The sequence below is a fragment of the Camelina sativa genome, chromosome 20 (genome assembly GCF_030686135.1).
Source record: "Camelina sativa cultivar CO46 ecotype springtype chromosome 20, ASM3068613v1".
Classification (NCBI taxonomy): domain Eukaryota; kingdom Viridiplantae; phylum Streptophyta; class Magnoliopsida; order Brassicales; family Brassicaceae; genus Camelina; species Camelina sativa.
The window spans coordinates 27,515,148-27,576,095 of record NC_141899.1 but is presented as its reverse complement, the minus strand read 5'-3'; the positions used below and the strand labels follow the sequence as shown (position 1 = coordinate 27,576,095).

At 40.7% G+C, this 60,948-nt stretch overlaps 4 protein-coding genes and 3 non-coding genes across 7 annotated transcripts; 5 read left to right on the top strand and 2 right to left on the bottom strand.

Annotated features, from left to right (window-relative positions):
* Positions 1 to 7,197: 7,197 nt before the first annotated feature.
* LOC104771380 (uncharacterized) lies at positions 7,198 to 7,769 on the top strand. Its single transcript, XM_010495896.3, has one exon. It carries the CDS (start codon positions 7,252 to 7,254, stop codon positions 7,597 to 7,599), a length of 348 nt encoding a protein of 115 aa, XP_010494198.2. The 5' UTR covers positions 7,198 to 7,251; the 3' UTR covers positions 7,600 to 7,769.
* Positions 7,770 to 8,963: 1,194 nt separating this feature from the next.
* On the top strand, positions 8,964 to 9,394 carry LOC109131335 (uncharacterized). The gene has a single exon (XM_019242185.2). It carries the CDS (start codon positions 9,009 to 9,011, stop codon positions 9,345 to 9,347), a length of 339 nt encoding a protein of 112 aa, XP_019097730.1. The 5' UTR covers positions 8,964 to 9,008; the 3' UTR covers positions 9,348 to 9,394.
* Positions 9,395 to 10,721: 1,327 nt separating this feature from the next.
* LOC147919459 (uncharacterized) lies at positions 10,722 to 11,152 on the top strand. Its single transcript, XM_087506584.1, has one exon. The coding sequence runs from the start codon at positions 10,767 to 10,769 to the stop codon at positions 11,103 to 11,105; it is 339 nt and encodes a 112-aa protein (XP_087362710.1). The 5' UTR covers positions 10,722 to 10,766; the 3' UTR covers positions 11,106 to 11,152.
* Positions 11,153 to 12,110: 958 nt separating this feature from the next.
* Positions 12,111 to 12,458, top strand: LOC104771379 (uncharacterized). The gene has a single exon (XM_010495895.2). It carries the CDS (start codon positions 12,111 to 12,113, stop codon positions 12,456 to 12,458), a length of 348 nt encoding a protein of 115 aa, XP_010494197.2.
* Positions 12,459 to 26,184: 13,726 nt separating this feature from the next.
* On the top strand, positions 26,185 to 26,291 carry LOC147919458 (small nucleolar RNA R71). The gene has a single exon (XR_015594295.1). It is a non-coding gene; the product is annotated as a small nucleolar RNA R71 (small nucleolar RNA).
* An 8,714-nt stretch (positions 26,292 to 35,005) lies between these two features.
* LOC147919457 (small nucleolar RNA R71) lies at positions 35,006 to 35,112 on the bottom strand. The gene has a single exon (XR_015594312.1). It is a non-coding gene; the product is annotated as a small nucleolar RNA R71 (small nucleolar RNA).
* An 8,588-nt stretch (positions 35,113 to 43,700) lies between these two features.
* On the bottom strand, positions 43,701 to 43,806 carry LOC147919456 (small nucleolar RNA R71). The gene has a single exon (XR_015594210.1). It is a non-coding gene; the product is annotated as a small nucleolar RNA R71 (small nucleolar RNA).
* Positions 43,807 to 60,948: the final 17,142 nt, after the last annotated feature.

The following is a 60,948-nucleotide window of genomic DNA, read 5'->3' as shown; positions in this document are numbered from 1 at the left end:
ACAACAGAAACCTAGTGAACCCAAACCTAGAACCGTAAGGGCTCTGATACCAAAATGAAACGACCGACCCTTTTTTTTTTTAATAATAAATAATAGATATAATATAATATAATAAACTACAGCTAGTGGTCCCATACCCACTAGCCACCGAACCACCAACACATTCAACAGCGGAATAACATAATCAATATCCAATAATAAACCAGTAATAACCAATAACAAGCCAATATTATAGCACATGCAATATCCCAATACCAACAAAAAGAAACATGGAACCAGCAACCTAGCAATGTTTCTAATGACCCAACTCTAGTAACCTAGCAATGCCAGACAACATCCAATCGAGTCCCTAGAACATCCTCCTCTTCATTGCCTTGATTCCACTATCACACTTTGCCTTTACCTGCACCACAAACACAAATTGAGATGCATGAGTATTTCAAAAACACTCAGTGAGGCAATCCTCCCATCTACTGGGCTATACACACAAGCAATAAGATCTCTACATGCCACAAACAACAATCAATAAAACAAACCACGCATTATACAAAGCACACAACAATCCGTCGTAGCTGAAAGAAGGGTGTCGACCGACACCAGATGGTGTCGATCGACAATGACAATCTGGTGTCGACCGACACCCTGCTCGACACTCCCGAAAACCCTAGTTTGTGTCGACCGACACCTCCACATGGCATCGATCGACCCTCGCCAAAGTCTCGAGCCATCCTCGCGTTGGTGTCGACCGACACCCCAACTGGTGTCGACCGACACCGTTGCCGAGCAGCGATTTCCTTCGATCAAAAACTCCAAATCTCGCCTCCAATCTTCTCCAATCCGCTCCTTGCACTCCCAGAAGCCAAACCCATCCAAAACAGCGACGAAATACCATAGAGAACTCAAAGAAACAACCACATAAGCACCAAATCACATAAAATCTAGAGATCTTAGCTTAGATAAGCCATGGTCATGCACTCACCTCTCTGCAGAAAGTTTCTGACCAAAAAGAACGAATCCCTCACTCCTAGCAAGCTTCTAGCACATTTCCAGCCTTAGATCTCTCAGGAACAGCAAGGAATCTCATCAATCTCTCTCAGAAGCTCAAGAACTACTCTCTCTTTTCTTTTTCTATGAAAACAGCGGAAAAACAAAACAACACGACCCTAGGTCGTTTTCTTCCACTAAAAACTCGATTTTGAGGATTCCCTAAACCAACCACGCAAACTGGACAATTAAAATTGAACCGACCAAACTGGCCACAACTGGTGTCAATCGATGCCTCACGAGTAGGTGTCGATCGACACCCTTACCAAAATACCAAAAATTAGTTTGCGGGTGTTACAAGGACAAGCTGTCACCAATTGACCTGCAGATCAATTGGTGGCAACTTGTCTGTGGAAAGGTTTTTAAAGGGTGAGGGACCAGGGTTCGAGGAACGCCTGATGCACCAATAACCTACTGGTGGATTTGGATATCCACAGTGATGGGTTAGGATCGATACCCTGCAGGGCCAGCTTCAGGCCTATGGGGGCAAGCTAGTAGTGGGCTAGTGGGGTCAACGGGACGGGTTGTCACATAAAAATCGATTTTTATGTGACAACCCGTCCCGCGGACCCCACTAGCCCACCGCAAGCTGCCCCAACAGACCGTTCGTTGACCGTGCTAGTCCACCGCTAGCCATCCCAACAGACTCCAAGCTGGCCCTGCAGGGCATCGATCCTAACCCATCACTGTGGATATCCCAATCCACCAGTAGGTTATTGGTGCGCCAGGCGTTCCTCGAACCCTGATCTGCAGGTCAATTGGTGGCAGCTTGTCCTGTGGGAAGGTTGTTAAAGTGTGAGGACCAGGGTTCGAGGAACGCCTGGCGCACCAATAACCTACTGGTGGATGTGGATTTCCACAGTGATGGGTTAGGATCGATGCCCTGCAGGGCCAGCTTGGGTTGGGCGGCTAGCAGTGAGGCTAGTGGGCTAGCAGTGAGGCTAGTGGGGTCCACGAGACGGGTTGTCACAGTACCTCTTGAGATCACGGTACATCTTAGTCGCTCCTGGATGAATGGACAACTTGCTCGCATGAGCCTCTCTCAGAATCTCCTGTCTCAACTCCTCATCCTTGGGCACACAAACCCGACCATGCACCAAGATAGTACCATTATCTGAGACCTGATACTCTGAATCAATATCCTTAGAGACATTCACCAGCCCCAAATCCTTCTCCTGAGCCAACTGCACCCTACTCAGAAGATCCGCTCTATCAACTGCTTCCAAAACCCAACGGTTTCTGTGAAACAGCACACAACCCCATCGCACTGATCTCTCCTACCAGAGACTCCATCTCCTGCTCAGGCAAAGCCAACACTGGCGTAGTAGTCAACATCTCCTTCAGGCTTGCAAAACCCTCCACTCACTCCTGTGACCAAACAAAAGGAACATCCTTCCCTGTCAACTTAGTCATAGGACGTGCTCTGCTTGCAAACCCCTGCAAAAATCTCCTGTAGTAACCTGCCAACCCAAGGAAACTTCTGATCTCTGTGACATTCTGTAGTCTAGGCCAATCCTTGATAGCCTGAATCTTCTCCAGATCTACAGAAACTCACTCTGCAGAAACAATGTGACCCAGAGAACCCATCTCACGCTGCCAAAAACTACACTTGCTCAACTTAGCAAACATCTTCTGCTCCCGCAGCTTCTCCAGAACTGCCCTCAAATTCACTGCATGTTCCTCAGGACTCTTAGAATAAACCAGGATATCGTCGATGAAAATGATGACAGATACATCCAGAAACTCCTGAAACACACTGTTCATCAATCTCATAAACGCTGCTGGCGCGTTAGTCAACCCGAAAGGCATCACCACAAACTCATAGTGCCCATACCTCGTCCTGAAAGCAGTCTTCCTCACATCTGCTTCTTCTATCGGTATCTGATGATAACCTGATGCCATATCTACCTTGGAGAACCAAGTAGCACCCCTCAACTGATCCAACAACTCATGGATCCTAGGAAGAGGGTACTTGTTCTTCACAGTGACCCGGTTCAAACCCCGATAATTAATGCACAACCGGAAACTCCCCACAATGATACACTAGGACGGATGAATCCCTTACTCAACAAATCCTCTAGCTGCTGCTTCAGCTCTGCCAAACAAACACTCAAGTATGCCGACATCAACTCGAAGTCACCTGAATGTCAACCCTCTTGTTCATCCAAGAACCTCTAGTAACTTGTCTCTTAGGGAAAACTTCCACAAGATAGATTAATCCAAAATTAGCTTTCCGCTTAGCTATTCTCCACAGCAAATCATCAATACGAGCGTAATAAAACAAACAAGTACCATACGTTCGCATATTCCATTCACTGTATCAAATGCTTTGCAGACCGCCAACTTAACCTACTTGACTTGTTTCCCCCAGCAAGCTTACCAAAACCTTAAATCTAGTAACCCTGTCCATCTCCGATGAACTTCATCCACAATCGTCGCAACGATTAGTTTATCCTGCCATGAAGGCTTCTTGTGAATCTTATGTACCTGGCAACCATGCCCTTACCGGCTCATATCTGTTGCAGCTCTCCTTCCCGGGACTCCAGCACCACCGGCCACTCAATCCTTGCACATCAACCACCCATTCTTGACCACTCCGGTCATAAAACCATGGCCCACTGGCCAACATAATCCTAAAATCCAAGATTAAACCATCATCACTCTCGAGGTCTACATTCCGTCGTTATGTTCATACTCACGTTCTATACATTGCTTGCTCCCAACTCTTCCTCTCTTGGGTCGCAACCTTTGAGCCGTACCGATCTCACTCTCAGACCAGCGTCTTTGAGTTATACCATTTCACTCTTGGACCACAATCCTCAAGATCTCGGTATCAGGGGAACTACTCATCCCCTCAGGGGAATATCATCCCCTCTGCCACTCTCGGAGCCCTCAGCCCCTCGAGCTATCGGTATTAAGGGGAATCACCATCCCCTTAGGAGCAACAATCCTTAACGACTATAAACATCTCTCGACACAAAGTACCTCCTGTGGTCCAAGTATAACATTGCAATGTTACACCTGCCCACTAAACTTCTAATATCCAACTGGATTAACCCCCAAACAGAGAAATATCTGCTCCAACTGCACATGTCCACCTATCTGCCTCTCTAGGTCTGATACCTCTTGAGAATAATCTCATACCGGTCATCTACAACTGCTCCATCCTCTTAACATAAGGTGGAAAGTCCTCAACATCCGCAGCCCTCGGCTGCACCCCGCCGCATGCAGCACAACTGGAGCCTACACTGGTACCCCTCTCGGTAACCGCTCCAACAGCATGCCAACAGATCCACCAATCGATCATCTCGACCCTGGGCTCCACCTGCTGCAACCCTACACCTGGGTTCCCAGCACCCCCGGCACGCTCACCGGCTAACCCCCTATGGTCCCTCCTAATACGCTTGTGACCCTCTGACGTACCTCCTCGTGGAACTCTGGACCACACACTCGCTGGCCTCGGGACCCGCCCGACAATGACAACGACCACATCCACGTCCACGACCTACAACTCAAACACCTTAACCACTGATCATCCAAGAACAGAGGCTAACAAGCAATTTTAACATAACACAAAAACACAAAAACACAAACTCACCGTGGAATCACACTGTAGGTTCGAAGAGGATGTTCTAGGACTCCATGCCACACACAATTGACTAACTCACATAATCAATCAAAGCATGTAAATCCCAAACATCTACAGCACAAAGCCTAGTGAACCCAAACCTAGAACCGTAAGGGCTCTGATACCAAAATGAAATGACCGACCCCTTTTTTAATAAATAATAATATATATAAATAAACTACAACTAGTGGTCCCATACCCACTAACCACCTAACCACAATCACAATCAACAGCGGAATAACAATACCAATAACAATATCCAATAATATCCAATAACATTCCAATATCATAGCACAAGCAATATCCAAATACCAAACAACAAGAAACATGAAACCGGCAACCTAGCAATGTTTCTAATGACTCAACTCTAGCAACCTAGCAATGCCGACAACATCCAATCGAGTCCCTAGAACATCCTCCTCTTCATTGCATTTGATTCCACGATCACACTTTGCCCTTACCTGCACACCACAAACAACAATTGAGATGCGTAAGTATTATCACAAATACTTAGTGAGGCAATCCTCCCATCTACTGGGCTATACACACAAGCAACATTGATTCCAAAGTTCCAAAACAAGCAACAAACAAACACACAAACCAGGAAATCAAACATCGTCTCGCTGGAAGGGAGGTGTCGACCGACACCAGCCTAGTGTCGATCAACACTGGCTCAATGGTGTCAACCGTGTAACATCCGCGAACCAAAAATTGGTTTTTTGGGGATGGTTGTCGATGGACACCAAGGTGGTGTCCGTCGACACCACTTATTTTCGGTTCGATCAGATTGGATTTTTGATCAATTTGGTTCGGTTTGGTTTAAGGAAACCATTTAACCTAGTCTTAAAAGGAAGGAAACGACCTAGGTCGTGTTGTTGCTGTTAGTCTCGCCGTTTTCATTTGAGAAAGGGGAAAAGAGAGAAAACAAGTGTTCTTGAGATTTTTGTGAGATTGGTGAGATTCCTTGCTGTTTCTTGGGAGATCTAAGGCTGGGAAGGTGCTAGGAGCTTGCTAGGAGTGAGGGAATTCGTTCTTATTGGTCAGAATCTTTCTGCAGAGAGGTGAGTGCATGACCATGGCTAATCTAAGCCTTTAATTCCCTTGTTCTTGCTTGTTGTTGCTTGTTTGTGTGTTTTTCTTGTTGGGATTGGTTGATACAGGTTCCTATGGAGGTATAAGGCTTGGATTTTGAGTATTGGACGATTTGGAGGAGATTTGGGAGCGAGATTCGACTCTTGACTTCGCGCGGATCGCAGTTGCAGAGGGAGTGTCGATGGATACCACTTGATGTCGGTCGACACCAGCAAATTTGGCATCGATCGACACTGTGGGGTAGTGTCGGTCGACACCATTGAGCCAGTGTCGCTCGACACTAGGCTGGTGTCGGTCGACACCTCCTTTCCAGCGAGACGATGTTTGATTTCCTGGTTTGTGTGTTTGTTTGTTGCTTGTTTGGAACTTTGGAATCATTGTAGCTTGTGTGTATAGCCCAGTATATGGGAGGATTGCCTCACTGAGTGTTTATCAAATCCTTTCAGACCGACACTACCCCACAGTGTCGATCGATGCCTGACTTGCTGGTGTCGATCGACACTCCCTCTGCAACTGCGATCCGCGCGAAGTCGAGAGTCGAATCTCGCTCCCAATCTCCTCCAAATCGTCCAATACTCAAAACCCAAGCCTTATACCTCCGTAGGAACCTGTATCAACCAATCCCAGCAAGAAAAACACACAAACAAGCAACAACAAGCAAGAAAAAGGGAATCAAAGGCTTAGATTAGCCATGGTCATGCACTCACCTCTTGCAAGAAGATTTTGACCAACAAGAACGAATTCCCTCACTCCTAGCAAGCTTCTAGCACCTTCCCAGCCTTAGATCTCCCAAGAACAGCAAGTAATCTCACCAATCTCTCTCAAAAGCTTAAGAACCAACTCTCTCCTTTGTTTTTCTCTAAAAGCGGCCAAATAACAGAAAAACACGACCCTAGGTCGTTTTCCGCCTTTTACAACTCGATTTTAGGGATTTCCTAAACCAACCACGCAAACCGGGCAATTAAAATCGAACCGACCAAACCGGCTACAACTAGTCTCGATCGACACCTCCTGTGGTGTCGATCGACACCCTCACCAAAATCTCAATATTCGGTTTGCGGGTGTTACAATATGTCAAACTAATAAAAAATAGATTAATATATTTTTAAAAATCTAAATGTTTCAGTTTGTATATAACCTCATATTCAAAAATTTGGCTTAGAAGTTTGCATGATTCAAAACAAAATTATAATGTTTTCCATTTTAAAAGATATCTTTATTTTTTTAAAATTTGTCATTATAATTTTAAAAACAATTATTAAAAAGAGAAAATTAAACGCTCTTAGTGTATTTATTTACCAAGAAAATAAACTCTTTCTCATTAATTATTTTAGTACTTTAGTATGTTATGATAGATATGTTAGGTTTTCAATTACATATAAATAGCTTATGTAGCTTTGTGTCTATAATATCAAACACAAAACACACTTCAGTACATTCTTTTCATATAAGAAATAATAGTCAGTAAAATTCACGTATAAGCACATATGGCTAAATTTACCTCTCAAATTGCTATGCTATTCATTGTTGTAGCTTTGGTTTGCGCATTTATTCCTGTATTTTCAGTCAACGAATCTGAAGCAAAATCATTATGGGATACTTGTCTTGTTAAAATCTCTCCTCACTGTGCCTTGGATATAATCGCCGTTGTTTTTGGAAATACAACCATCAATGATACTTGCTGCCACGATCTTGTTCAAGAAGGAAAAGTTTGTCACGATACTCTCATTAAATATATTGCTGACAGACCAGCCTTAATTGCCCGTGAAGCACTATATTTGAAGAAAAGGGACGACTTGTGGAGTCATTGCGTTGCAATCTCTAAAACTGCTTAAATTATTTTGATTAAAAACTTGATAGTTTTGTTGTAACATTTAATTTATCAGAAATATCCACTTCAGTACTTTTACAAAAAATAAAGGCAAAGTAAGTCTCTTTGAAGATTTTCAACACAACTTTGTATTTCTAACAAAAAATAAAAAAAGAAAAAAATATCTCATATGAATTTTTAACCAAAAATTCAGATATTAATAGGATATATATTTTTGTTTACTGAATTCAATTTCTATATATATAAATTTATTAAATTTACAACAACTGTATAATCCTATCAAATTTCCTAATTTTTATTATAAATAATGACATATTTTTTTAGTCAATTTCAAGAGACAGGCATATATACAATTTTTGTCTTTATGCTTAAGCTCTAATTCCTCCAATTAAAAAATTATAAAATTATGAAAACTGATTAGAAAAGCGTAAAAAAAATCAATTTTAAATTCCAAACTGAAACAGGAACTTAAAGAGGTTTTGAAAATTCGAATAAACTGCAGACTGAATCATGTAAGAATGATATTTGTATATTAGTATTTTAACCATAGACTACTAGGGCTAAAATTTGATTAAAGTCCTTACCCACAAGTGGAGTAAGTTGACAATGAAAATATAGTCCACATAACCATTAACCTCACTCACATTTAATTTGTTTCTCTTTTTGCCATGATTTTAATCTATATATCTGTTTTTTTTTTTTTGTAATTTGGCTTTCAAATTTTGTTTCTATTCTCTTTAATAATAGATCCTTTAAACATTGTTTAACATCTATTTTAAGGAAATATTTTCTCTAGTTTACGAAAAAATCTTTTTTTGTAATTATTAGTCATTGACCTATAATATATTCATTTTTTACAAACTTATCAATAAGGTTTCAAACTTATATTGAAATGTTGTAATAGAAACATACTAGTGGCATTTCTTTGTCATTTAGATAAGAACTTTATTAGTGTGACTTAGAGTTTTTATACATTAAAAATAAAATATATTTATATGTCAAACTACTAAAAAATAGATTAATATATTTTTAAAAATCTAAATGTTTCAGTTTGTATATAACCTCATATTCAAAAATTTGGCTTAGAAGTTTGCATGATTCAAAACAAAATTATAATGTTTTCCATTTTAAAAGATATCTTTACTTTTTTAAAAAAATTTTCATTATATTTTTAAAAACAATTATTAAAAAGAGAAAATTAAACGCTCTTAGTGTATTTATTTACCAAGAAAATAAACTCTTTCTCATTAATTATTTTAGTACTTTAGTATGTTATGATAGATATGTTAGGTTTTCAATTACATATAAATAGCTTATGTAGCTTTTTTTCTATAATATCAAATACAAAACACACTTCATTACATTTTTTTCATATAAGAAATAATAGTCAGTAAAATTCACGTATAAGCACATATGGCTAAATTTACCTCTCAGATTGCTTTTCTATTCATTGTTGTAGCTTTGGTTTGCGCATTTGTTCCTTTATTTTCAGTCAACGAATCTGAAGCAAAATCGTTATGGGATACTTGTCTTGTTAAAATCTCTCCTCACTGTGCCTTGGATATAATCGCCGTTGTTTTTGGAAATTCAACCATCAATGATACTTGCTGCCACGATCTTGTTCAAGAAGGAAAAGTGTGTCAGGATACTCTCATTAAATATATTGCTGACAGACCAGCCTTAATTGCCCGTGAAGCACTATATTTGAAGAAAAGGGACGACTTGTGGAGTCATTGCGTTGCAATCTCTTAAACTGCTTAAATTATTTTTATTAAAAACTTGATAGTTTTGTCGTAACATTTAATTTATCAGAAATATCCACTTCAGTACTTTTACAAAAAATAAAGGCAAAGTAAATCTCTTTGAAGATTTTCAACACAACTTTGTATTTCTAACAAAAAAGAAAAAAAGAAAAAAAATATCTCATATGAATTTTAAACCAAAAATTGAGATATTAATAGGATATATAATTTTGTTTACTGAATTCAATTTCTATATATATAAATTTATTAAATTTACAACAACTGTATAATCCTATCAAGTTTCCTAATTTTTCTTATAAATAATGACATATTTTTTTAGTCAATTTCAAGAGACAGGTATATATACAATTTTTGTCTTTATGCTTAAGCTCTAATTCCTCCAATTAAAAAATTATAAAATTACGAAAACTGGTTAGAAAAGCGTAAAAAAAATCAATTTTAAATTCCAAACTGAAACAGGAACTTAAAGAGGTTTTGAAAATTCGAATAAACTGCAGACTGAATCATGTAAGAATGATATTTGTATATTAGTATTTTAACCATAGACTACTAGGGCTAAAATTTGATTAAAGTCCTTACCCACAAGTGGAGTAAGTTGACAATGAAAATATAGTCCACATAACCATTAACCTCACTCACATTTAATTTGTTTCTCTTTTTGCCATGATTTTAATCTATATATCTGTTTTTTTTTTTTTGTAATTTGGCTTTCAAATTTTGTTTCTATTCTCTTTAATAATAGATCCTTTAAACATTGTTTAACATCTATTTTAAGGAAATATTTTCTCTAGTTTACGAAAAAATCTTTTTTTGTAATTATTAGTCATTGGCCTATAATATATTCATTTTTTACAAACTTATCAATAAGGTTTCAAACTTATATTGAAATGTTGTAATAGAAACATACTAGTGGCATTTCTTTGTCATTTAGATAAGAACTTTATTAGTGTGACTTAGAGTTTTTATACATTAAAAATAAAATATATTTATATGTCAAACTACTAAAAAATAGATTAATATATTTTTAAAAATCTAAATGTTTCAGTTTGTATATAACCTCATATTCAAAAATTTGGCTTAGAAGTTTGCATGATTCAAAACAAAATTATAATGTTTTCCATTTTAAAAGATATCTTTACTTTTTTAAAAAAATTTTCATTATATTTTTAAAAACAATTATTAAAAAGAGAAAATTAAACGCTCTTAGTGTATTTATTTACCAAGAAAATAAACTCTTTCTCATTAATTATTTTAGTACTTTAGTATGTTATGATAGATATGTTAGGTTTTCAATTACATATAAATAGCTTATGTAGCTTTTTTTCTATAATATCAAATACAAAACACACTTCATTACATTTTTTTCATATAAGAAATAATAGTCAGTAAAATTCACGTATAAGCACATATGGCTAAATTTACCTCTCAGATTGCTTTTCTATTCATTGTTGTAGCTTTGGTTTGCGCATTTGTTCCTTTATTTTCAGTCAACGAATCTGAAGCAAAATCGTTATGGGATACTTGTCTTGTTAAAATCTCTCCTCACTGTGCCTTGGATATAATCGCCGTTGTTTTTGGAAATTCAACCATCAATGATACTTGCTGCCACGATCTTGTTCAAGAAGGAAAAGTGTGTCAGGATACTCTCATTAAATATATTGCTGACAGACCAGCCTTAATTGCCCGTGAAGCACTATATTTGAAGAAAAGGGACGACTTGTGGAGTCATTGCGTTGCAATCTCTTAAACTGCTTAAATTATTTTTATTAAAAACTTGATAGTTTTGTCGTAACATTTAATTTATCAGAAATATCCACTTCAGTACTTTTACAAAAAATAAAGGCAAAGTAAATCTCTTTGAAGATTTTCAACACAACTTTGTATTTCTAACAAAAAAGAAAAAAAGAAAAAAAATATCTCATATGAATTTTAAACCAAAAATTGAGATATTAATAGGATATATAATTTTGTTTACTGAATTCAATTTCTATATATATAAATTTATTAAATTTACAACAACTGTATAATCCTATCAAGTTTCCTAATTTTTCTTATAAATAATGACATATTTTTTTAGTCAATTTCAAGAGACAGGTATATATACAATTTTTGTCTTTATGCTTAAGCTCTAATTCCTCCAATTAAAAAATTATAAAATTACGAAAACTGGTTAGAAAAGCGTAAAAAAAAATCAATTTTTACAAACTTATCAATAAGGTTTTAAACTTATATTGAAATGTTGTAATAGAAACATACTAGTGGCATTTCTTTGTCATTTAGATAAGAACTTTATTAGTGTGACTTAGAGTTTTTATACATTAAAAATAAAATATATTTATATGTCAAACTACTAAAAAATAGATTAATATATTTTTAAAAATCTAAATGTTTCAGTTTGTATATAACCTCATATTCAAAAATTTGGCTTAGAAGTTTGCATGATTCAAAACAAAATTATAATGTTTTCGATTTTAAAAGATTTTACTTTTTTAAAATTTGTCATTATATTTTTAAAAACAATTATTAAAAAGAGAAAATTAAACACTCTTAGTGTATTTATTTACCAAGAAAATAAACTCTTTCTCATTAATTATTTTAGTACTTTAGTATGTTATGATAGATATGTTAGGTTTTCAATTACATATAAATAGCTTATGTAGCTTTGTGTCTATAATATCAAATACAAAACACACTTCATTACATTCTTTTCATATAAGAAATAATAGTCAGTAAAATTCACGTATAAGCACATATGGCTAAATTTACCTCTCAGATTGCTTTGTTATTCATTGTTGTAGGTTTGGTTTGCACATTTGTTCCTGTATTTTCAGTCAACGAATCTGAAGCAAAATCGTTATGGGATACTTGTCTTGTTAAAATCTCTCCTCACTGTGCCTTGGATATAATCGCCGTTGTTTTTGGAAATGCAACCATCAATGATACTTGCTGCCACGATCTTGTTCAAGAAGGAAAAGTGTGTCACGATACTCTCATTAAATATATTGCTGACAGACCAGCCTTAATTGCCCGTGCAGCACTATATTTGAAGAAAAGGGACGACTTGTGGAGTCATTGCATTGCAATCTCTAAAACTGCTTAAATTATTTTGATTAAAAACTTGATAGTTTTGTTGTAACATTTAATTTATCAGAAATATCCACTTCAGTACTTTTACAAAAAATAAAGGCAAAGTAAATCTCTTTGAAGATTTTCAACACAACTTTGTATTTCTAACAAAAAAGAAAAAAAAGAAAAAAAATATCTCATATGAATTTTAAACCAAAAATTGAGATATTAATAGGATATATATTTTTGTTTACTGAATTCAATTTCTATATATATAAATTTATTAAATTTACAACAACTGTATAATGCTATCAAGTTTCCTAATTTTTATTATAAATAATGACATATTTTTTTAGTCAATTTCAAGAGACAGGTATATATACAATTTTTGTCTTTATGCTTAAGCTCTAATTCCTCCAATTAAAAAATTATAAAATTACGAAAACTGATTAGAAAAGCGTAAAAAAAAAAATCAATTTTAAATTCGAAACTGAAACAGGTTTTGAAAATTGTAATCATGTAAGAATGATATTTGTATATTAGTATTTTAACCATAGACTACTAGGGCTAAAATTTGATTAAAGTCCTTACCTACAAGTGGAGTACGTTGACAATGAAAATATAGTCCACATAACCATTAACCTCACTCACATTTAATTTGTTTCTCTTTTTGCCATGATTTTAATCTATATATCTATGTTTTTTTTTTTTTTTGTAATTTGGTTTTCAAATTTTTTATCTATTCTCTTTAATAAGAGATCCTTTAAACATTGTTTAACATCTATTTTAAGGAAATATTTTCTCTAGTTTACGAAAAATTATTTTTTGTAATTATTAGTCATCGACCATAATATATTCATTTTTTACAAACTTATCAATAAGGTTTCAAACTTATATTGAAATGTTGTAATAGAAACATACTAGTTGCATTTCTTTGTCATTTAGATGAGAACTTTATTAGTGTGACTTTGAGTTTTTATACATTAAAAATAAAATATATTTATATGTCAAACTACTAAAAAATAGATTAATATATTTTTTAAAATCTAAATATCTCAGTTTGTATATAACCTCATATTCAAAAATTTGGCTTAGAAGTTTGCATGATTCAAAACAAAATTATAATGTTTTCCATTTAAAAAGATGTAACATCCGCGAACCAAAATTGGGGATTTTTGTGTTGGGTGTTGATTGACACCAGGGTAGTGTCGATCAACACCAGCACTTTTTGGTTTGACTGGGTTGTTTTAATTGGTTGTTTTGGTTCAGTCTGGTTTAATTGAATTTCCTAACCGATGTATATAAAAGAAAACTCGACCTTGGTCGTGGGAAAAGAGGTGTTTCTGCCGTTTTTAGAGAGAAAAGGGGAGAAGAAGTGTTCTTGAGGTTTTGGGATGTTTTTGGGAGATACTTGGCTTAGGATTAGGAGATTTGTTGCTGTGGAGTGAAGATCTACTGCTGGGAACAAAGGAGAAGCTTCCTAGGGTGCTGGATTCGTCGTTGTTTTGTCAGAACTTTCTGCAAAAGAGGTGAGTGCATGACCATGGCTGATCTAAGCCTGAGAATCCTTAGTTTTGCTTGTTTTGTGGCTGTTTGTGTTGTTTTCTTGCATGTTTGTGGTGGGGATGTGGTTCCCATGTGTTTCCAGGAATTTTGGATGAGTTTTCGGACGATTTGGAGGTTTTGGGAAGTGGTTCTTCAACTTTTGGCTTCGTGCGGATTGTATTGCAGGGTCAGGGTCGATCGACACCAAGTGGGTGTCGATCGACACCAAGTGGGTGTCGGTCGACACCAGGTTGGAGCCAGTGTCTATCGACACCATCTTGCTTGGTCGTCTCCAACTTGTTTGTTGCGTGGTTTCCTGGTTTATTCTGTTTTGTTTGATGTTTGTTAAACATTGGAATCTCAGTTGCTTGTGTGTATAGCCCAGTAGTTGGGAGGATTGCCTCACTAAGTATTTATGATAATACTTACGCCTCTCAATTGTTGTTTGTGGTGTGCAGGTATGTGACGTGGAATCATGGCGATGAGGAGGAGGATGATCTGGGGTCTCGTTTCTGTGATGTTGGTTTTATTAATTATGTTGGAACCTTGGTTAGAGTTATGTTAGGTTACTGTATAGAATGGATAGGAATGTTATTGTATTGATGATGTGAAACGACCAACCTTTTTTTTTTTTAATAAATAATAAATAATATATATATATAAATAAACTACAACTAGTGGTCCCATATCCACTAGCCACCTAACCACATTCACAATCAACAGTGGAATAACAAAACAAATATCCAATAATAAACCAATAATAATTCAATAACAATCCAATATCATAGCATAAGCAATATTCCAATACCAAATAACAAGAAACATGAAACCAGCAACCTAGCAGTGTTTCTAATGACTCAACTCTAGCAACCTAGCAATGCCAGACAACATCCAATCGAGTCCCTAGAACATCCTCCTCTTCATTACCTTGATTCCATGATCACACTTTGCCTTTACCTGCACCACAAACACAAATTGAGATGCATGAGTATTTGATAAACACTAAGTGAGGCAATCCTTCCATCTACTGGGCTATACACACAAGCAATAAGATCTCTACATGCCACAATCAACAATTAATAAAACAAACTAGGCAATATACAAAGCATGCAACATCCGTCGTAGCTGAAAGAAGGGGTGTCGACCGACACCAGATGGTGTCGATCAACACTGACAATCTGGTGTCGACCGACACCATAGTGGTGTCGACCGACACCCTGCCCAACAGTCCTGAAAACCCTAGTTTGTGTCGACCGACAACTCCACATGGCACCGATCGACACTCGCCAAAATCCCGAGCCGTCCTCTCGTTGGTGTCGACCAACACCCCAACTGGTGTCGACCGACACTGATGCCGAGCAGTGATTTCCTTCGATCAAAAACTTTGAATTTCGCCTCCAATCTTCTCCAATCCTCTCCATGCCTTCCCAGAAGCCAAACCCAGCCAAAGCAGCGACGAAATACCATAGAGAACTCAAAGAAACAACCACATAAGCACCAAATCACATAAAAACTAGAGATCTTAGCTTAGATAAGCCATGGTCATGCACTCACCTCTTTGCAGGAAGATTCAGACCAAGAGCAACGAATCCAACCCTCCTAGCAAGCCTCTAGATCCTTCCTAGCTCCAAATCTCACAAGAATAGCTAAGAAAACTCACAAATCTCTCCCAAAATCGAAATCTCCTTCTTCTCTCTATTTCTTTGTCAAAAACGGCCAAAAGGGAAGAGAAAGGTCGAGTTCCCCTTTTAAAACCCAATTTTAGGGTTTCCAAACCAACCATGCAAACCGTACGATTAAAATCCAATCGACCGAACCGACCACAACCAGTGTCGATCGATACCCTCAGCAAATTACCCAAAAAAATGGTTTGCGGGTGTTACAATTCTTCCCCACCAATCTAGATTCGTCCTCGAATCTCGAACAACCATCAGCCAAGGACTCCCGTGCAACCGTCTCCACGGTCCACACTCCTCCGACCGATCTACAGAAGGTCACCTCTAGGCGATAGACTCACGCTCCAGGCGTCATTTGCTCTCGACTTTTGGACTTTCCTTTACTCACAGGCCTAAGCCTTGAGTTTTTATTGGCTCCTCATCAGACCTAAGTCAGTATGCCAAATGTTGGCTCCTCATCGGGCCTAAGCCCGCATGCCATAATATATAAGGAAAAATCCAAACTCGTCTCTCGGGTTGCCACCCTACAGCGCGCCCCCGGATCGTCATCTGAAGTCGATATACCAACCATATTCCCAAGCCACAAAGTCTCTGAATATGGCAGTACTAGGAGAACCTAAGTCCTCCAAGAGTCGCGAGCAAACAATTCTGAATCCGTCTGAGTCCTATCCCTATCCATGTTTCCTTCCCGTGGCTCGCGTAAAACATCTCAATGTCCTACCAACCACATATCCCCTCACTGGAATACCTCATGACCACACAAGGATCATATACACGCCACAAGGGCCAAACAAAATGTCCTAAAGAGGACCGCCACCAAGACCAAACAAAATGTCCTAAAGAGGACCGCCACATGGGCCAAACAAAATGTCCTAAAGAGGACCACCACCAAAGCCAAACAAATGTCCTAAAGAGGACCGCCACCAAGGCCAAACAAATGTCCTAAAGAGGACCACCACCAAGGCCAAACAAATGTCCTAAACAGGACCGCCACCAAGGCCACTCGTCCCGAAGGATCGTCACAAAGACCATCTGTACCGAAGGACCGTCACAAAGACACTCTGGCTAAACAGCCCGCCACAAAGGCCACACAATTGGCTAAACAGCCCGCCACAAAGGCCACACACGGCTGAACAGCCCGCCACAAAGGTCACATACGGCTAAACAGCCCGCCAAAAAGGCCACACAATGTCCAAAAAGACCGCCACACATGGGCACACTGACTCGAAAGTCCGCCACTAAGGCCACACACAAGCCCCTCCAAGGCTCTCCACCGCTAAAATGGACAAATTCTAACTCCCGTAAAACTTTCCATATTTAGCACTTTCCATTTCTGGAAACTTTCCACTTTTGGAAACTTCTATTTCAGGAAAAATTTCCTCCAAAAACCCCGCCTCACGGAAACTTTGTACCCCGAACACCACCTCATCTTGTTACTGAGTCGCACAACCAACCATCCCAAGCGACCGAGTAACAAGAGAGATGGGCTGGAATACTCCATTCCCGCTTCAGCCACGGATTACAGATGGAACCAGGCTAAACAAGCTCAAGTTGCGGCTTGCTTCTCATACCACTTCTTTAACCTCACTTTCATCTTTGCCTCAGGCTCCCAAGTCTGCTCCTCAACACCATCACAGTCCCACAGGACTCTCATCAAAGAAATATTCTTCTTCCAAAGTTCCTTGATCCTCCTCTCGAGAACCCTCACTGGTCTCGCCTCCAAAGTCATGTTAGGCTGAAGATCCTCAGGAATCTTAGCCAACACTCGCTCACCCTCACGGAGACACTTCCGCAACATAAACACATGGAAAACCTTATGGAATGCACGCATAACCTCGGGCCCAACCCACTCAATCACTCTGAATGGACCCATATACCTTGGACTCAACTTAGTCTCTGACAATGACCTGTTCGGACCCCGCAACATGGCCATCTTGAGGTACACTCTGTCTCCTACCTGAAACTCTAGATCTCTCATTCTCCTATCGGCATAACTCCTCTGCCTATACCGAGCCTCCTTCATGTTCAGCTTGAGAACCCGAATCTTCTCTGAGGTCTCCTGAACAAAACTAGCACCAAACATGCACCTCTCCGCCACCTGAGTCCAGCATAATGGTGTACGACATGGTCTCCCATACACAGCCTCATAAGGAGCCATCTTAATACTCGCCTGATAGCTGTTGTTGTAAGCAAACTCTACCAGGTTCAGGTGGTCTTCCCAATGGCCACCCCAATCCAACAAACACATCCTCAGCAAATCCTCCAGCGTCTGGATCGTCCTCTCAGAGTGTCCATCTGTCTGGGGATGATAAGCTGTACTCATATGCACCTTCGTGCCCATCTATGCCTGAAATGCCTTCCAGAACACCGAAGTGAACTTAGAATCTCTATCAGACACAATGATCACTGGCACCCAATGCAATCTGACTATCTCCCTCACATACTTCTTAGCCAAGACCGCTGCTCCATCAGTCTTCTTAATGGCCAGAAAATGTGCTGACTTAGTCAACCGGTCCACAATGACCCAAATAGCATCAAAGGTCCGTGACACTGGCAATCCTACCACAAAATCCATAGTGATCATATCCCACTTCCACTTAGGAATGGGTAGACTCTTCAGTATCCCGCCAGGAACCTAATGCTCAGCCTTCACTAGCTGACACACATCGCACCTCGAAACCCAACTAGCCACATCCTTCTTCATCCCGACCCAATGATAGTACCTCTTGAGATCACGGTACATGTTAGTCGCTCCTGGATGAATAGACAACTTGCTCGCATGAGCCTCTCTCAGAATCTCCTGCCTCAACTCCTCATCCTTGGGCACACAAACCCGACCGTGCACCAAGATAGTACAATTATCTGAGACCTGATACTCTGAATCCACATCCTTAGAGGCATTAACCAGCCCCATATCCTTCTCGTGAGCCAACCGCACCCTACTTAGAAGATCTGCTCTATCAACTGCTTCCAAACCCAACGGTTCCTGTGTAACAGCACACAAACTGAAAGCACTGATCTCTCCAACCAGAGGCTCCATCTCTTGCTCCTGAGCCGAAGCTACCCTCTTCCGACTCAGAGCATCTGCAACCGTGTTAGCCTTGCCAGGGTGATAGGCTATCTCCAAATCATAATCTGCCACAAGCTCCATCCACCGCCTCTGCCTCAAATTCAACTCAGGCTGAGTGAATATATACTTCAGACTCTTATGATCTGTAAACACCTGTACCTTTGCACCATAAAGATAAGATCTCCAAATCTTCAGGGCAAAAACTACAGCATCCATCTCCAAATCATGAGTAGGATAGTTGCCTTCATGCACCCGCAACTGCCGCGAAGCGTAGGCAATCACCTTCCCATGCTGCATCAGAACACACCCCAAACCAACTCTAGATGCATCTGTGTAAACCACATAGGGATCCCCCTGCTCAGGCAAAGCCAACACCAGCGCAGTAGTCAACATCTCCTTCAGGCTTGCAAAGCCTTCCTCACACTCTTCTGACCAAACAAAAGGAACATCCTTCCCTGTCAACTTAGTCATAGGACGTGCTCTGCTCACAAACCCCTGCACAAATCTCCTGAGTATCCTGCCAATCCAAGGAAACTCCTGAGCTCTGTGGCATTCTGCGGTCTAGGCCAATCTTTGATAGCCTGAATCTTCTCTGGATCTACATAAACCCCCTCTGCAGAAACAATGTGACCCAGAAAGCCCATCTCACACTGCCAAAAACTACACTTGCTCAACTTGGCAAACAACTTCTGCTCTCGCAGCTTCTCCATAACTGCCCTCAAATGCACTGCATGCTCCTCAAGACTCTTAGAATAAACCAGGATATCGTCGATGAAAATGATGACAGACACATCCAGAAACTCCTGAAACACGCTGTTCATCAATCTCATAAACGCTGCTGGCGCGTTAGTCAACCCGAAAGGCATCACCACAAACTCATAATGCCCATACCTCGTCCTGAAAGCAGTCTTCCTCACATCTGCCTCATCTATCGGTATCAGATGATAACCCGACGCCAAATCTACCTTGGAGAACCAAGTAGCACCCCTCCAGTGATCCAACAACTCATCGATCCTAGGAAGAGGGTACTTGTTCTTCACAGTGACCCGGTTCAAACCCCGATAATCAATGCACAACCTGAAACTCCCATCCTTCTTCTTCATAAACAACACTGGCGCTCCCCACGGTGATACACTAGGACGGATGAATCCCTTACTCAACAAGTCCTCTAGCTGCTTCTTCAGCTCTGCCATCTCTGCTTGAGCCATCCTGTAAGGAGCCTTGGATAACGGCATCGTCCCCGGTTCCAGTTCAATGGTAAAAGGATCCGACCGAGATGGTGGTAATCCCTGCAAAGACTGAAACACATCCTCAAACTCCTCCACAACCGGAATACCGCTAACCGTAGACTTCCCCACTGACTCTAGAATAGATATAGTAACCAAATAAGCCTCACGGCCCTTCTCGATCATCTTCCCAGCCTGAATGGCTGAGATCAAGAGACTCCCTGAAGTCGGTCTAATACCCTGAAAAACCAACTTTCCTCCTGGACGCTCAAACTCCACTCTACCCCGATGGCAATCCAAATGCACCATATTCCGATGCAACCAATCCATCCCGAGAATAACATCAAATAACTCCACTGGACTGATAAGGAAATCCGCTGGCCATGACTCCCCTGCGATCTGAATATCAACTCCTCTAGATCGTCCAATCACTCTCAGGAACTCACCTCCCAAAACTCTGACAACTCCTGAACGCTCTCAAGGATCCCCGCTGATCCCCGCACACTCTGCACACTCTGGAGTAATGAAGCTATGAGAAGCTCCAGAATCAAACATCACATGGGACTTAAACCCGCCCACCAAAAAGGTCCCTACACAAACCTCATGTGTTGAGAACCTAACACTTTATCACAGGAAACATATACAATCTGAACCTACTAAAATCCACAAAGTTTAAGTACCAGGAAATATACCTGTGATCGCCCCGGCACTGGTTCTACCAGTCTCTGCTGTCGTGTAAACCCGTGGCGCCTGCTCAATCCGTGCCACCTGCTGACCTCTAGGCTGCACCTACTGCAAGACTGCCACTGCTGCCGGCTGCAACTTGGGACAAAAAGGCATGATGTGCCCTGTCTCCCTACAATGATAACATACCCGAGGCCCTACCGTCGGAGCACTCCTCTTGGGACAACTAGCAACCCTGTGATCCTTGCTCCCACAACCGAAGCAACTTGCACAACTTGGCTTTTGCTTAGCCTCCCACCTCCTCTTGGTTCCCTATGCAGGCCTACCGCCCCTGCTAGAACCACCCTGCTGCTGAGCCTTACTAGGCTGAACTGCTGGAGCTACCGCCACTGACTATGCTCGGATATCCTCCTCAATCTCTGTTGCAGTCTCAACCAGCTCTGCACGCGTAGCATAACTCCGCCCTCTATAGTGAACTCTCAAATCATCACGTAGAGCCCTCAAAAACCTCCTGATCTGAGCCTCCTCAGACTCCAAAGCCTGACCCCCATAACAAAGAAGTCGACTGAACTCCAAGTCCAGCTCCCACACTGACCGTGTCCCCTCAGACAACTGAAGGAACTGCACCTCCAACCGATCCAATGCCTCTCTAGGAAAATACTTGCGGTTGAACTCCAAGACGAAGTCAGCCCAAGTCATCCCCCGCTGCACTCTCTTAGCAGCCACTGATCTCCACCACAACTCAGCATCACCACTCAAATAGTAGACCCCTATGTCCACCCAAAACTCCTCAAGACATCTCAGAGTATGGAAGTTACGTTCCACACTCGTCCTCCACGCATCCGCAACAGTAGGATCTGTACCACCCGAAAACCTCTCAGTGAACAGACCCTTCATCTCCTTGAGCATAGACAAATAACGTCCATGTGCTCCCACATCCGCAACCACTGGCTGCCGGTCCTCCGCCACCACTGGTGGCACTACCTGAGCCTGAGCCGGTACCACTGGTGGTAACCGCGCTAACACCTCTGCTAGCATAGCCGCAACGTTAGTACCAGGGACTCCACCCGCTAGGACTCCCACACCCGGGACCCTAGCATCACCGGCCACTGGAGCATTAACACCGCCCCCTCCTGCCACACTCACGGAATCCCTCGGAACACCCTGCGACTCGCCAACACCCTCAGCTGTCACACTCTGGTCCTCGATCTCACTAACCACTGGGACTCTGCCCCTACCACGACCACGTCCGCGTCCACAACCTCGACCAGCCACAACATCCTCTCTAGCCATCTACACTACCATGAACAGAAGACTAAGCAAACAATTTCTATTATAACACATAAACATAAACTCACCGTGGAATCACACAGTCGGCTCGAAGAGGATGTTCTAGGACTCCATGCCACACACAATTGACTAACACACATAATCAATCAAGACATGCAATCCCAAACATCACAACAGAAACCTAGTGAACCCAAACCTAGAACCGTAAGGGCTCTGATACCAAAATGAAACGACCAACCTTTTTTTTTATAATAAATAATAAATAATATATATATATATATAAATAAACTACAACTATTGGTCCCATATCCACTAGCCACCTAACCACATTCACAATCAACAACGGAATAACAAAACCAATATCCAATAATAAACCAATAATAATCCAATAACAATCCAATATCATAGCATAAGCAATTTTCCAATACCAAACAACAAGAAACATGAAACCAGCAACCTAGCAATGTTTCTAATGACTCAACTCTAGCAACCTAGCAATGCCAGACAACATCCAATCGAGTCCCTAGAACATCCTTCTCTTCGTTGCCTTGATTCCACGATCACACTTTGCCTTTACCTGCACCACAAACACAAATTGAGATGCATGAGTATTTAATAAACACTTAGTGAGGCAATTCTCCCATCTATTGGGCTATGCACACAAGCAATAAGATCTCTACATGCGATAATCAACAATCAATAAAACAAACCAGGCTATATACAAAGCATGTAACATCCATCGTAGCTGAAAGAAGGGGTGTCGACTGTCACCAGATGGTGTCGATCGACACTGACAATCCGGTGTCAACCGACACCATAATGTGTCGACTGACACCATACTGGTTTCGACCGACACCCTGCCCGACACTCCCAAAAACCCTAGTTTGTGTCGACCGACACCTCCACATGGCATCGATTGACACTTGCCAAAGTCCCGAGCCGTCCTCGCGTTGGTGTCGACCGACACCCCAACTAGTGTCGACCAACACCGAATCTTCTCCAATCCGCTCCATGCCATGGATAACTCAAAGAAACAACCACATATGCACTAAATCACATAAAAACTAGAGATCTTAGCTTAGATAAGAAATGGTCATGCGCTCACCTCTTTCCAGGAAGATTCAGACCAAGAGCAACGAATCCAAGCCTCTAGATCCTTCCTAGCTCCAAATCTCACAAGAACAGCTAAGAAAACTCACAAATCTCTCCCAAAATCGAAATCTCCTTCTTCTCTCTGTTTCTTTGTCAAAAACGGCCAAAAGGGAAGAGAAAGGTTGAGTTCCCCTTTTAAAACCCGATTTTAGGGTTTCCTAACCCAACCACGCAAACCGGACGATTAAAATCGATCTGACCAAACCGACCACAACCAGTGTCGATCGACACCTCCTGTGGTGTCGATCGACACCCTCACCAAAATACCAAAAAAATGGTTTGCGGGTGTTACATGATGTATCGTTTCTGTATTATTGGTATGTTTCCGCTGTGCTTAATGTTATTGCTGGTTTAATGATGAGTTGTGGTTTGGGTTGGTTAATTAAGTAGTATGAGATGCTTAATTATAAATTATATTTATTATTATAAAAAAAACAGGTCGGGTTGTTTCATTTTGGTATCAGAGCTCTTACGGTTCTAGGATGGTTAAGTGGATGGTTTAGGAATTTAATTGGATGAATTATTTTCCTGTTGCTGGATGCATGATGTTGTGATTGGAAATTGATTATGAGTAGTTAGTCAATTTGTTTGTGGTATGGAGTCATAGTATCATCCTCTTCGAACCTTCAATGAGACTCCACGGTAAGTTGTTTTATGTGTTGTTAGTTGTGTAGTGTTTTAGCTTCTGTATGGGAAGTGCAGTTGGCTATTGGCAAATTGTTGGAAAGTGGTGGATCACGCTGATATCATGAAATACCGTTGGCGGTGATTTGTAAAAGTGGATGTGTTTGAAAGGGATTTCCGAAAAGTTAAGTTGGACACTTACTTCGTTTAGGGTGGCTGGAGTACGAAATTTCCGTGAAGCAGTGGTGTAGATGGAAGTTTCCTGAAATAGAAGTTTCTATAAGTAGGAAGTTTCCAAAGAGGAAAGTTCTATGGAGTTAGAATTTGTCCATTTTTAGCGGTTGTGAGCCTTGGAGGGGCTTGTGTGGCCTTCGTGGCAGACTTTTGAGTCAGAGTGTGCCCGTGTGTGGCGTTCTTCTGAGACATTGTGTTGCCTTTGTGGCGGGCGGTTTAGCCAATTGTGTGGCTGATGTGCGTACTGGTGTCGCTGAAGGTCCAACGGGTGCTGTGAGTGTGGCAACATGTTTTGCTCAAACCGAGATGACTGTATTAAGGATTTACTGACAGTGTTGTTGGAGAGGATTTAATAAGATGATTAGTTCTTATTGAATCTTGATGAGGAATGGGTTAAGGAATTATGCGGCTCTGGAAAAGGAAAGATTCCATAAATAGAGAGTTCCAGAAAAGGAAAGATTTCTAAAAATGGAAAGTTCTATGAATAGTTAGGACTTGTCTATTTTTGGAAAGGGGATGTGAAATGCCAAAGTGGCGAGAATATTTGGAGGTTGACCTAAAAAGTGGTCACAGATGAGATGATCAGTTCTCATGGATTTTTGATTGGTGATGTCACGGTGCTACGAGATATGCGGGTTCTAGAAATGGAAAGTTTTATGAATAGTTAAAGCTTGCCTATTTATGGAAAGTGCTGTTGGAAATAGAAAGCTCAATGAATAGTTAGAACTTGTCTATTTTTGGAAAGAGCGTGAGTAAACACCCGAATGGTTGAGACGTTTAGGGTTGGCTTGAAGAGTAGTCATGATAATGGTGATATTCCAGTGAGGGAATATGGTGGTACAGAGAACTTGGGTTGATGATGTTCAGTCCGATCAGAGGATGTGTGGACCATGGTGACGGTTTCACGGAGGTCCTTAGCGGATGGACAGTGCTGCGGGATTCGAGGACGAATCCATATTGGTGGGGGAGAATTGTTACATCCGCAAACCAAAATTGGGTTGTTTTAATTGGTCGTTTTGGTTCGGTCTGGTTGAATTGAAGTTCCTAACCGATGTATATAAGAGAAAACTCGACCTTGGTCGTGGGAAAAGAGGTGTTTGTGCCGTTTTTAGAGAGAAAAGGGGAGAAGAAGTGTTCTTGAGGTTTTGGGAGGTTTATGGGAGATTCTTGGCCTAGGATTGAGAGATCTGTTGCTGTGGAGTGAAGATCTAGTTCTGGGAACAAAGGAGAAGCTTCCTAGGGTGCAAGATTCTTCGTTGTTGGGTCAGAACTTTCTGCAAAAGTGGTGAGTGCATGACCATGGCTGATCTAAGCTTGAGAATCCTTTGTTTTGCTTGTTTTGTGGCTGTTTGAGTTGTTTGCTTGCATGTTTGTGGTGGGGATGTGGTTCCCATGTGTTTCGAGGGATTTTGGATGAGTTTTCAGACGATTTGGAGGTTTTGGGAAGCGATTCTTCAACTTTTGGCTTCTTGCGGATTGTGTTGCAGGGTTGGTGTCGATCGACACCAACTTGTTTGTTGCGTGGTTTCCTGGTTTGTTGTGTTTAGTTTGCTGTTTGTTAAACATTGGAATCGCAGTTGCTTGTGTGTATAGCCCAACAGATGGGAGGATTGCCTCACTAAGTATTTATGATAGTACTTACGCCTATCAATTGTTGTTTGCGGTGTGCAGGTCTGTGACGTGGAATCATGGCGATGAGGAGGAGGATGATGATCTAGGGTCTCGTTTTTGTGATGTTGGTTATATTAATTATGTTGGAACCTTGTTGTTTCCACCATAGTTGTTACCTTGAAAGCGATTAGCTTGATGAGCATAATTCTGATCTTGCGGATTCTTCACATTTGGGTTCCTATAAGAAAGGTTAGAAGTATTTCTTAAATTGTTGTTGAATTGCTGTTGTACCCTCGGTTTTGGTAGTATCTTTGAGCACCAACATAGTTGACTTCTTCTTCTTGGAAAGGCTCCATGTTTCCATTGTTAATAGTCTGACAAGCGTTTACTCCACGTTGTTGGTTCCTTAGAAGTAGGTTCGTCATGTTCTTAAGGTCGGCAATCTCCTTAGTGTCGGAATTTCTAGAACAAATGGTTCTATCAAAATCGATGCAAGTGTTGCTACTACTTGCGGCAAGGTTGTCGATAAGAACTCGTCCTTCTTGAACGATCTTCATAGTGAAATCTCCATTGCTGGCCGTGTCGAGTGAAACTTGATACTTAGGGTGTAACACTCTATAGAAAGTACTTAAGTGGTTACCTTGAGCAAAACCATGATGGGGGCAGTCACGTTTATAGTCCTTGAAACGTTTCCATGCTTCATAAAATGATTCGACCGGTCCTTGTTGAAAACTTTGCAGCTTGTTGCGAAGAGAGCTGGATCTTGACTTAGTATAAGTGGTTGAGAAAGGCTGACTTGCATCCTTCCTAGCTAATAATCGATCCAGGAGGTAGAGACTTTAACCATCTATGAGCCTTTTTGGCTAGAGAGAAATGAAAAAGCTTACACTTCAAGTAATCTTCGGTAATTCCATTGGTTCTTGTTGTAGAGCAGATTTCTTCAAAAAGATCAATGTGGTTCATCGGATGTTCGGTAGTAAGGCCATGGAACTGATTTTGCTTCACCAAACCAATAATTTGAGGTTTAATCTCCTAATCACGTCGTGGAGGATGAGTGATATGGATTGTAGCACGGTCTTGAGGGTATTGATTGGGAGCATCATAGTCGGCTATGGTACCGTTAGGAGCGGCACGTCTTAGAGGGTGCACATAAGCAGGTTGTCTTCTGCCAGCTTGAGGTAGTGGTGGATTAGCGAAGAGAGCAGGCTGGTGAGGAGGGACATCAAGGTTGTCTCCCACGCCTAGAGGGTTAATATCACGAGGAGCTTGTTGATGGTCCCGGCCAACTAAAGGGTCAAGTTGTGGATCAGCAGGTGCAAGGTTGGGGTTACCACCTTGTGCAAGAATCGGCTCTCCTTGCTCGTTGAGGGCAGGAGGTATCAGCGGTTGGTCGAGGTTAAGGAGACCTTGGTCCTGGTTCCTTTCTTCGGCCATGAGTTGTTCGAATCCTACTTGGGGAGATTTGATTCATTCCGAATTTAAGAATTCAGAATATAAGAATGAACGTTGTTTTTGAAGTTTCCTAAGCTCATGTTCTAGTCGATCAATGTCTTGAATTGGAGATACGGTTCCGGAGGGTTGACTCCTAGTCATGCACTACAAAATCCAAAAACAGAAACTAAAAGGGAAAATAGAGGTTATCGAAAAACAAGAAAATATAAATTAAAATTCAAAAATTCAAAAGAAAAATTCAAAGTATCTTAGACGAAAGTTCTTATCAAATTCAATGGGCAGCTAGTTAATCCCCGGCAACGGCGCCAAAAGGCTTTGATGTGTGTAGAATTTCACTCCAAATCTTTTACCTGAAAAGACTACACAACGACTGAAAGTGCACAGTTAATCAATGTAGAATTTTAGGATCGATCCCAGAGAGAATAATAGCTAACTCAAATTGAACTAAAAGGGAAAAAACTATGGCTAAGACTAAATAAGAGTTGGGGGTTTTGGTTTTCCTAATATCTATCGCAAGTAAATAAAAACGGTTTAAAACTATAAGACTAAGGCGTTGGGCATTTTGGGAGTCATCTCAGGGTTTTCATGGTTCTAAGCATATTAAGTGTAAGATCTAACAAGTAAATACTAAATTCGGTCTAGGTTCTCAACTACGAAACACTAAGGAACTAACAAGCTATTTTCATAGAATGAAAGTCTAAAGTCTTCATACTCGGTTACTCAACTTTTGCAGGCAACGACGCATATCAACCAGCTAGTTAAACAAGTTCGATACATTCACCAAACTCCGCAACTCAACTTACACAGGTTACGACGTGAGGTTTCGGTATAACACTAGTTCAGAGAAGTAGGATAACGCGGTTCGTTCTCTAGATCACCACTTGGTGATCAATCCAAGCACATGCATTAAGATAACGATGTCCCAAAAGAACTCTAATATAAACCGAAAATAAGATCTAACAACCTAATTGAATTCCCCTTGAATCACCCCATAAAACCCAACAAAGTAAACTACTCGCTCATGATGCAAAGAAACAACATTGATATTATAAAGTATAGCAACAAAAACGAATCAATAAACAAAAAGGGGTTCAAAGGAAACTTCTCTAGTTGTCACAAAAGTAACTTGACCCCAAAAGCAATTAGAGTATGAAAGAACTAGAAAGAGTAGAAAGAGAGAGATGGCAGATCTTCAAGCTTCAAGAGGGACAAGAGGTTGCGGCTGCTTCTCTGGTCGTGGCTAGGGCTGCTCCAAAAGTTGTAGAAGATGCACATACTGAAACTCTAGGTCTTAAGAGTATTTATAGGGTTTTATTTTGGATTAGGGTTTGTAAGGGTAAAAACATATTTTCTTCTTGAGTGCAGGACAAGGGGCGGCAAAAGAAGCTTCTAGACCGTGGAGGAGGCTTGGACTGAGCCGCAGTGATGGTCGCTAGTCAGGCCTTAAATAAAAGCCCATCGGCTGAATGGTTCTCTTCACGTCGGTTTATAACATGTCTTGGTAAAATGGGCATAACTTCCGGATGGCTGGATGGATTGACTTGATTCCACTTCTAGGAGGAAGATGACTCTTCTGGCTTTCTATAGACATAAGCACATCAAAATGTGAGTTCTGGAAGATCTTCAAAAGCGGCCCGTACTGAAGAACTCTAAATCTGTCCTGAAACATGTTTTCCTTGTCTTTTGATCCTATTTATTCTATAAAACCTGAAAAATCTTCTTGAAGCATGAAATACTTGATAATAGACCTTTTATACTTGAAATCTCATCAAATTCTTCCTAAATGCATATGAAAACTATAGCTAGTATGGGTAAAATAATAATGTTATCAAACTTCACAACATCAAATAGATCTTGAAACTATACCAAGTATAGTTCCTAAATCTCACACAAACTTCACAAAAATAAAATTGATCAAGCAAGGATGCTAGATCTAAACCAAACAAATAAATCAATCTGACATAGGAACGTAGATCTAACTAACATACACAAATATAAACATGCAACCTCAATCCTAAACTCATACACAAAATAAAATTCTATTCATGTGCTACTACACATGCTGCGGCACTCACCTTGGCCTTAAAGTCAAGAAAACGACATCTACCCTTGCCCGCCTATTAATCTCGATCCGACTAGCTTTCTCCAAGGATGGATCTAAGCTTTGGACCGAACCAAAAACTTAAAAAAATATTCTAAAAAGAATAAAAGACTAAGGGCAAAACATACTTACCAGAAACCTGACCACGATTCTCGACTCGACCAACTTCTACCTGACTCGCCTCCAAAAGCTTCTCAAACTAACTAACGATCTAACTATTCTAAGGGTGGGATTTTGGTGGAAAGCTAATGAACTAAATCTAGGAATTTATGGCGTTATATAGGGAGAGGAGTCTTAGCGCCCTAGCTAAGGTAAGCACGAAATGGTGGATAAGCATTATCCAAAAGCTTATCCTTATCCACTTTCATTCTTATCCAAACTAGGGCTTGCCCCAACTTACGCTCAACACATACCATTCTCATCCAAAAGTGTGGCATCATATGGACGACACACTCCCAGCTGGTGTGAAACGATCCGTCCCATTTTGTTTTTTAATAAATAATAATAAAGGTCTATACGTCTAAAAGCTTCCCACAAAATTACAGCACGATCATATCTCAGGTGAAACCGCAATCGATCTTGAAACACCCGCTGGTCTCAATCCGTGACTGAGATGAAACGCCCCACGAAACTGCCAATATCTCCTAGAATATAACTCAAATTCACTTCTGTGAAAAGGAGAGTGTACGAAAATCTCGTAGCTACAACCCTACCAAAAATCAATACCTTTTGAAACGTTTTGAGTTATCGGATATTCCTTCTCCCAAACCCTGACAGTTTTGTTTCTCTCATTACTCTATAGAAAAAGCTTCATCTCCTTCTCTTCCTCCTTTACACTAAACAACCAAGAGTTCTCTCCCTTTCTCTCCCTCTCTCTCTCATAACAATGTCGACAATAGCAAAAACATAGAGAAGAGGCATGCCTTCAAGAAAGAGATTAGGGGTTTTTGGTTTAATTAGATTAAACCAGGATTTAATTAAACCAAACTCAATTAAAATCCATTCTTTTGGTTTACTCAACATATCCCAAACTTTATTCCCGGAACACAGATGTTACTCTTCTCCCCCACCAACATAGATTCATCCTCGAATATCGAACAATCGTCCGCCAAGAACTACAGTGCAACCGTCTCCACAGCACGCACTTCCTCCAACCGACCTACGAAGGTTACCTCTAGGCGATAGACTCACGCTCCAGGCATTATTTGCTCTCGACTTTTGGATTTTCCTTTACTCATAGGTCTCGACCTTGAGTCTTTATTTGCTCCTCATCAGGCCAAAACCTGCATGCCATAATATTGGCTCCTCATCGGGCCTAAGCCCGCATGCCATAATATATAAAGGAAGTCCAATATTCGTCTCTCGGGTTGCCACCCTAAGCCCGGATCGTCATCCGAAGTCGATATACCAACCATACTCTCAAGCCACAAAGTCTCAGAATATGGCAGTACTAGGAGAACTAAAGCCCCCCAAAGAGTCGTTCAGGACCAACTTTCCCTAGAGCAAACAATTCTAAACAGGTATGAGCCCTATCCCTAAACAGGTTTCCTTCTCGTGGTTCGCGTAAGACATCAAAAATGTCCTACCAACCACATATTCCCACACTGGAATACCTCTTGACCACACAAGGATCATCAACATGCCACAAGGGCTGCCACAAAGGTCAAACAAATGTCCTAAACAGGACCGCCACCAAGGCCATACAAATATCCTAAACAGGACCGCCACCAACGCCAAACAAATGTCCTAAATAGGACTGCCACAAAGGCTAAACAAATGTCCTCAACAGGACCGTCACAAAGACCACTTGTCCCGAACGACCGTCACGAAGACCACTTGTCCCAAAGGACCGTCACGAAGACCATACATCCGAAGGACCGTCATGAAGACCACTCATCCGGAAGGATTGCTTAAACAGGCCACACGTCCCGAAGAACACACATCCCGAAGGACCGCCTAAACAGGCAACATTTGCTAAACAGCCCGCCACAAGAGCCACATAATTGGCTAAACAGCCCGCCACAAAGGCCACACAATTGGCTAAACAGCCCGCCACAAAGGCCACACTATGTATCAAAAGACCGCCACACACGGGCACAATGACTCAAAAGTCCGCCACGAAGTCCACACAAGCCCCTCCAAGGCTCACAACCACTAAAAATGGACAAATTCTAACTCACATAAAACTTTCCATTGTTATAACTTTCCACTTTTGGAAACTTTCCACTTTTAGAAACTTCCATTTCAGGAAACTTCCTTCTTTAGCAATAGCCTCACGGAATTTCGTATTTCGAACACCAACTCATAGGACTACAGCTTGGACCAGGCTAGACAAGCTCAAGTCGCGGTCTGCTTCTCAAACCACTTAAACCTTGCCTTCATCCTCGCCTCTGGCTCCCAAGTCTTCCCCTCAACACCATCACAGTCCCACAGGACTATCATCAAAGAAATCTTCTTCTTCCGAAGTTCCTTGATCCTCCTCCCAAGAACCCTCACTGGTCTCGCCTCCAAAGTCATGTTTGGCTGAAGATCCTCAGGAATCTTAGCCAACAACCAATCATCCTCACGGAGACAGTTCCACTACATCGACACATAAAAAACCTTGTGGAACGCAGGCATAACCTCAGGCAACTCCAGCCTATATGCTACCAGTCCCACCTGCTTAATCACTCTGAGCGGACCCATATACCTCGGACTCAACTTGGTCTCTGTCAATGACCTGTTTGGACCCAGCAACATGGCCATCTTGAGGTACACTCTGTCTCCCACCTGAAACTCAAGATCTCTCCTCCTGCTTGCCGGCATAACTCCTCTGCTGCTCATGAGCGTCCTTCATGTTCAGCTTAAGAACCCGAATCTTCTCCGAGGTCTCCTGAACAAAATCCGCCTCGAACATGATCCTCTCCCCCCACCTGAGTCCAGCATAACGGTGTACGACATGGCCTCCCATACAAAGCCTCATAAGGAGCCGTCTTAATACTCGCCTGATAACTGTTGTTGTAAACAAACTCTGTTCAGGTGATCTGCCCAATGGCCACCCCAATCCAACACAAACATCTTCAGCAAATCCTCCAGCGTCTGGATCGTCCTCTTTGACTGCCCATTTGTCTGGGGATGATAAGTTGTACTCGTATGTACTTTAGTGCCCATCTCTGTTAGAAATGCCTTTCAGAACACCGAAGTGAACTTAGAATCCCTATCAAACACAATACTCGCTAGCACCCCATGCAACCTGACTATCTCCTTCACATATTTCTTAGCCAAGACCGCTGCTCCATCCGTCTTGTTAATGGCCAGAAAATGTGCCGACTTAGTCAACCGGTCCAAAATGACCCAAATAGCATCAAAAGTCCGAGACCCTGGCAATCCTACCACAAAATCCATCGTGAACATATCCCACTTCCACTATGGAATGGGTAGACTATTAAGTAACCTGCCTGGAACCTGATGCTCAGCCTTCACTAGCTGACACACGTCGCACCTCGCGACCCAAATAGCTACATCCTTTTTAATCCCGATCCAGTGATAGTACCTCTTGAGATCACGGTACATCTTAGTCGCTCCTGGATGAATAGAAAACATGCTCGCGTGAGCCTCCCTCAGGATCTCCTGCCTCAAATCCTCATCCTTGGGCACACAAATCCGACTGTGCACCAAAATAGTACCATTAGCAAAGACCTGATGCTCTGAATCAACATCCTTAGAGGCATTCACAAGCCCCAAATCCTTCTCCTGAGCCAACCGCACCCTGCTCAGAAGATCTGCTCTATCAGCCCCCTTCAAACCCAACGGCTCCTGAGAAACAACACACAACCTCAATGACTAATTGATATATCATGGTTTTTAGGTGTTTTTAGCCATTATATAAGTCTTATCTATAGAGTCTTTTTGGTATTTTTAGAGTCTTTTGAGTCTTTATAGGATAATGGAGTTAAATAGGAAGATTTGGAGCTTAATCAAGCATTAAGGCTGAGCTACGAAGTTGGGAGGCGAATTCAGAGGATGCATCGATCGACACAACATAAGTATCGTTCGATGCAGAGTCCACAAGACAAATTGGAAGTTTTTCCCATAAGTTTTGAAGATTTACAAAGTTGCGCCAAAGTTTTCCATATTTGCATCATTAGTCCATGGACGTGTTTAGGAATATAAATAGGATTTTTGGGTCATTGTTTAGACCTAAGCTTTATTTTTCCCCGCAACTTTTGAGAGCAAAACCCTGAGAGATTTTTAGAGAGCTTTTGGAGAGAAGAATCAAGACTCCTTCAGAGAAGATTCAGAACTCCTTTTCTTCTTCTTTTAATCTCTTAATGCTATCTATTTTATTTATGATTTCTGTTCTTACAATTATGTCCGAGTAGCTCTGCTTGTTAGGTTTAGGATTTCTCATTAGGGATTTCATGGTTTATTAGATCTGTTATTATTTAGGATTCATTATCTTTCTTGTTCTTCACCATAGGTTGTTTTTAATGCTAGATCTTTGATTTGTCATCTGGATTTAGATCTTAGGATTATTGATTGATATGAGAATATAATTGATTTTCCTGATAAAACCTTTGGTGAGCAAAATTACTTTTTGCAAACAGAGTTGATTTAGTAATTTTGTGAACTTATCTAAACTTGATTTTACTGCTGGTTTTTAACTTGAATTTTGCAAAGAGATTTGGATTTTCTGGTTTTAAAACTTAGATAATATTTGCAGTGAGAACTGATTTATTTTATAATTGTGTTTAGAGTTCAAGAACGGTGCTTAATTATTGAATCCTGCTTGGTTAATTAATTGATCTGATTTTCCATGATTTCTTGAGAATTTCCCGAAGCCTAGCGTTTATTCCTATTGATTTACAACTCCTTTATTTTCTGTTTTTGCATTGCTATTTAAATTACAATTTTGGTTTAGCATAATTAAAAGATTATTAAATCTATTGTGTGAATCTAGAGTTCTTGTGGATTTGATCCCTAAATACTACATTGACCTCTTAATTTGAGAGAGTAGCTCTAGGGGTAAATTTGAGCATATCAAATTTTGGCTCCGTTGCCGGAGACTCTTTTGATTCACCATTAGATTAAAATCTTTGATTTTGTCTAAATTTTTCTTTTTCTGTTTTACTCACACGCTTTTGTTTCTTTTATCTTGTGTGTTTCAGGTACATGCCTAAGCCTAGCACCAGGAAAAAATCAACTAGTCCAGTTGTTAAGCTTACAAACCAAGAGTTAGGACAACTAGAGCGTGACAACACAAAAGCAGCCAAATCAGCAAAGATGGTCAACCCAATCATATTTAGACCAGATGCGGCTGGCGTTTTGAGGGATCAAGAGGGTCATGTGCGCAACGAACTAGGCCAAAAACTTGATGCTGAAGGACAAGTTATTCAAGAAGAACTCGTTGTGGCCGATGGGAATGCAGGTTGTGTTGATCGACGCAATGCTGGTATCGATCAACACAACGAAGATGGCATCGACCGATGCACCGTTGGCGTCGATCAATGCAATGCCAGAGACGATGCAAAGAACCTTCAGCCTAGACGGGATAACAATGGAGAGCTTGTCAAGACTCTTGCAAACTTCAACAGACCAGATTTGTTCTATGGGAACCGATCCGCGATTGTCCCTCCTCCATTCCCAATGAATGATTTTGAGCTGAAGCCTGCCTACTTCGCTCTTGTTGGACAAAGGCCATTCCAAAACCTGCCACATGAGAAGCCTCTAGACCACATTGAACACTTTGAGGACATAGTCACAAGCATCAAGGCTAATGGAGTCACATAGGACTATCTCTACTGCAAGCTTTTCCTCTACTCTCTTGCTGGGAAAGCTTCTCATTGGCTAAGGCAGCTCAAACCAGGATCTCTGAAGACCTGGAATGATATCAAGGTGGCATTCCTCAATTACTTCTATGATGATGCGATGTTTGATGAGCTGAGGATTAAGCTTTCCACCTTTAGACAAGGACCTGATGAATCTTACAAAGCTGCTTGGGTAAGGTTTTAAGCATACCAGAGAGACTGTCCGCATCATGGGTTCTCAGAGGTGCAGTTGATTAGTATCTTCTTCAGTGGTATTGATTTGAGGTATCAGATGGCTTTGGATGCGGCTAGTGATGGGAACTTCAAGACAAGGTACCCAGATGACGCTGAAAAGTTGATAGAAAGACTAGCATCAAGCAACAATACCAAGAATGCAGACTTAGAGCGGAAAAGAGTACATGAAGGCCATGATTCAAATCAGTTTGCTGCAGTGAATGCTAAGTTGGATACAGTGCACAATCTTCTTGTGGGAAAGAAGTCTGTCAATTTTGCTGAAGATGTTGAGACTTTTGAACCAAAGCCAGAGACTACAGAAGAAGGTGTCAACTATGTGTATGGAGCTGGGTATCAAAATCAGAGATTTGGTCAGAAGAATTCCTTCACAGGCAATCCAAACAGCAACTTCACTAGGAACTATGGTTCTTCTTCTTACCAATGCCTCCCTCCACCCAATTCAGAGAGCAAGATGGAATCAATGATTGGACAGATTTTGGAAGGTCAACAGAAGTTAATTATAGACTTCAATGGGAAGATTGATTCTGTATACACTGAGCTGACTGGGAAGTTTGATGCATTAAACACTCATGTCAAAAAGCTGGAGAATCAAGTGATTCAGACTGCTGGGTCTGTAAAAAGAAGAGAAAATTCTTTCTAGAAGAACAGAGTCGAACCCCAAGCATGCTTGTAATGCGATTTTGGTGAAGGAAGGAGACGAAGATACGTTAGTTGATCCAGCATCGATCGACACTACACAAGAGCATCGATCGATGCAAACTCAATCAAGTGTCGATCGACACAAACTCAGTCAAGAGAATGGTCACCAATGGTTTGAGTCCTGAGGAAGGAGCACTGCTTACAAAGGATGTCAGCTCAATTCTGTTGGAGTGGAGATCATCTAATAAGTACTAGAGACTATGATGAGGTTCTGATCCATGACAAGTTGTTGGTAGATGATGTTTTTGTAATGTAAACACGGATTGCTGAGGAAAGCTACAGAATCGTTGAAGAAACACGAGCTGCAGGCCAAGCATCGATCGATGCAGCTGTTGCATCGATCGACACACCTTTCAGAATCAGTTCGGACTTGTCCACAACCACATATTCTCGACCAGTTATAAAGCTGAAATCTCACCATTCCACAGTCCAGAACCCACAGGTAAGGCCAAGGTATGCATCTCCTTCTCCCAAACCTTCTCCGTTCATCAATAAGAATTTGAAAGGTACAAAAATTGTTGTGCAGTTAACCAAGCCACAAGATTATCGTAGAGCGCTTGTTTCTTCTGTTGATGATTTTGCAGGAAATAAAAGAAGCAAACCCGTCCCTAAATCCCACACTGGTCATGTTCCTCACATCCTTGTCAAACCTCATGCAGCTAAAGCCTACACACCCCCTTGGATGAAGAGGACATTCTCTCAGAAGCATTCAATGCCATGTTCTGATCCACCGGATGCCTGAGATCCGACACAGTCAAGCTAATGACTGAAAACAAGCGCTTAGTGGGAGGGAACCCACTGGTAGGTTTTTCTTTTTTCTTTTTCATTTGATTTATTTTTATTTTATATTATTCGACAATCTCTTACTTGATAACACTGGGGACAATGTTGTTTAAGTCTGGGGGAGGCAGTTACTAACTACGTGAGTCCGTCGAAAAAAAAAAAAGTTTTATTGAGTCAAAATTTTTGTTGGGAACTATGATTTTTCTTTTTAGTGTACTGCCTTGGTAGATTAATGCTGCAGATTGAGTCCAAATCCGACTAATAAAAAATCCAATGGCTGACCAGTGAACCAAAGACATTCGAATTTCCAACAGAATCCATAAAAGCTTGAGGTAATTTCTGTACTTTTCTTTTTACCTCATCTAGGATATTGATGTTCATAGAGCTTGACTCCTTGTTCATACTTGACAAGTTCAGAAAAAAAAAAATTTGGTACTCCTCTCCCTTATTTAAGTTTAAAATATTTTTCCTGAGAGCTTTGTTTTTTTTTAAAAAAAAGAATAAAAGATGAGATGATTTTGAACAGATTAGAGGGATAGGTAAATTACCTGTGACCCCATTATTCTACTCTTGAGTCAAATGATCACACAAAGTTTGGAAGCGAGGGGTAGATAAATTACTAATGACCCTGGTATTCGCTTACACCTTTGAAAAGAAAAAAAAAGAGATAATAAAAAAATAAAGCAAAGCCCAAAGGAAGATTAAATAGAATAAGTCTGGGGGAGAGAAAGAGTACCACATGTGTTAAAGATATTGTCTTGCTTGTTATCGTATTGTACGAGAATAAGGCTAGAAGGTTCTTGACATTGATCAAATTGATGAGTCCTATCGATGAAGGCTTAATGGAGGATGTTGTGGAATTTGGGAGGATACAAATGCCAACGGAGAAGTACACGGTGGTTCGATTTGGATTTGTCTGCTAAGCATATGGATTATAGTTTGGATGATCATGACAGTACTTTAAAAAGAAAAGGAGTTTCAGCGTTTTCAAACCTTTTCTACAGATGAAGTTGTTGATTTGCTTGAGGGCAAGCAAAAGCTAAGTCTGGGGGAATTGATATATCATGGTTTTTAGGTGTTTTTAGCCATGATATAAGTCTTATCTATAGAGTCTTTTTGGTATTTTTAGAGTCTTTAGAGTCTTTATAGGATAATGGAGCTAAATAGGAAGATTTGGAGCTTAATCAAGCATTGAGGCTGAGCTACGAAGTTGGGAGGCGAATTCAGAGGATGCATCGATCGACGCAACATCAGCATCGGTCGATGCAAAGTCCACAAGACAAATTGGAAGTTTTTCCCACAAGTTTTGAAGATTTACAAAGTTGCCCCAAAGTTTTCCATATTTGCATTATTAGTCCCTAGACGTGCTCAGGAATATAAATAGGATTTTTGGGTCATTGTTTAGACCTAAGCTTTATTTTTCCCTGCAACTTTTGAGAGCAAAACCTCGAGAGATTTTTAAAGAGCTTTTGGAGAGAAGAATCAAGACTCCTTCAGAGAAGATTCAGAACTCCTTTTCTTCTTCTTTTAATCTCTTAATGCTATCTATTTTATTCATGATTTGTGTTCTTACTATTATGTCTGAGTAGATCTGCTTGTTAGGTTTAGGGTTTCTCATTAGGGATTTCATGGTTTATTAGATCTGTATTATTTAGGATTCATTATCTTACTTGTTCTTCACCATAGGTTACTTTTAATGCTAGATCTTTGATTAGTCATCTGGATTTAGATCTTATGATTATTGATTGATATGAGAATATAATTGATTTTCCTGATAAAACCTTTGGTGAGCAAAATTACTTTTTGCAAAGAAATTTGATTTAGTAATTTTGTGAACTTATCTAAACTTGATTTTATTGCTGGTTTTTAACTTGAATTTTGCAAAGATATTTGGATTTTCTGGTTTAAAAACTTAGATAATATTTGCAGTGAGAACTGATTTATTTTATAATTGTGTTTAGAGTTCAAGAACGGTGCTTAATTATTGAATCCTGCTTGTTTAATTAATTGATCTGATTTTCCATGATTTCTTGAGAATTTCCCTAAGCCTAGCGTTTATTCCTATTAATTTACAACTCCTTTATTTTCTGTTTTTGCATTGCTATTTAAATTACAATTTTGGTTTAGCATAATTAAAAGATTATTAAATCTATTGTGTGAATGTAGAGTTCTTGTGGATTCGATCCCTAAATACTACATTGACCTCTTAATTTGAGAGAGTAGCTCTAGGGTAAATTTGAGAATATCACTAATCTTTCCTACCAGAGACTCCATGTCATGCTCCTGAGCCGAAGCTGCCCTCTTCCGACTAAGAGCATCTGCAACCAAGTTAGCCTTACCAGGGTGATAGGCTATCTCCAAATCATAATCCGTCACAAGCTCCATCCACTGCCTCTGCCTCAAATTCAGCTCCGGCTGAGTGAATATATACTTCAGGCTCTTATGAGCTGTAATCACCTGCACTTTTGCACCATAAAAATTAGATCTCCAAATATTCAGGGCAAAAACTACAGCAGCCATCTCCAAATCATGAGTAGGGTAGTTGTCCTCATGCTTCCGCAACTGCCACGAAGCATAGGCAATCACTTTCCCATGCTGCATCAACACACACCACAAACCAACTCTGGATGCATCTGTATAAACCACATAGGTTTGTCCCTGCTCAGGATAAGCCAATACTGGCATAGTAGTCAACATTCCCTTTAGGCTTGCAAAGCCCTCCTCGCGCTCCTATGACCAAACAAAAAGAACATCCTTCCCTGTCAACTTAGTCATCGAACGTGCTCTGCTTTCAAACCCCTGCACAAATCTCCTGTAATACCCTGCAAAACCCAAGGAAACTCCTGATCCCTGTGTGATTTTGTGGTCTAGGCCAATCCCTGATAGCCTGAATCTTCTTTGGATCTACAGAGACCCCCTCTGCAGAAACAATATGACCCAAAAAACACATCTCCCGCTGCCAGAAACTACACTTTCTCAACTTAGCAAACAACTTCTGCTCCCGCAACTTCTCCAGAACTGCCTCAAATGCACTGCATGCTCCTCAGGATTCTTAGAATATACCAGGATGTCGTCGATGAAAATGATGACAAACACATCTGAAAACTCTTGAAACACGTTGTTCATCAATCTCATAGACGTTGTTGGCGCGTTAGTCAATCCGAAAGGCATCACCAATACCTCGTCCTTCTACTTGACGAACAACACCGACGCTCCCCACAGTGAAGTGATAAGTCGAATGAATCCTCTGCTCAAAAAATCCTCTTGTTACATCCTCAGCTCTACTAGACTAATAATCTAGTATGCTGATATCAACTCACCACCATCTGAAAATCAACCCCTCTTGCCCGTCCAAGAACCTCTAGTAACTTGCCTCTAAGGGAAACTTCCACGAGACAGCTTATTCCAACATAGCTTTCCTGCGTGGCAATTCCACAGCAAATCATCAATACGAGCGTAATCAAACAAACAAGTACCATACGTTCGCATATTTTGATTCACCGCATTAAACAATATGCAGGCTGCCAACTCAAAACACTTGACTTATTTCCCCCAGCAAGCTTACCAAAACCTTGAATCTAGCAACCATGTCCATCTCCCATGAACTTCATCCAACATCGTCGCAACGATTAGTTTGTCCTGCCATGAAGGCTTATCGTGAACTTATGTACCTAGCAACCATGCCCTTGCCGGCTTATATATGTTTCAGCTCCCCTTCCCGGGACTCCAGCACCACCGGCCACACAATCCTAACGCATCAGCCACACAATCATGACCGCACCGGTCATTGAACCCTGGCCCACCAGCCAACACAACTAAAATCTAAGATTAAACCACCATCAACTCTCGAGGTCTACATTTCGTCATTATGTTTATACTCACGTCCTAGGCATGAGTTGCTCCCAACTCCTCCACCCTTAGGTCGCAACCTTCGAGCCATACCGATCTCACTCTCAGACTAGCGTCTTCGAGTTATACCATCTCACTCTTGGACCACAATCCTAAAGATCTCGGTATCAGGGGAACTACCCATCCCATCAGGGGAACATCATCCCATCTGCCACTCTCGGAGTCCCCAGCCCCTAGAGCTATCGGTATTCAGGGGAATCACCATCCCCTCTGGAGCAACAGTCCTTAACGACTATAAACATCTCCCGACAAAAAGTACCTCCTGTGGTCCGAGTATAACATTGCAATGTTACACCTATCCACTCAACTTCTAATATCCAACTGGGTTACCCACCAAATAGAGAAATATCTGTTCCAACTGCATATGTCCACCTATCGGCCTCTCTAGACTCGATACTTCTCGAGAAGAATCTCGTACCGGTCAATCTACAACTGCTCCATGCTTCTAACATATGATAGAGACTCCTCAACATCCACATCCCTCGACTGCACCCCGCCAAATGCAGCACAACTGGAGCGTCCACTGGTACCCCTCTCGGTAACCGCTCCAAAAGCACGCCAAAAAATCCGCCAAGCGATCATCTCGACCCTGGGCTCTGCCTGCTGCAGCCCCACACCTGGATTCCCAGCACCCCCGGCATTCTCACCGGCTAACCCTCTCTCGTCCCTCCTGATAAGCTTGCAACCCTTTGACGTGCCTTGATGTCACTATATTTTACCATATTTATGGCCTTGTTTAGCTCATGTTTTGCATCATATAGAAGGCATTCCTTATGTTTTATAGCCATTTATGTCCAAATATGCACTTAGGATGTTTAGAAGCATGCATTGCATACGTTTGTGCATTTGGAAGTATTATTAAGTGTTATGGAGCTCTAAAAGGGTAAGGAAGGACTTGCTGTTATTTCTAGAGCTAAACAAGAGGATTGGAAGTATCAGGAAGGGAAAAGAAGGCACTCGACCATACCACTCGAGCAGGCACACGGTCGAGTACATGGTCGGATTCATAATGAGCTTCTAAAAGATCCATTCGAATGAAGATCTTTCATTGCGATTTAGCATCAGACGTCTTCATGAGAGTTGTAGCACATCGAGTTATCTTTCCAATGCCGGTGGTATCAGGTCAATCGCAGCTGTACTGACCAGATATCATCCCAGATCGAAGACTTAACCAGTGAAAGAAACAGAAGAAGAAGCCACTCGACCATGCCACTCGACCGAGCATGGTCGAGCACTTCCAGCCGCCTCTCTATTTTGTCTGCTAGCAGATTTAGGACTTCCCTTTCTTCGTATATATACTTAATGTACCTTATGGCCGCCAACAAGTGGGAGAGAGTCAGAAATAATATCTTGTAGCCACCAAAACCTAGTTTTTACTCTTTTGGGATTTTTAGTTTTTTGTTTTCATCATCAGCCACTTTTTCTCTAGATTTTTCATACTTGTTGGTTCCATAACTTTCTGAGTATTGAGAATCTGAGTTTGATTTCTTCTTCAATATTGTAGATCTTTGTCTTATCTTTCTAATCATGCAAGTTTCATTAATTTCTGGGATTATGATTTTGTTCATCATGTTTTGTGATTCTTAGTAGTTTGCTTAGATTTTAAGGATGGGTTAGGCTGGATAATGGTTGTGGTTGTTTAGATTGGCCAAGCTTGTTTGTTATAGATCTTTTCTAGGCTAGATATTCTCTATGCTAATCTTATATCTGAGAAGGTAAGGTTAGATCTTAAGCATCTTAGCATCACACCAGTGTCTAAGTTGTTAGATAAGGCTAGATCTAGAGATTATCATGAACCATGCTAAGAGATTAGATGTTTTGTTGATTTTTGACTATAATGATCTGTTGTTTAATGCCTGCTTTTATATGATCTTTGCTAGTGAGAGCTAGATTGGGAGTATCGTAGCTTGATTGTTATTGCCAAGAGATTGGATTAATTTGTATTAGAAGATCATTGTCTAGAGATAGCTCATATTTGATTGAGGTTAGTTGACCAGTTCTAGATAATCATAGCTTGAATCCAGCCCATGAATCCATCCTTAAGACCTTCCTTATCTATCGATTTACCTGTTGGAACCCTGTTTAATCGTTAGTTGTTTGCTTTACTTTCGTCCTGCTCTGTATTGTTGATGCTCTGTTTCGGTTCTGTTCATTTGCTTGTAAACTCGACCACCCACTCGACCATGCACTCGACCGAGTGCTAGGTCGAGCTCCAGTTTACTTTCTTGTTTATGCATTGTTCTGTTCTTCTTTTCTTCTGCTTATTAGTCAATTCTGCTTAGTATTGTTTATTGCACTTGTTCTACAGTTTAATTCAGCATTAGTATTGTCTTAAGTTGCCTTACTTCATTGCTTTTCATTATTGTCATTAGGTTGTTAGAAACAAATCAACTTGATATTTGGCTTAACTTGAATGCATTGATCACATCTTGAATGCTTACATATCACACTCTTTATGGATTGACATCCTTTATGCTACAACATCATAAGGGTATTGAAACACCTTGCATGCCATTCATCATCATCTCTGCTTATGTCTCTGTTTGCATGTTCTCATACGTTCAATGCATAAGTAGAACCTAGAAAAAGTCCAAGTTTGAATTGGCGCCATTGCCATTAGGGTGTTTATATGTTCCAGTCGAGATTTCACTGTTTCAAGATTAAGCTATGTTACTTTTTAGTATATTACTCACCTCTTTCTTGTTTTGGTGCTCTGTTTTGATTCTCAGGTACCACACGACTAGGCACTCGGCCGAGTACCTCAAAGCAAACGGTCGAGTGCTTGTTCGAGCACCTGTTCAAAGTCTCAAGGAGAAGGAAAATTGGTGATAGTGATGCTCCTACTACACATACTCAGAGATTTGGGATAGTGCCTCCTCCTATCCACAACACAACCTTCACAATCAAGACTAGTCTGATCTCAATGGTTAAGAGCAGCAGATTTCATGCCCTGCCTACTGAAGACCCACTTGCACACCTTGACGAGTATGATAGGCTCTGTAGCCTTACCTATATAAATGGAGTTAGTGAGGATGCCTTGAAGCTAAGATTGTTTCCTTTTTCTCTAGGAGATAAAGCCCATCAGGGGGAGAAGACTCTACCTCCAGGAAAAATCACCTCTTGGATTGATTGTAAGAAGGTATTCTTTGCAAAGTTCTTCACTAGCTCAAGGACTGCACATTTGAAAAATGAAATTTCAGGATTTCTACAAAAGAACAATGAGACCTTTTGTGAGGCATGGGAGAGGTTCAAAGGTTATCAAACACAATGCCCACATCATGGATTCAGCAGTGAATATTTGTTGTGTACTTTGTATAGAGGTGTTCTTCCCAAGATCAGGATGCTCCTAGACACAACCTCCAATGGAAGCTTTATGAATGGAGATGTAGCTGGAGGTTTGGAATTAGTAGAGAATCTTGCTCAGTGCAATGGAAATCATAGTGAGGAGTATGATAGAAGCTTAAGGGGAGGTGTTGATTCTGAGGATTGGCATAGAAAGGAACTACAAGCCTTGAATGAGAAGCTTGAGAAGCTAGATAAGCTCTTTCTACACAAAAGAGAGGGCTCCCAACAAAAGAAGGTACATGTTGTTTGTGAAGATGAGAAGTCTATGGTCCCAGTTTATCCTTCACAACAACCCCATCAAGCTCCTGCTCAAGATCATGAGATGAAGAATATGCTTCAGCAACTCCTACAAAGTCAAGCTAATGGAGCCATGGAAACAAGTAAGAAGCTCACAGAGATGAATAACAAGGTGGACTGCACATACAGTGACCTTAACATCATGATTGAAGCTTTAACTTGCAGAATGCTTCTCCTAGAGAGCAAGAGTGGATCTTCTTCTTCTAGACAACTCCATGGGACAGCAATTAACAATCTAAAGGAGTTTGCCACTGCCCAAGCTATCTCTCTCAAAGAAATATCTTCAAAGCTCCCTGAAGACAATGACAGCCAAGATGGGGAGAATTTTCTCCAACCAGAGGTGCAGAATGAGAAGAAAACTGAGTTCGGGACACCACTCGACCATACACTCGACCATGCACACGGTCGAGTGTCTGGTCGAGTGCTTGATCGAGTCATTGCTCAAAAATCTAGCAAGCCGGTTCAGTTTATTCCTCCTCCCTATCAGCCACCTTTGCCATTTCCAGGACGGTTTAAAGAGCAAATGCTGAAAAAGTACAAGGCTTATATTGATAAGAAAGAATTGATGGTCTTGAGTCATGAAACTTTGTTACAAGATGTTGAAATGAATGAGAAGTCACAAGTTAAAAAGCTTAAGCAGAAGAAGCCAACTATTGATGGGCAGACCTTCAGGATTGAAGAGAAAGGTCATGAAACTGAGTCTGGAATCTTTGAGGGTGTGAATGGGGTAGAAACAGAGATTTTAAGTCACTCGGCCTTCCACTCGACCTACCACTCGACCTACCACTCGACCGAGCACCTTAAGTCACTCGACCGAGTGGTACCAAGTCACCCAAAATGCCCAGACTTCATCCCTAAGCTTCACCAACAACAAGAGCCAAGAAACCCCTTCTCTGATGGTTTGTCTGAGCTTCAAACTATCAACATTCTACATGATTCAGTGAGGGAATTAACAACTAAGGATGAGGAGATAAGTGGGCAAATCAAGAAGCTTCATGGTAAAGTTAGAAGTTCTTCTCCAAAGAAAGCAAAGCAAGGTCTGAGTATTATCAGCAGACACAGCTCTTTTACCATTGACCCAGGAATAAGAGGAGCAATACAATCTTTGGGAACAAAGGGGACTTCACCACCTCTATATCACCCTTCCAAAGCATAAGAAGTATGCAAAGTCAAGTTTAGAGACTTTAAACAAGCTAACTTGGGAGGAAGTCTCAAAGGTATCCATGTACATATTGGTTTAAGTTTCTTGTTATTTTGATCTTGTTTTCTTTTGTGTTATGGTTTATCAGGTAGCATGAAGGTCCTTTAGGCACTTGGTGATATTCCAACAAATGAATCCCACCCTCAGCCCATCCCAAGTAATACTCCAACTCTATCTTTGTATATACCATTGCATTTCTTGTTTTGTGTTGTTTCTTGATTCTTAAATCCTCTTTCAAATTTCTCTTACACAAGAGACTGTGTAATTTAAGTTTGGGGGAGGGTTTGAGATGATATTTGATGTTGTGTTCTGTTTTCTTATTTCAAATTTTTAGCATAATCATGTTAATACTTGCATTGCAGCTAAGGCATAGAAAAACCATAAAAATTTGAAAATTTTTACAAAATTCTTTACAAAAAAAAAAAGAGTGTTCATGTAGTTTGCATTGCATATTAGGATCTTGTTTAGCATGTTTCATATAGGACTGTTTCATATTTTTGCATTAGGGATCTATGATGAGTTTTGCCTTGTTAGCTTGTTTAGATTCACTAAACTAGGATCAATCCCCAAGTTAATAGTACTTTGATGCTAGTTGAGTGGTTAGAAGCATATGATTGAACCAAGCCTTGAATTTCTAAATTGCATTATGGTCTAAACTGAAGCATGTTGTGATTTGATGCCATTTCCTATTTATAAGAACCTAATATTGATTTTTAATAATCAATTTGTGCATTGCTTTAAAGTCATGGGTACCATATATATATTTGGATCATCTTTCTCCTTTTTACCACTCTTGTTGATCCAAGTAGCTGATTCATCATAAAAATCAGTTTCCCCTACCCATAACCAACCCTTCTTTCAAGCCATGTTTATTCTTGTGTGTGAGAGGCCTATTTTGGGATTGAGCTTGGTAGAAAGTGTTAGGTTTGAGCTGACAAGAGTAAAGCCTTGTGTAGTTCTAGTTTGCAATTTTCAAACTAGGACTAGGTGGTTTAATTGTTGGGTTTGGGACTTGGTTGTTTTGAAAAAGAAAAAGAAAAGAAAAGAGAAAAAGAGAAAGAAAAAGGTTAGAGTCTTTAGGAGGGGAATGTGTTTAAGAGAATTTAAGCTCTAGTGAAAGAATGGGAAGTATAAGATTGTTGAAGATGGTTCTAATCAAAGAAAAGAAAGAAAGAAAAGAAGAGTCTAGCAAAAAGCTTTTATGTCTTAAGAAATAAGTAGAAAAGGGAACCATAGCAAATAAGAAAAAAAACCCCATTCCACTAGATGATTCAAATTAGAAACCTCTCCTAAGGCTTAAAAACAAAAGAGAAAAAGGTATTTGAGAAGAGATGAAGTTAAAGGGTAGAACTAGGACCATTTGGGATTAGAATGTTAGGATCAAACACTTTGGGTACCTTTGGGTAGACAAGCTTTGTTCTTATATGTACCTGTGTTCTTACCTTTAGCATTCTTCTAAAGCTCAATCCATTTTTTATGAAAGAACCTTGATATTGATAAACCCCACTCAAAAGAGAGACCATCATTGTCTCTAAACCTTTTACTACCAAGCCAAATGAGTTTAAGCATTGCATAAATTGATTCATGTTCTTGAATAATGAATGTTAGAGGAAATGGTTGACTTGAATGCATGTTGATGTCTAAGACTTGAATCAGTTAAGGTTGTGATAGGCTTGTCTGCTCATTCACCTTGCATTATAGTACTAGTAACTTGGACATTGATTCTAGCTAGTTTATTAACAAGCTTTAGGCTTTGAGATCCCATTTTCAAACCTCACTTTCCTCTCTTGTCTTGTTTGTTTGCTTGAGGGCAAGCAAAGACTAAGTTTGGGGGTGTTGACGTCACTATATTTTACCATATTTATGGCCTTGTTTAGCTCATGTTTTGCATCATATAGAAGTCATTCCTTAGGTTTTATAGCCATTTATGTCCAAATATGCACTTAGGATGTTTAGAAGCATGCATTGCATACATTTGTGCATTTGGAAGTATTATTAGGTGTTATAGAGCTCTAAAAGGGTAAGGAAGGACTTGCTGTTATTTCTGGAGCTAAACAAGAGGATTGGAAGTATCAGAAAGGGAAAAGAAGGCACTCGACCATATCACTCAAGCAGGCACACGGTCGAGTACATGGTCGGATTCACAATGAGCTTCTCAAAAATCCATTCGAATGAAGATCTTCCTTTGCGATTTAGCTTCAGACGTCTTCATGGGAGTTGTAGGACATCGAGTAATCTTTCCAATGCCGGTGGTATCAGGTCAATCGCAGCTGTCGTTCAAGAGTTATACCTGTTTTACTGACAGAATATCATCCCAGATCGAAGACTCGACCAGTGAAAGAAACAGAAGAAGAAGCCACTCGACCAAGCATGGTCGAGCACTTCCAGCCACCTCTATATTTTGTTTGCTAGCAGATTTAGGGCTTCCCTTCCTTCCTATATATACTTAATGTACCTTATGGCCGCCAACAAGTGGGAGAGAGTCAGAAAAAATATCTTGTAGCCACCAAAACCTAGTTTTTACCCTTTTGGGATTTTTAGCTTTTTGTTTTCATCATCAGCCACTTTTTATCACTTTTTCTCTAGATTTTTCATACTTGTTGGTTCCATAACTTTCTGAGTATTGAGAATCTGAGTTTGATTTCTTCTTCAATATTGTAGATCTTTGTCTTATCTTTCTAATCATGCAAGTTTCATTAATTTTTGGGTTTATGAGTTTGTTCATCATGTTTTGTGATTCTTAGTAGTTTGCTTAGATCTTAAGGATTGGTTAGGCTGGATAATGGTTGTGGTTGTTTAGATTGGCCAAGCTTGTTTGTTATAGATCTCTTCTAGGCTAGATATTCTCTATGCTAGTCTTATATCTGAGAAGGTAAGGTTAGATCTTAAGCATCTTAGCAGCACACCAATGTCTAAGTTGTTAGATAAGGCTAGATCTAGAGATTATCAAGAAGCATGCTAAGAGATTAGATGTTTTGTTGATTTTTGACTATAATGATCTATTGTTTAATGCCTGCTTTTATATGATCTTTGCTAGTGAGAGCTAGATAGGGAGTATCTTAGCTTGATTGTTATTGTCAAGAGATTGGATTAACTTGTATTAGAAGATCATTGTCTAGAGATAGCTCATGTTTGATTGAGGTTTGTTGAACAGTTCTAGATAATCATAGCTTGAATCCAGCCCATGAATCCATCCTTAGGACCTTCCTTATCTATTGATTTACCTGTTGGAACCCTGTTTAATCATTAGTTGTCTGCTTTACTTTCGTCCTACTCTGTATTGTTGATGCTCTGTTTCGGTTCTGTTCATTCGCTTGTCAACTCGACCACCCACTCGACCATGCACTCGACCGAGTGCTAGGTCGAGCTCCAGTTTACTTTCTTGTTTATGCATTGTTCTGTTCTTCTTTTCTTATACTTATTAGTCAATTCTGCTTAGTATTGTTTATTGCACTTGTTCTACAGCTTAATTCAGCATTAGTATTGTCTTAAGTTGCCTTACTTCATTGCTTTTCATTATTGTCATTAGGTTGTTAGAAACAAATCAACTTGATATTTGGCTTAACTTGAATGCATTGATCACATCTTGAATGCTTACATATCACACTCTTTATAGATTGACATCCTTTATGCTACAACATCATAAGGGTATTGAAACACCTTGCATCCCATTCATCATCATCTCTGCTTATGTCTCTGTTTGCATGTTCTCATACATTCAACGCATAAGTAGAACCTAGGAAAAGTCCAAGTTTCAGACTTATTGTTTTTAATCTTCCTTAGAGCTTTGCTTTGTTTTTTTTTTCTCAAAGTTGTAGGCGAATAATGGGGTCATCAGTAATTTACCTACCCCTCGCTTCCAATTTGTATGATCATTTGACTCAAGAGTAGAATAATGAGGTCATAGGTAATTTACCTACCTCTCTAAACTGATCAAAATCATCCCATCTTTTATTATCTTCTTTTTTTAACAAAGCTCACATGTTTTTTAACTTGAATAAGGGAGAGGAGTACCATTTTCTTTCTGACGTCTTACTTGTCAGGTATGAACAAGGAGTCAAGCTCTATGAAAATCAATATCCTTGATGAGGTAAAAAGAAAAGTACAGAAATTACCTCAAGCCTTTATGGATTCTGTTGGAAATTTGGATGTCTCTGGTTCACTGCTCAGCCATTGGATTTTTCATTAGTCGGATTTGTGGATTCAATCTGCAGCATTAATCAACCAAGGCAATACACTAAATAGAAAAATCATAGTTCCCCACAAAATTTTGACTCAATAAAACCATTTTTTTTTCTGACTCTCAAAAATAAAAACGTAGTTAGTAACTGCCTCCCCCAGACATAAACAACACTGTCCCCACAGGTAAGTAAGAGATTGGCGAATAAAATAAAAAAATAAATGAAAATCAAAAGAAAAATGAAAAAGAAAAACCTACCGGTGGGTTGCCTTCCACTAAGCGCTTGTTTTCAGTCATTAGCTTGACTGTGTCGGATTTCAGGCATCCGGTGGATCGGAACATGGTCGTGAATGCTTCCGAGAGTATGTCCTCTTCATCCATGGAGGTGTGTAGGCAGTATGTGCATGAGATTTGCCAAGGATGTGAGGAACAGGACCAGGGCGGGACTTAGGTATGGGTGGCTTTCTTTTAAGTCATGCAAAATCATCAACAGAAGAAACAACTGCACTACGATAATCTCGTGGCTTGGTTAACTGCACAATAGATTTTGAACCTTTCAAATTCTTATTGATGATAGGAGAAAGTTTGGGTGAAGAAGATGCATACCTTTGCCTTACCTCTGGGTTCTGGACTGTGGAATGGTGAGATTTCAGCTTTACAACTGGTCTAGGACTTGCAGCTAAGGAATCAAGTCGAGAATCTTCAGTTTTGGACAAGTCTGAACCGTCTCTGGAAGGAGTGTCGATCGATGCAACAGCTGCATCGATCGATGCTCGGTCTGCAACTCGTGTTTCTTCAACGTTTTTGCAGCTTTCCTCAGCAATCCGTGTTTCCATTACAAAAACATCATCTACCAGCGACTTGTTATGGATCAGAACCTCATCATGGTCTCTAGTACTGATTAGATGATCTCCACTCCAATCTCCAAGCTTAACAGCTTGCTTACTCAATTTCTCGACAGTCTCCAACTCTTTGACATACCCAGCAGTAATGTCTTCATGAAGCTCTATGAGCAGATCATCGTCATAAGCAATCTCCACAGAAAATGTCTAACCATCAATCATGGGGTCTCTTCTCAGCTTGTCCATCTCAAAGTTCATGACCAAATCATCTACATTCAAAGATATATGTCCTTTCTTAACATCAATGATGGCACCAGCTGTAGCCAAGAATGAGCGTCCTAAGATGAGAGGATCACTAGGCTCTTTGTCATATTCCAGCACAACAAAGTCAGTGGGAATCATGCAATCTCCAATCTTGATTGGAACATCCTCTAAGGCACCTTCAGGAATTCTGCGGGACCGATCATCTAAGATAAGATATATCTTAGTCGGCTTGAAATCTGTCATCCCAAGTCTCACAGCAACAGAATGGGGCATCAAGTTTATACTAGAACCAAGATCGCAAAGAGAGTGAGGAAACCTTCTTGTGGAGATAGAGCAATCTAACACAAAACTTCCAGGATCTGGTAACTTCTCTGCAATCTTACTCTGAATAACTGCACTTACTTCCTTAGAGACAACCACCTCCTGCTTCTTATCCTTCTTCCTCTGTGGAGGCTGCTTCAACAGAATTGAGCTGACATCCTTTGTAAGCAGTGATCCTTCCTCAGGACTCAAACCATTGGTAACCATCCTCTTCACATATCTTTAATACCAGGAGAAAACTTGACTGCATCAATTAAAGGTATCTCAATCATTACCTTGTCCATCATAGCCTTGCATCTAGCTTCCTCAAGCTCCTGCTTAGACCTCCTAGGCTTAGGAATAGGAACCTTAGGCTTGTAAGCTTGTTGTGAATCGGATGGTGGAACTGGAACAGAAACCGTAGCCGCCTGTGGGAGGTGTCGATCGACACTGACGGAGCATCGATCGACGCTTGATGGTGGTTGCATCGATCGATGCTGTTGTGTATCGGTCGATGCTGGTTCCACTACCGTACCATCGTCCCCTTCCTTCACCAAAATCGCATTACAAGCATGCTTGAGGTTCGACTCTGTTTTTCTAGAAAGGAACTCCTCTTGTCTTTTAACAGACCCAGCAGTTTGAATAACTTGATTTTCCAGCTTCTTGACATGAGTTTTTAATGCATCAAACTTCCCAATCAGCTCAGTGTATATAAAATCAATCTTTCCATTGAAGTCTACAGTTAACTTCTGTTGACCTTCCAAAATCTGTCCAATCATTGATTCCATCTTGCTCTCTGAATTGGGTGGAGGGAGGGGTTGGTAAGAAGAAGAACCATAGTTCATAGTGAAGTTGCTGTTTGGATTTCCTGTGAAGGAATTCTTCTGACCAAATCTCTGACTTTGATAGCCAGCTCCATACACATAGTTGATATCTTCTTCTCTAGTCTCTGGCTTTGGCTCAAAAATCTCAACATCTTCAGCAAAATAGACAGACTTCTTTCCCACAAGAAGGTTATGCACTGTATCCAACTTAGCATTCACTGTAGCAAACTGATTTGAACTATTGCCTTCATGTGCTCTTTTCCGCTCTAAGTCTGCATTCTTGGTACTGTTGCTTGATGCTAGCCTTTCTATCAACTTCTCAGCATCATCTGGGTACCTTGTCTTGAAGTTCCCATCACTAGCTGCATCCAAAGCCATGAAAACCCATGATGCGGACAATCTCTCTGATATGATTTGAATCTTACCCAAGCAGCTTTGTAAGATTCAGTTGGTCCTTGTCTAAAGGTGGAGAGCTTAATCCTCGGCTCATCAGACATGGCATCATCATAGAAGTAGTTCAAGAATGCCACCTTGATGTCATGCCAGGTTGTCAGAGATCCTAGTTTGAGCTGCCTTAGCCAATGAGAAGCTTCCCCAGCAAGAGAGTAGGGGAAAAGCTTGCAGTAGAGATAGTCCTCTGTGACTCCATTAGCCTTGATGCTTGTGACTATGTCCTCAAAGTGTTCAATGTGGTCTAGAGGCTTCTCATTCGGAAGGTTTTGGAATGGCCTTTGTCCACCAAGAGCGAAGTAGGCAGGCTTCAGCTCAAAATCATTCCTTGGAAACGGAGGAGGGACAATTGCGGAGCGGTTCTCATAGAACAAGTCTGGTCTGTTAAAGTCCGCAATAGTCTTGACAAGCTCTCCATTGTTGTCCCGTCTAGGCTGATGGTTCTGCTGGTTGTTACCATCCAAATTGGCTCCATTCGCACCAGCTCCGACATTGCGTCGATCGACGCTAGCTATGTGTCGATCGATGCCTTCCTGGTTGCGTCGATCGATGCCTTGGTTGTGTTTATCGACGCAATCTGCATTCCCATCGACGACGAGTTCTTCTTGAATAACTCGCCCTTCAGCATCAAGTTTTTGGCCAAGTTTGTTGCGCACATGACCCTCTTGATCTCTCAAAACTCCAGCCTCATCATGTCTCAGTATTATTGGGTTGACCATCTTTGCTGATTTGGCTGCTTTGGTGTTTTCACGCTCTAGTTGTCCTAACTCTTGCTTTGTAAGCTTAACAACTGGACCAGTAGGATTTTTCCTGGTGCTAGGCTTAGGCATGTACCTGAAATACACAAGAGAAAAGAAACAAAAGCGTGTGAGTAAAACAGAAAAATAAAAATTTAGACAAAATCAAAGATTTTAATCTACTGGTGAATCAAAAGAGTCCCCGGCAACAGCGCCAAAATTTGATATGCTCAAATTTAACCCTGAGCTACTCTCTCAAATTAATAGATCAATCCTATTAATATTCCTAAAAACGTCCAGGGACTAATGATGCAAATATGGAAAACTTTGGGGTAGCTTTGTAAATCTTCAAAACTTGTGAGGAAAACTTCCAATTTCGTATTTGGCTTTGTGTCGATCGATGCCATCAGTTGCATCGATCGATGCTGATCTCTGAATTCGTCTCCCAACTTTGTAACTCAGCCTCAATGCTTGATTATGCTCCAAGTCCTCCTATTTAGCTCCATTAAGCTCCCATCCATGCTAAATCCTATAAAGACTCAAAAGACTTTAAAAATACCAAAAAGACTCTACAAATAAGACTTATATCATGGCTAAAAACACCTAAAAACCATGATATATCACAAGTGATTCAAGAAAATAACTACAACCAAATGAGAGGCTCTCCAATATCCAAGAACAACCAAACTCGCTCCTAAAACCAATAAAAACAACAAACAAACATTGAAAACAAACTGCCAGAAAAAACAGAAAAGAACAACCTCACAAGTGAAACCACGAAATCAAAACGAACCGTTAACTTTCTAATCCTACGGTGAAAAGCAAGTTCTATACGTCCAGAAGCTTCCCACAAAGTTTCAGCACGATCAGATCCCAGATGAAACCGCAATCGATCCCGAAACACCCGCTGGTCTCAATCCGCGACTGAGACGAAACGCCCCACGAAACTGCCAATATCTTCTAGAATATTAACTCAAATTCACTTCTGTAAAAAGGAGAGTGTACGAAAATCACTTAGCTACAACCCTACCAAAAATCAATACATTTCAAAAGGTTTTGAGTAATCGGATCTTCCTTCTCCCAAACCCTGAAAGTTCAGTTTCTCTCATTACTCTATAGAAAAAGCTTCATCTCCTTCTCTTCCTCCTTTACACAAAACATCCAAGAGTTCTCTCCCTTTCTCTCACTCTCTCTCTCATAAAAATGTCGACAATAACAAAAACATAGAGAAGAGGCGTGACCTGAAGAAGAAGATTAGGTGTTTTTGGTTTAATTAGATTAAACGAGGATTTAATTAAACCAAACTAAATTAAAATCCATTCTTTTGGTTTACTCAAATTATCCCAAACTCTATTCCCGGAACACGGATGTTACATGGTGACACACCTTCTTACACCACAAGCACCTCTACGACAAAGCAGCTTCGCGGCTAAAATTGAATTAAGAGTTCTTCGACCAATTTTTATTGCTAAACTTACGTAATGTGGCTTGTCCTTAACCACTTACTAACCTTATTGTCTCCTTATCCTAACTCGTTCGATCATGGCTTGCTTGTCTCGGACATAACAGCTCCTTCTCGGTAAAACTAGTTTTCTCTGTACAATTGATCTTTCCATCGACCAAATTTTTGATTAACCCTTGATAGCTAACTTCATAACCCTTAGTAAATAATTGATCATGTTCTTTGATCGAGTACTTATCATCTTCCCATAGCCTTACTGCCCATTGCCACTGATAGCCTGTCCTTCTCTTCCGAATACTTACCGGTAGCCGATAGAAATCTTTAACTCGCTCATGGTTTGATATAAAAATCAATTCAAACATTTTTCTTCCATCAATCCTTCAGATAAGGCTTGGTTCACTGATGGCTCTAATGGATTTTTGTTTTCAAAAAATTTTCGAAGTCTCGGCCGCACGTCCACATTCGCGGCCCTCCGTCCGTATACTAGGTCAAAGTTAGGGGTATTACACCGCCCTTATAGCAAACATGCATAACATCTATAAGCATTTCACCAACTGCGACCACCCCCGTGATCCTCGTAGAACATCTCAATGTCCTACTAACACCATACTCTCTCCCAGAATATCACCACTGCCATTGCCACCCCCAGGCCTCACTACAAACATCCCAAACACTTTGGTGTTAACACACACTCTTTCCAAAAATAGACAAGTTCTAACTATTCATAGAACTTTCTATTTTTAGAAACTTCCTATTTATGGCAACTTTCCATATATAGAACTCTCAAGCAATTTCCTTTTCCACAAGATCCACAAATCACAAAAGAATAAGGAACTCCATTTTTATTAAAACCTCAAATGCAATAATCGTTTACAACTCCAAACGAAAATACATAATTGAAATAAAAAGAATCATAAGCTAAACTAAACTCCGGGTTGTGCACCGGTCCTCCCTTCGACTGTGCCACAACCTCCATCATCTGCCTCCACTTAGGACAGAAAGGCCTGATATGCCCCTCCTCCCCAAAATGATCACACGATCGACGATATTCTTGTGGATCACCTTTCTTGGAACAGTCTGCCCACCTGTTATTCCTGCTTCCACATCCGAAGCACCCTCGCCCAACTTGCCGCATACCTGACGTGTCTTCTGGCTTCATCTTCTGTCCCTGCGCTGGCTTGCTGCCTTTGACGGGAACGGTCTTCTCCGGTGTCTCCTCTGTCCGAACTGTTGGGTTAACCACCTTGACGTGCTCCCTCAGGTCTTCCTGATCTCTGCTGCAGTCTTCCTAACCTCCAATCGGACTAAATACCGTCAACCAAGGTTCTCCTTATCACTGTCGCAACAGCCCGCACATCTACGTGACCCAACGGTCCACATAACCCTGACCCTACTGGTCAGTACAACCCAAAACACGAGATCAAACCCGACCTCCGAGGTCTACATCCAGTCACTATGCTCATACCCACGTTCTACACATTGTTTGCTCTCTCACTCACACATTCTCAGGTCGCAACCTTTGAACTGCACCGCATGCGCTCTCAGACCGTCGTCCTTGAGCCATACCGTCTAACTCTCGGATCGTCACCCTCGAGATCTCGGTACCAGGGAAATACTCAGCCCCTCCAGGGAACTAATCATCCCCTAGGAGAACTAATCATCTCCTCTGCCGGTAATGCCCCCGAACCGTCCCTACGGCCGGACAAACCGCGGACCGCCCCGGAGGTCATTACGTGAGGAGAACAGCCCGCGAACCGGCCGAGGTTCCACCAACAAATTAGGTTCCCCGACCACTTTGCCGGCAGCCGCCTACCCGCTACGCACGCACCTCAGGCTTTTCAACCCTTGGCACACGCGCGGCGTTGTGCTGACACGGACTAGACCATGTACTTTCCACTTGTCCGAATAGATATATATGAAAATATCTCGATTTACTTAAGTATAATGTTTACATTTAAAAACGAAAATACTCAAGTAAAAACAGTTGGATCCATTTTTTTTTGGAAGAAATGCATGTCAAAGGAAACAAGGATTATTATTTAGCAATCACAAAGCGTAAAACATCCTATTGGAGAGGAGTGAGTAATCTAAGATTACTCAGTGATTTGGTGAATCACTAACATGCAGTCCTCTTATCCAACTAACCCCAACACATCTATCCCCAAACAACAATCCGAATCACCCAAAGCGGAAGCAATTAGCAAGCAAACAATCAAGCAACACTCAACAAGCAAGACTAGAAATGACCAAAACCCTTGACACTTCTAGACACTTAGTCACCATAGGAAATTACAACACAACTCCCAAAACTCAAAGGGAATGAAAGCACTAGTGATGTAACATATGCATGCACACAATATACTTCATCTCACACACGCAACCTAGGGCCCAATGACATTCTGTCCCATCTCCCCATTCCACACCGCGTTGAAACCACAAAGGCTTCCAACCGGATCACCACACATTTTGCATCATCATGCAATAGATCGGGCTAGTCTCTCACTAGACACCGATTGTTCTTGCCACGAGACCGCGAAGGTTAGCTCGCCGGACTACCTCATTCTCTTTGGGCACAGAAGTCGATTGCTAGTCCAACATGACACATGAGAACTAGCTAGACAAGTACTAATTCTAAGTCAACTGACACAAAAAAATAAGTACTCGAAACAAAATATTTCAAGCAACAATCAAGCAATGCATGCAAGAAAAATCAAACAAGAAATTCAACCAAAAATTCTTAAGATGCAAGAAATAAAAATTATTCAAGCACTTAAGACAATAATCACATTCATGCAACCGATCAAACTCACAAAAAATATTAAGATTAATTTCTTAAATATTTTCCTTGACATGCAAGTGATGCTAACAATTTTTCTACCCTTTCTATCATGCATGCAATCCAAATTTAATCTCAAAAAATATGCAAGAGAAATTATTGCATTTTCAACTCTTCACACCACTTTATTTTTCTCTCTTAACCGGTTGAAAAAAAAAATCATAGGGGGATGCAAGCATGATCATCCATGTCAGATCTGACCTTGCAAGCAACCCATATCACCCTTGTCTTTATGCATGCATGATCTTTTAAACCCATTCAAGACTAAATGCAACAATGAATGGATGCATGATAGATCTAACATGAGAGAAATGTAACACCCAAACAGCTAAGAGAGATACATGAGTTACCAAGCTCATGCATCCTCCAACACACAAAAAAACAATCACCACATCTCACAAACAAAACCACAACCGCAACTCACAAACAAATCCACAACCGCAACTGTGACACCCGCTGAAGCAAGCACCAGCCAGCCACCAAGACAGTGCGAACGTAGCTGTAGGATGTGTAAGTTCCTAAGAGAACCCTAGGCACCTGTTAGCCATGTGATAGGGGATGTGTAATCTTTTTGGGGAAAGATTTGGAACTTGTCCTGCGGTGTGTGTTTTTTTTATCTAGGTCTTTAAGACTAGATATTAAACTCGGATAGCAAGCTAGTAGAACCCTTAACTCTTTTTGGTAAAGTTATTAAGGGCGTTTGTGCTAAGTCTTTAGCCTTGTGGTGGTTAGTTGTATGTGGTTGCTTGCTATCTTTGTGTGTGATTGCTTGCATTTTGTGATTGCTTGCATTGAGTAGGATTTCTTGCTTCTAGTAGAGTAGTTGCTTGCTAATCATAGACTGCATGCATATTGGTGTACAATGCATATAGGTTGAATAACTAACCAAACATTTGAGTTGTGATTGTTTTGGCATGATTGATTGAGGATTCACCCAACACCGAAAGAGCGCGATCCGACAAGTAGAGAATAAGTTTAAAATTGATTGAGGAGGACCCTCAAATCAATTGGCAAAGTAGAGAGAATGATGATAAAAAGAGAATGCGAAGAGTTAGACGCATTTTAAGTCAATTCCAAGGGGTGGACGTTGATGCAAGAAAATAATGTGGCAAAGGCAGAGAGTGCAATAAAATAATGTGGCAAGGAAGAGGGTGCAAGAAGATAATCAACAACTGGCTAAGAGGCCAAACTATGAGAAATTTCACTAAATCGATCAAGGTCAGAATGGACTCAGCGGAAGGAGTCAGACCAAAAATGGTGAATGGCAGCCTGACTTTTGAATAAAAGCATAAGATGAAGAAAAAGAAGTCGGAAAAGGAAAACCCAAAACATGGTGATGGAAGGCCATACGTAAAGGAGAGTATTACGACCTGAATGTGAAACAAGTCGAGAATGGTTGTGATGAGTTAGGACACATAACCGAGAAAAGTAGGGATCCAGAAGGTCCAAGATAATGCTAAAGATGAAAAAGCTTTGATGACACAAGTTAATAGAGCTAGTGATGTATGAGTAACAATTGCAACGCTGGTCAAGAGAACATCAGCAGCTGGCATAAGTGACAAAAGTTGAAGTCATCGCGGAGGGTGATCAAGACATTGGAATTGGAGGACGAATTCTTTTAAGAGGGGTAGAATGTAATGACCCGTAACCAGAATTGGGGACCAGACGGAGAAAAGTGTCCAAAAGACAAGAAGGAACCTTGAGAAAACGGAGACAAGAAAATATCGAGAAAAGGTTAAGAGACTTGCGGGAGAAGTTACCAAGTCGATAGATGACCCGAGACCAGGGAAGGGACGGAAATCGTTAGAGTATCCGACAAATTGGACAAGGAATGGTCAAGGTTGATGGAAAAGAAACAAACGAAGGAAAAATGGCCGTGGAAAAATGGCGAGGAAAAGACGTCACGGACGGGAGGTTTGGGGAAGGACGAGAAAAGTGGATTTCACGGATAGCAGGTCTGGGGACAGACGAGAAAAGTGGATGTCAGGGACGGGAGGTCCGGGGATGGACAAGAGAAGTCAAGTCTCGGACGGAAGGACTGAGAACTGACAAAGAAAAGTTGTAGATCAATAAGAGGATCGATGACTAACAAAGAGAAATAATCTCGGACGTAAACATGTGGAATTTGCGGACAAGCGCGGGAGCTTTGGTCGCAAGAAAGACGGAGGAAAGATGGAGGAAGTGGAAAGGTCTCTCAAGGCCTGAGAAACGCCATGTGTCGACATTGCATGCTGCTCTCGCCAGAGAGTGAAATGCACGCGCAAGTGAGTGAGACTGGAAGCGTTTTGCATGCAGAATTTCTGCCACTTGTCAAACAAAAGTTGCCACTTGCCTAGACAAAGAACTCGACCAAGTGCTTATAAATAGCTTCTTTGGTCTCTTATTTTCGACAAAGCCTCTCTCAAACACAAAACTCTTGCAAAATTTTCTCTCAACAAGATTCTTGAAGAAAATCAAGAGACTTCCAAGGGAGGAAGAGGAAGAAGCTCGGCGGAGCTAGATGATGAAGAGGAGGCGAAGCGCTGTCGGATTGCGGTGTGGTGGTGGAGCTTGACTCAGTCAATCTTCGGCCTAAATCACTGTGAGTTGAGGATATGACCCTAGATTTGTTGAGATTTACTCTTGGTGTGAGCCTAGAGAGTACATGAGCTTGGAGGCTCATGTGACTTCTTGTTTTTCTTGAGTGTTGCATGTTTATCTTTTCGATCTACATGGCGACAAGTTAAGATCTGGGGAAGAGACTAACATGCATACATTAGTGTTGCATATAGTCTTGTTTGGGGTTAAAAGATCATGCATGCATAAAGATTTAAGTGAGTTGGTTGCATGCAAGATCAGATCCGCAATGGATGAACATGCATGCATCCTTTGTGAATTTTTCTCAACCGGTGAGGGAAGAGAAATGAAGTGGTGAAATGGGTGAAAATTTGCAATATTTATTTGCATAATTTTAGAAAATAATTGGAGTGGCATGCATGATAGAATTTAGTGAAAATTGGGTTAGCATCACTTGCATGTCAAGGAAAATTATTCAAGAAATGGTTCTTAATTTTTTTCTTGAGAATTGTTTGGGTTGCATGCATGTGGATGTGGTCATAAATTCTTGAATTTTTATTTTTTGCATGTTAAGAATTTTTGGGTGATTTTCCTTGCATATGTTGCTTGATTTCTTGCTTGGAAATTGTTTGTTAATTAAGTACTTGATTCTTTGTGTCGGTAGACTTAGAATAAGTACTTGTCTAGCTAGTTCTCATGTGTCATGTTGGACTAGCAATCGACTTCTGTCTCCAAGTGAATGTGGAGTTCCGGCGAGTTAACCTTGGAGGTCTCACGGCTGGACAAATCGGCGTCTAGTGAGAGACGAGATAGATCTTTTGCATGACGATGCAAGTGTGTGATGATCCAGTTGGTAGTCTTTGTGGTTTCAACGCGGTGTGGTTGGAGAGATGGGACAGAAGGTCATTGAGGCCCTAGGTTGGTTATGTGAGATGAAGTTTAGTGTGTACCAAGGGTGGTAGCATCACTAGTACTTTCATTCCATGAGTTTTGGGAGTTGTGTTGAGATAGCCTATGGTGGCTATGAGTCTAGAAGTGTCATGTTGGGTCATTTCTAGTTCTTGCATGTTGTTGCTTAATTGCTTGATTGCTTAATTGCTTGATTGCTTGATTGCTTGATTGCTTGATTGCTT

Bases quoted from the DNA above. Each gene is read 5' to 3' on its own strand.
- LOC104771380 (XM_010495896.3), top strand. From the start codon at position 7,252: ATGGCTAAATTTACCTCTCAAATTGCTATGCTATTCATTGTTGTAGCT.
- LOC109131335 (XM_019242185.2), top strand. From the start codon at position 9,009: ATGGCTAAATTTACCTCTCAGATTGCTTTTCTATTCATTGTTGTAGCT.
- LOC147919459 (XM_087506584.1), top strand. From the start codon at position 10,767: ATGGCTAAATTTACCTCTCAGATTGCTTTTCTATTCATTGTTGTAGCT.
- LOC104771379 (XM_010495895.2), top strand. From the start codon at position 12,111: ATGGCTAAATTTACCTCTCAGATTGCTTTGTTATTCATTGTTGTAGGT.